The sequence below is a fragment of the Jatropha curcas genome, chromosome 11 (genome assembly GCF_041381405.1).
Source record: "Jatropha curcas cultivar XTBG-Jc1 chromosome 11, XTBG_Jcur_1.0, whole genome shotgun sequence".
Taxonomy (NCBI): domain Eukaryota; kingdom Viridiplantae; phylum Streptophyta; class Magnoliopsida; order Malpighiales; family Euphorbiaceae; genus Jatropha; species Jatropha curcas.
This window is the reverse complement of record NC_143161.1, coordinates 24,873,393-24,945,481: the sequence shown is the minus strand read 5'-3', so window position 1 is coordinate 24,945,481 and position 72,089 is coordinate 24,873,393. Positions and strand designations below refer to the sequence as shown.

At 32.7% G+C, this 72,089-nt stretch overlaps 3 protein-coding genes and 2 long non-coding RNA genes across 11 annotated transcripts; 4 read left to right on the top strand and 1 right to left on the bottom strand.

The window, feature by feature from the left end:
• Positions 1 to 3,999: 3,999 nt before the first annotated feature.
• Positions 4,000 to 12,684, top strand: LOC149492799 (uncharacterized). Its single transcript, XR_016318817.1, has 5 exons — positions 4,000 to 4,540; positions 5,292 to 5,357; positions 6,249 to 6,307; positions 11,395 to 11,460; positions 12,352 to 12,684. It is a non-coding gene; the product is annotated as an uncharacterized LOC149492799 (long non-coding RNA).
• Positions 12,685 to 16,950: 4,266 nt separating this feature from the next.
• On the top strand, positions 16,951 to 20,939 carry LOC149492798 (uncharacterized). The gene is made up of 3 exons (XM_089715951.1): positions 16,951 to 18,379; positions 20,667 to 20,809; positions 20,916 to 20,939. Exons 1-3 carry the CDS (start codon positions 16,951 to 16,953, stop codon positions 20,937 to 20,939), a joined length of 1,596 nt encoding a protein of 531 aa, XP_089572077.1.
• Positions 20,940 to 34,292: 13,353 nt separating this feature from the next.
• LOC149492797 (uncharacterized) lies at positions 34,293 to 36,820 on the top strand. The gene is made up of 2 exons (XR_016318888.1): positions 34,293 to 34,691; positions 36,646 to 36,820. It is a non-coding gene; the product is annotated as an uncharacterized LOC149492797 (long non-coding RNA).
• Positions 36,821 to 47,117: 10,297 nt separating this feature from the next.
• Positions 47,118 to 60,208, top strand: LOC105636427 (MOB kinase activator-like 1A). 4 transcript variants are annotated; one of them, XM_089716029.1, is made up of 8 exons: positions 47,118 to 47,275; positions 48,885 to 48,933; positions 50,661 to 50,769; positions 51,011 to 51,104; positions 53,151 to 53,284; positions 53,566 to 53,729; positions 59,098 to 59,179; positions 59,929 to 60,208. In XM_089716029.1, the coding sequence occupies exons 1-7, from the start codon at positions 47,253 to 47,255 to the stop codon at positions 59,170 to 59,172; spliced, it is 648 nt and encodes a 215-aa protein (XP_089572155.1). In that variant the 5' UTR covers positions 47,118 to 47,252; the 3' UTR covers positions 59,173 to 59,179; positions 59,929 to 60,208. The 4 variants fall into 4 exon arrangements, with proteins under 4 accessions (XP_089572155.1, XP_089572156.1, XP_012075082.1 ...); XM_089716030.1 differs by lacking the exon at positions 59,929 to 60,208 and adding an exon at positions 59,416 to 59,622; XM_037636915.2 differs by lacking the exon at positions 59,929 to 60,208 and adding an exon at positions 48,586 to 48,675 and having other exon boundaries at positions 47,140 to 47,275; positions 59,098 to 59,338.
• Positions 60,209 to 61,282: 1,074 nt separating this feature from the next.
• On the bottom strand, positions 61,283 to 65,177 carry LOC149492796 (plant viral-response family protein). Of its 4 annotated transcripts, XM_089716028.1 has the most exons (5): positions 64,916 to 65,174; positions 64,644 to 64,742; positions 63,923 to 64,353; positions 61,946 to 62,438; positions 61,283 to 61,499 (listed from the first exon to the last, which is right to left on the bottom strand). In XM_089716028.1, the coding sequence occupies exons 3-4, from the start codon at positions 64,267 to 64,269 to the stop codon at positions 61,958 to 61,960; spliced, it is 828 nt and encodes a 275-aa protein (XP_089572154.1). In that variant the 5' UTR covers positions 64,270 to 64,353; positions 64,644 to 64,742; positions 64,916 to 65,174; the 3' UTR covers positions 61,283 to 61,499; positions 61,946 to 61,957. The 4 variants fall into 4 exon arrangements, with proteins under 4 accessions (XP_089572154.1, XP_089572153.1, XP_089572152.1 ...); XM_089716027.1 differs by adding an exon at positions 61,639 to 61,667 and having other exon boundaries at positions 63,923 to 65,177; XM_089716026.1 differs by having other exon boundaries at positions 64,644 to 65,174.
• Between the last annotated feature and the right edge of the window lie 6,912 nt (positions 65,178 to 72,089).

Genomic DNA, 72,089 nt, shown 5'->3' with positions numbered 1-72,089 from the left:
AAACCATTGTTAGCTCATTCTAATCTCTCCTACTCTCTTCTCGAGATTGTAAGACCAAGTTTGGGTGGACCCAGTTAAGGACATTGGGAACATCTTTAAAATTTCCTTTGACGGCAGACCTGTCAATTCCATGATTGAATTGTACTGCATGAGGTGCCCCTTCGAGCCACCGTTACCATCATATGTTGCCACTTTTGGCATTTTGTAAGTCACTGGTGTAGCTTGCCTCAACTATAATTCCTCCTCCTCATCATCATCATCTATGTCCATGTATTGGTCCATCCCCTTGCATTTCATGGACACGTGCAACTTCTCAAGCTTCTTATCTAGCTTTTCAAACTTTTTTGAGACTTCCGGCTCAGACTTAGCCTTCTTGGCAGACATCTCCTTAAAAAACTCGTCATCCTGCCAAGTATCGTTAACATGTTCTTTCCTTTCTGACTCCCCCTTGGCTTCATCACCTTCTATCACCATTTGCTCTTTTCCCTTATCAGTTCGTAAGAGCTTCTCGGGGCTAGATGCCACTATTTTCTCAATCATCTTTTTAATTTTGTAAACGGGAATGTTTGGCTTAGCCATTTAATCAATAGAAATAGAGGCTAGAATTGACAAGTCTGTTTGAACTGGAGAATACTCAAAGCGGGAGCTCGAAGAACTAGTCAGTGTGAAATTAGGCAAATTAGAGGGGGTCGAAGGCTCTTCAACTCTAATCGACCGGCTGTTTGCTCTTAACCAACTGACTGCTTTCAGTGCTTCCTCTCTTTGTGGTGCTATCTTGACTGCACAAAATGAATGTTAGAAAACACGGTATGATGTATGTATGCATGGATGCATGCTTATGGAATGATATACAATGATTCGATCATACAATAATCATATCATGAAATGCGACTAATGCTATATTCCATTGTGGCTTTATCACGATTGCTCAAATCCAAAATCGAAGAAACGCTCTTGAGAACAGTTAGGAGCAAAACGCTCCCTATTTCATAGCCAAATATTTATAATGATCTTATTTTCTTTTTCTTATTTTTTTTATCCCCTACTTTTTGCCTCAATTGTGTTATTACTTGAGCAGGGTTCTTTATTTATATACAATTGAGATTTTTCTTTTTCTTTTCTTTTCTTTTTCTTTTTTTTTTTTTTTCATCAATAACATTTGGCTCAAAAACAGGCTCTTTTCATTATTTTTTCAAAAGTGAACTTTTTACATTAATTGTTCTTTTAAGGCCCTAACTAAATATTTACAATTCTTAAACCTTAAAGCCTAAGAGGTTTGATATGGCTTTGCATCCTCTAGAGTGAAGTGACCAATTTCCATAAGACGATTGGCGATATTGTGCATGAGAGTAAATCGCGCCTCCACACCTTGGAAGAGAGTCATTACTTCAAGTTGCGCTTGCTTTAAGTTAAGCCTAAGAGGTTTGATATGGCTTTGCATCCTCTAGAGTGAAGTGACCAATTTCCATAAGACGATTGGCGATATTGTGCATGAGAGTAAATCGCGCCTCCACACCTTGGAAGAGAGTCATTACTTCAAGTTACGCTTGCTTTAAGTTGAACTTGCTTTATTTCGAGTAGGAGTTGATGAACCTCTTCTAATTGGCCTTCCTTTATTGGAGTTGGAATCGGAGGAGCTTCCCTCTTAGGCCTTTGGGCTTCGACCTTATGGTCACTATTGGAAAGAGCTCTTTTGGCTCGTTTTTCTTTCAACACTTCTCTCAAATCTTTCGCCCTTTGGTGCTTTGATCGTCGGGATCTAGCCATGATGGGATATACCTAAATAGCTATAAGGACATAAGTTAACTGATATATGAATGAAATAACACAATCATAGCAATTGTATATAAATAGAGGGGGGGAACGGGAGTAAGGAAATGCATGACCTCCACCCTTATATCTCCCACACACGATTCAAGGTACGGTCTTTTCTAAACCCTAGGACATATATGTTGGGCCCATAAACTATCATGGGATTTTTGACCGATGCCCCTCGCATTTATTAAATGAATGTTACAGTCATAAGTTATTAATGCATTCTTAAATGAAGGAACTAAGGTCATTTACATGAGCTTAGGTCGGATTTATTAAATCTTAGGTTCTATAAGCAAAAATTGGTTGTTTCCTCCCATTTGCTTTGGGTCTAAGCGTAATGGTGATAACGGATTGTGCCAATTCTTTTGATATGCCAAATGGTACTTGACTTATGGGTGGTGTATATTAGTGGCGGATCCAAATAGTCGAGTAGAGTGAGAGGATCACGACCTCTAATATCACCTTTAGGCTTTAGAGTAGAAAGGAGATAAAGAAGAGACAAATGCATGAATGACATTTATAAGTACAAAAAAAGTAAACTCAATTTTGGAGTTTATAACATTATTAAAGATTGTGAATAGTTGGACAACTTTTGGAATCAACTCACTTATTCGAACCCAAAATCGAAAACCAGAGATTCTGGGTTCAATCCCCCAGCGAAGTCGCCAAGCTAAGGACGTCAGACTTTTCCAAAAAGTATGGAAAGAATCTTGTTGAACAGGCTTAGTTCATTTAATTTATTAAATTGATTTTATTATTTAACCCATTTGTTAATCCTTGGAAAATGGTTCTCTTACTTTAGTAAAAGTTTTATTCATTTTTAGAGTCGTCACCCTTATTAAGGAAAATTCTCGAATTAGTCGATTCTTTGGAATCGGCTAATTCAATTTTAAACCAAAGATAGAGTCCGAGAGTTAGGTACGAAATGGGAAGGTGTTAGGCATCTATTTCGCCTGGTTAACCCGACCTCCTAGTTGTCCATTAATTCACAATAATTTTAATAATGCAATTAACTAAAAAATTGAAATGTAAAACCTTTAATGCATCTTTGGAAAACATGTCAAACAAGCAAATTATTGCAAACATTAAACGAACATGAATCATAAAGCATCCACAAAGAAGGGAGGGAGGAGAAAAGAATTACAAACTGCCCTAATTATTACAATCTACCCTCATCCCTCCAAATTTTCCAAACCCAATTAATATTACATATAAACAATAATAGAAATCCTTAAAGACCATTTGCATTTTGCAATAATACAATACCAAAGCATAATAAGGATAAAGCATACATAATCAACTCAAACATGAAACAAACATTATTCTTAGAATTATAGAATCATACAACCCAACCAACAATCATTCATTCATTCACATAATGGAAGTATGATGCATGTTCCTAATACAAGAATAATGAATAAAGGAGTTAGCACAATAATGAGAATGAGACATTGAATTTAAAGGAATAAAATTAAGGGTCAGAATAATAATGTGTTTCTAAATTAAAGAACAATAATTGAAGTGCAGGAATTGAAGTGCAGGAATTTGAATGATTATATGAGATTCAAAATGATGATCTTGATGTTCATCTTTGAAAGATGAGCAAATACATCAAACATAGTTCCCAATCTTATTTTATTTATTTATTTGATCCATATATGAACTAATACGCATCACAAACCATTTAAGGTCGAAGCTTGGCCACTGGCTCTCCGAATCGGGATGTCTATCGGATTTTTTTATACATTCAAAGCCTCTGAATTGAAAGGCCTTATGCCACATGTGTCTACAATGTGTGCCTCATCCTTATGGCGCACGACACACGTAGTGGCACAGGGCCGTTCCACGATCAGGAAGGCTTCCGGAGGTTATAGGGTGAAAACAAGGTTTGGGCACTAGTGGCGCGAGGCATTAGGAAGTAGCGCACGCCACTACCATTGGCCATACGCCATAGTAGTGTAGAAGCTCCTGTTTGGTTGATCCTAGATTTTTCTCACAACTAGACCCAGAAAAGGTGTTTTTGAAATAACCAGAATTTTTATTTTCAAAGATTTTTCGTTTAAATTTAATAAACTGACAGCGTGGAAAATGTATTTAAATATTTAAACGTGAATTAATAATTTGTACAGTGATAAACCGAATCGAAAACCAATTGAAAATTGAAAAATCAAACAAAACCAAGATTTGGGCCGAATCGAATCGAAATCAAATCGAATCAGCCCAAACCACTTCTAGAAGCCTCTCCCCTCTATATCCAGCGCAAACTTCACCCTCCCCTCACCATTTCTGCAACACCTCCAGCAGCGCCACCACTGCCACCTCCTCTTCTTCTCTTCCTCCTTTCTCTTCTTTTCTTTCTTTCCTTCTCCTTTCTCTTCACCTGCGTTGCGTTTCTGGCGAGAAACAGAGCAGCAGCAGCGGCACCAGGTCGATCGCGCCACCTCGCTGCCGCTCGCCGTCGCAGTAGCTCCGCCAGCACCGTTCCTCAGTTCCCGTTCAGGCGAGCACAGTTGACAGGAGCAGCACCACAGTCGATCTATCGCGCCACTGCCCTGCCGTCGCTCCAGCGCGCCTCCGACCACCAGGAACGGGTCTGTCAAGCTTCATCGCGCCGCCTCATTCTCTCTCTGCCACTGCCAGTCAGATCCGGCCATTTGCTTGCAGTTCCAGCGCGCGTAGCTCCGATCCTCGATCTAGCAAAATTCGACAAAAATTATATTTTGGGGTAAAAATCAATTTTAATAATTTTAGTTACTTGAATTAATTTTATTATTGTAGTTAATTAAATTTTATGTAGTGAAATTAATTTAAGTAGTATTAATTTGTTGATTAATAAAAATATTTAGTTAGTAATTTTAGTTATTTAGTTAGTTAAAATTAATTCAAAATAGTTATTGATTAATTAATGTGAAGTAACTATTGATTAATAAAAACAATAGTTAGTTAAACTTAGATTCAGTATTAAATAATTTATTGAGGAATTTTGATAATAATATTATGAGTGGAATGAAATGAGAAATTAAGAGTTGAAAGTAATGTTGATATTGTTATTCGGATGGAGGATGGGAAAAATTGAATTGATTGATTGCCCGATGGATGGGCTGTGTGGTTTGGAATTATTGGTATATTGTTGATATTTTAACAGGTAGATAGTCCAATTTTTAGGGGAGATGCTGCCGAAATTTCGGCAGAAAATAAAATAAATTTCGGTAGAAAACAAAATAACTTTCGATAGAAAAATAAAATAAATTTCGGTAGAAATTAAAATAGATTTTAGTAGGAAATAAAATAGAATTCAGAAGAAAATAAATGAAATAAAGTTAGAGAAATAAAAAAATTTATTACAGAAAAGAAATTAAATATCGAGATTAAATTACGTAGAAAAATTTAGAATATAAAATAAAAATATTAGAAGGGTAAAGAAATATTTTGTCTGATAGAGTTATTTCTTTTTGTGTCATTCTTACTTTGCTTAGATCGCCCGGGTCCATCTAGTGCTCCTCCAGGACAACATCAAAGCTAGAATTTCGCTCTCCATCACTGTGAGTAATAATAAATAATGCATATCAACACTGCATTTGCATAACATTTATTCATAAACATTATATTTTTATTTACATATTTACAATATATTACAAGTATTTTATCATATATATTATGTTACGATCATTATAATTATACTTATATATAATTGTGCATTTGGATGAAATTGGTGTAATACGTTGAAAGAATTGTTTGATTACTTGTGCTGTGCATATACTGTGCCTTGTTTGTGTGGAATTGGGATGAAGTGGGTCACCATGGGTTTGTGAGACTGTTTCTGTTATACGGATCCTGATTCTGATTTCTGTTATATTCTGATTCTGTTATATGGATCCTGATTCTGTTTCTGTTAGCCGGGTAAATGGGAGATCGGCGCCCCCGTGTGCACCTACCGTTACCGTTACTGTTAACCACAGGTTGGCTTCTTTATTGGGCGCACCGGATAATCTAGATTTGATCGCAGCCCGCAGGGTGGCCTCCTGTTGTGAGCGCCTGATGATCTAGATTTGATGGAGACGACCGGGTTGCCTCCTGTTGGTATGGAAAAGAAAAGAGAGAATGGAAAAACAATGAGAGGGCTGGTCAAGTGAGGATTAGACCGGTCGGCCAGTATGGGGGATCGGCTCCCTGGTGCACACGTGAGAGGATGAGCCATGTGGGAGGACGGCTCATCGGGGGTTCGGTGACTCCACTGACTAATTTCCACGTGATGTGACTATTTGAAGGTGATATTGTTTGTGGGTGCTGATGTAATGTCATATGATTGACTGTTGTGTGTTCATTCAGTATACTAGGGTGCATTTTGCTTGACTGCATGTGGTGTGTATTATTTATTATTATTCACTGAGTTGCAAAACTCACCCCCCCCTCTTTTTCACCAAACCTCTCAGGTACTAGGAAGCAGCGGATTCAACTGAAGCTCTGCAATCTTCTCCGCAGAGTTATAAATGTAAACTTTATATTTCTGTCATTTAATTTTGGATGTATAAATTATTCTATTATCAGAATATTATTGAACTCCGCAGTTATAGGATCGTGTATTTCCAATTGGGCCTTGCCGTATGCGTTGTTTTATAAACGGTTGGTTGTATTATTAGACACAGGAGAATCAGTATGCCCATATTATGAACGTGATTGATAATGACTAGGCCCAAACTAAATTTTATTGGAGATAATTAAAATTGGGCCGGGTTGTATAATATTTATTTACATTTATATCTTAACTTGTATGGGCTTACTGTTTCTATTAAATGGTATGGAATGTATAGTTGAGTAATTAGGCTAACTACGGGCCTCGGGGGCCTTATGCTTACCTGGGCCCTAGTGCCGGTCCGGCCCACGGAAACGGGTCGTGACAAAGGTGGTATCAGAGCAAAAGTTCATAAGTCTAGATGTAACTGCGGAGTAATTCCTGTCATGTCTTGACATAGTCTTCCTTGCTTTCGTCTTCAGCGTCGTTCGCAATCAGGTTAGAGTCAAGTTGTTTAATGAGTAAAATTGTATCCTTGTTCTTAGAGATGTGATTTAGTTACTGATGCTAACGGGATGGTTTAAACAAAAATCCTTATATGGAATAAATAATATTCATATGTAATTTAAGTATGTAAGAAGATAAGTTATATAGGATTAATAAGTTGAAGTTAGATGATGAAAGTGTGCTATTTTTATTTAATACGTGTTGAATGTGGAATACATCTATAAGAATGCATGAGTGTATGTATATGTGTGCCTATAGAAGGGGTATGTTGAGAATGAATTGATAGTGTGAATTGATAAGAAAACTAGATGGTTCTAATTCAAGGACATTAGGATTTATTTAATTAGAATATTGATTTTAGCATATCTGTTTGATGAAGTTTACGTGATGTTGGTTGGTGGAATTTATTATAACTATGGAGATAAGCACTTTTCTGCATGAGATATATATTATCTTGAGTAGTACATTTACATAAATGATACATACAAGGTTTCATAAATAAATGATTTGGTGTGACTTGGAATATTAATTGACGATGAGTATTTTCCATAAGTAATACTGTTGGTAGAATTATTTTATGAAGTGAGTTTTATTTATGAGTAATCACTTCTTAGTAGAGTAAAGTGTATTGTAGTATTCATCAACTATTTCTTTTCAAGTGTATGAATATAGGGTATAATAATAATTTACGAGTTACATTGACCGAATTTATATATGAAGCTTATAGATATACTATGTGTAAGTGCCAAGTGTTATGGATAAAAGTAACTGAGAATAAGAGTTGATAAAGAATCATGGGATTTAGCTCGAAATGACGATAAATGTGAATAAATGTAATTTCTTGATGCAAAGTAGTTAGAATAAGAAATTCCTATTAATTAGTGCAACTTTTGCAAGTTACTTGTTTTATTGGTAAAGAAGAAAAGTTATATTTATGTCCTTAGTAGAACATGAAGGTAATTAGAGTATTTTCATTCATTAGTGAGTTGGCTAGGTTTTAATTTACTATTTATTTAGGATATTGAAAATTTGTGCAAGAATAAACAAGTGAACTTGAGATAGTTTTAACAATTTTGGTGAGGAGAATACATGCTAGTATTTGAAGAGTGAAAAGATAAACTATAGGACTGTTGGATGTGATAACGGGGTGGTTTAGGATTACATTTTAATTATATTGGAATGCCAACTCATGGGGGTTGATTAGATCATTAATCAATTTAAACTGCTCATGGGTCGATTGAGATACCAATTAGGGCGAAAATTATTAATGCAGAATGTGAAGTCAATGTAAAGCTATTCCGAATTTTTTTGTAATTGAGAGAAATTATGATTGAATGAATAGAATTGTGTTATAAATGGCAGTTTACGACTTATCTTATGGTTTAAGGGAATATTTAATTAGTTAGGTCCATTCGAGAACTGGTACATTGTAACTTTGATGTTGAAGGATTCAATGAGGTGTTAAACTTGTTTGGAGTAAAGAATATAGAGAGAACATAATTAAGGTTGAGGATATTCCTACATCGTATGAGATATAAATTTTACAAATTTTGCAGGTGATAGACATTAAGATAGATTTGGAAAAAAAAAAAAAAAAAAAAAAAAAAAAAAAAAAGAAGAATAACCTAATGATATTATTATTTGAATATTCATCGGCATAAAACAAAGGACAGTTTAATTAGGAGTTGGATTATAGGTTTAACATCCTTAATCTCTTACTTAGCTTGAGCAAAAAAAAAAAAAAAAAAAAAAAAAAAAAAAAAAAGGGGCACTACTTGTTTAGGATTCTTGACTTCTAAATACGTAAACTTAGTTCTAAAAGATTGATTAAGGATAGACGAAATAGATAAATTGAATATAAACTACGGTTTGGAGAATTTTACATCTTGATTGTAGGCTGGATCTCTTTATGGAAGTGAGTATCATAGATTGGCGTTTACAAATTCTAGAAAATAAATGAAGAATTATCTGGCATGACAACAGCTAACTTGGCTAGTTGCATAAATTCTTGTCACAATTAGTTAGGAAATGGTATGGTATGACAAATTGGAAAGAGGAATAGAGAAATTAAAAACTAAAATAGGGATTTGATGGTGAATTTAAATTCTCCTTATAGTTGATGTGCTACTTGTTTTTATGGGATTCTCATTAGTAGGATATGAAAGGAGATAGTATATCTATCTTTCGTTGGAAAATGGTTAAATTGATAAATAGGTGATGAACTTGGGATAGAGGTCAGGATCTCCTATCAGTTGATAGCATTTAGCTAGAGAATTGTCATGATTTTGTTTGAAATAAGCTTGTAGTAGTGGTTTGATAATAATCTAAAACCTCCTTGAATTGGTAGCAACTATCTTATCTAATTATAAACTTCTTCCATGATTATAGGAGCAATGATATTAATATTTGGAATTGATGGAAAATGGATGAGTCAGCATGTAGGTTTTGAATTTTGAAATAAGGAGTCCAAATTGGGATAGTAGTAAATTTGATTGCATATGTGGATTCTTATATCAGTAAGATTAAATACTTGGTTTGTGTATGAGTTTCTTATGGAGTGATGATCTTTGCCTGTGATAGCTGGTGAGTGAATAAATGACGATACATCAATGTAAGGACACATGATATAGAGCTAATGAGATTAATAACTCTTACTTGAGCAGAGGTTATAAGTGATTAAAATTCTTACGTGTAAAGGTGAATATTAGTGTTGAATCTGTGCTTTAGGTTATGAATATTTGACGACTTGTAGATATAATACAACTCAAGTTTAAATTAACTATGGTAATAAAGTAGGTAACTTTGGGGCTAGATTCATCTCATAATCATCCTACCCTCCCTATAAATTAGATTTGCTTCCCATTGGTTTGTCTTCGTAAATTTAATAAAAATTAGTTCCTCTGGTCTGACTAACGAACTCAAAAATATTTATCTCATCTTCTTGATTCATCCTTCTAGCTGCTCAGAAGAACAAGTATTCTACTAAATGTGAATGTAATAACTTTTATCAGTTGCAGCATTATGTGAGAAGCACAACCACCATTGTTTCTTAGTTACTTGTTACTTTTAAAATTCGAGGACGAATTTTTATAAGGGGGGAAGACTGAAATAACCAGAATTTTTATTTTCAAAGATTTTTCGTTTAAATTTAATAAACTGACAGCGTGGAAAATGTATTTAAATATTTAAACGTGAATTAATAATTTGTACAGTGATAAACCGAATCGAAAACCAATTGAAAATTGAAAAATCAAACAAAACCAAGATTTGGGCCGAATCGAATCGAAATCAAATCGAATCAGCCCAAACCACTTCTAGAAGCCTCTCCCCTCTATATCCAGCGCAAACTTCACCCTCCCCTCACCATTTCTGCAACACCTCCAGCAGCGCCACCACTGCCACCTCCTCTTCTTCTCTTCCTCCTTTCTCTTCTTTTCTTTCTTTCCTTCTCCTTTCTCTTCACCTGCGTTGCGTTTCTGGCGAGAAACAGAGCAGCAGCAGCGGCACCAGGTCGATCGCGCCACCTCGCTGCCGCTCGCCGTCGCAGTAGCTCCGCCAGCACCGTTCCTCAGTTCCCGTTCAGGCGAGCACAGTTGACAGGAGCAGCACCACAGTCGATCTATCGCGCCACTGCCCTGCCGTCGCTCCAGCGCGCCTCCGACCACCAGGAACGGGTCTGTCAAGCTTCATCGCGCCGCCTCATTCTCTCTCTGCCACTGCCAGTCAGATCCGGCCATTTGCTTGCAGTTCCAGCGCGCGTAGCTCCGATCCTCGATCTAGCAAAATTCGACAAAAATTATATTTTGGGGTAAAAATCAATTTTAATAATTTTAGTTACTTGAATTAATTTTATTATTGTAGTTAATTAAATTTTATGTAGTGAAATTAATTTAAGTAGTATTAATTTGTTGATTAATAAAAATATTTAGTTAGTAATTTTAGTTATTTAGTTAGTTAAAATTAATTCAAAATAGTTATTGATTAATTAATGTGAAGTAACTATTGATTAATAAAAACAATAGTTAGTTAAACTTAGATTCAGTATTAAATAATTTATTGAGGAATTTTGATAATAATATTATGAGTGGAATGAAATGAGAAATTAAGAGTTGAAAGTAATGTTGATATTGTTATTCGGATGGAGGATGGGAAAAATTGAATTGATTGATTGCCCGATGGATGGGCTGTGTGGTTTGGAATTATTGGTATATTGTTGATATTTTAACAGGTAGATAGTCCAATTTTTAGGGGAGATGCTGCCGAAATTTCGGCAGAAAATAAAATAAATTTCGGTAGAAAACAAAATAACTTTCGATAGAAAAATAAAATAAATTTCGGTAGAAATTAAAATAGATTTTAGTAGGAAATAAAATAGAATTCAGAAGAAAATAAATGAAATAAAGTTAGAGAAATAAAAAAATTTATTACAGAAAAGAAATTAAATATCGAGATTAAATTACGTAGAAAAATTTAGAATATAAAATAAAAATATTAGAAGGGTAAAGAAATATTTTGTCTGATAGAGTTATTTCTTTTTGTGTCATTCTTACTTTGCTTAGATCGCCCGGGTCCATCTAGTGCTCCTCCAGGACAACATCAAAGCTAGAATTTCGCTCTCCATCACTGTGAGTAATAATAAATAATGCATATCAACACTGCATTTGCATAACATTTATTCATAAACATTATATTTTTATTTACATATTTACAATATATTACAAGTATTTTATCATATATATTATGTTACGATCATTATAATTATACTTATATATAATTGTGCATTTGGATGAAATTGGTGTAATACGTTGAAAGAATTGTTTGATTACTTGTGCTGTGCATATACTGTGCCTTGTTTGTGTGGAATTGGGATGAAGTGGGTCACCATGGGTTTGTGAGACTGTTTCTGTTATACGGATCCTGATTCTGATTTCTGTTATATTCTGATTCTGTTATATGGATCCTGATTCTGTTTCTGTTAGCCGGGTAAATGGGAGATCGGCGCCCCCGTGTGCACCTACCGTTACTGTTACTGTTAACCACAGGTTGGCTTCTTTATTGGGCGCACCGGATAATCTAGATTTGATCGCAGCCCGCAGGGTGGCCTCCTGTTGTGAGCGCCTGATGATCTAGATTTGATGGAGACGACCGGGTTGCCTCCTGTTGGTATGGAAAAGAAAAGAGAGAATGGAAAAACAATGAGAGGGCTGGTCAAGTGAGGATTAGACCGGTCGGCCAGTATGGGGGATCGGCTCCCTGGTGCACACGTGAGAGGATGAGCCATGTGGGAGGACGGCTCATCGGGGGTTCGGTGACTCCACTGACTAATTTCCACGTGATGTGACTATTTGAAGGTGATATTGTTTGTGGGTGCTGATGTAATGTCATATGATTGACTGTTGTGTGTTCATTCAGTATACTAGGGTGCATTTTGCTTGACTGCATGTGGTGTGTATTATTTATTATTATTCACTGAGTTGCAAAACTCACCCCCCCCTCTTTTTCACCAAACCTCTCAGGTACTAGGAAGCAGCGGATTCAACTGAAGCTCTGCAATCTTCTCCGCAGAGTTATAAATGTAAACTTTATATTTCTGTCATTTAATTTTGGATGTATAAATTATTCTATTATCAGAATATTATTGAACTCCGCAGTTATAGGATCGTGTATTTCCAATTGGGCCTTGCCGTATGCGTTGTTTTATAAACGGTTGGTTGTATTATTAGACACAGGAGAATCAGTATGCCCATATTATGAACGTGATTGATAATGACTAGGCCCAAACTAAATTTTATTGGAGATAATTAAAATTGGGCCGGGTTGTATAATATTTATTTACATTTATATCTTAACTTGTATGGGCTTACTGTTTCTATTAAATGGTATGGAATGTATAGTTGAGTAATTAGGCTAACTACGGGCCTCGGGGGCCTTATGCTTACCTGGGCCCTAGTGCCGGTCCGGCCCACGGAAACGGGTCGTGACAGTTTTAAACACCGAAAAAAAGGAAAAAGGCAAGGAAAGAGATTAAAGGTTCTCATATACTTTTGGTGGTTTCACTTGAAGATTGGATGAAAAATGGATGAGAAAACCCAACTCCTTGGTTCTCAATCTATTGGTCCGAGTTTTAAGATTAAAGTATGAGTTTTTAGGATTTTTGATTGTATCTTATGGGTTTATTTTTTTTGTTGATTTCCCAACAAATCTCAGCTTGGATCCAAAATTAACACCAGTTGCCTTTGGATTTTTAGGTTGATTTTTAAAAATGCAAAAGTCTCCCCTTAGTTTCCCAAAAATCCTCCTCTAAAGCCTACCCCTCAATGCCTTATTTATAAACATTTGAGGGTGGGTTGGCCCTATTTCGGGCTAACGTGGCAAAAATGCCTATGTCAGTCCCCGCAACGAGAATGGGCCCACTTTTATTAAATTAGACCTGGTGGCACATGAAAAAATATGGTGCATCGAAAAATGTGTCAGGTGGGCCCAATGCACTTCCTGGGCCCAGTTTCGCGGCAAAATGTCGATGACCCAAAAAAGTAAAAATGGTTAAACACATAGATAATCTCAGTCACGAACCATCAGTCGAAACACCGGGGTGATTGGGAATCCGATGTAATTTTATGAAAAAAACGGTGTATCATCACTAAACATTTTAACGGCAAAATTTGAATATAATATCTTAAGTATACTACAACAAATGACAATGGTAGCCAATGCTTATAAAACACAGTCAATTATATCAGATAGAGCTATAGCAGAAATAATTATAGCAGGATTTACGGGACAATTAAAAGGTTGGTGGGATTATCACCTAACTGACCAACAACATTTGGAAATCTTAAATTCAGTACAAGTAAATGATGAAGGAGATCCTATATATGATGAAAATGGTGAACCTATTCAGGATGCAGTATCAACATTAATACTCACCATTTCATTACATTTTATTGGGGATCCCTCACACTTAAAAGATAAAAATGTAGAATTATTAAGTAACTTAAAATGTAAAAAATTAAGTGATTTCCAATATTATAAAACTACTTTTCTTAGTAGGTTAATGTTAAGAGAAGATTCCAACCAAACCTTTTGGAAAGAGAAGTTCTTAGCCGGACTACCTTTTTTCTTGGGTGAAAAGGTTAGGAATTATATTAAACAACAGTTTGGTAACCCTATACCTTATAGTAAATTAACATATGGACAGTTAAATAGTATAATTCAAAAAGAAGGATTACAGACTTGTCATGACTTAAAACTTCAAAGAACTTTAAAATATGAGATGCATAAAACTAAACAAGAATTAGGATCTTTTTGTAAACAGTTTGATTATGGCATGACATCTACTCAGCGATGTACAGGCCAGTGTTCTAAAACTACTCAACCTAAAACACACTATAAAAATAAGCATTATAAAAAACATTATAGATCTAAACCAAGCCAAGATAAAGATTATCAAAAAGACAAGTCAAAACCCCATAAGAAATACAAAAGAAAGCAAACATATAAATCCTCAAATAAAACTTTTTATAAAGATTTAACTTGTTATAATTGTGGTAAAAAAGGACATACGTCAAAGTTTTGTAGATTCAATAAAAAATTAAATGAACTAAAGTTAGAAGAAGATGTATTAAATAAAATTTATGAACTATATCTCGATTCAGACACCACAGAATCAGAGATAATAGAAAGTGAAAATCAAATTGATGAACTAGGAACAACAACTAGTTCTTCAGAAAAATCTATAAATATGCTTACTAAAGATCAAAGTACACTTTTAGAAGTAGTAAACAATATAACTGATAATGAAACTAAAGCTCGACTTCTTAAAAAATTAATAAAAAGTTTTGAAGAAGAAAAGGAAGTAAAAGAGATAACTCCTAAACTCCAGTCTAATACTTATGATTTAACCACTATATTAAATAAACATAAACATAAAAATATAGAAGTAGAAATCTCCAATAAAGAGCTACGAAAAGAAATTACAAACTTAAAGCATGAAGTTAATGAATTAAAAGTACAATCTCAACAAAATGCTAAGAAAATAAAATTTTTGGAATCTGAACTCATATCTAGTTCCTCTTCTGAAGAACCAGATGATGACATAAAAGACGAAATCAATCAATTGGAAGAAGATGAAGAAGTAAATAGTAATTTTCTATTTTTATTGCAAGAAATTACTTCAAGAAAATATTTAGTAAAAATAAATATTAAACTGGCAAATGATTTTATTATAGATGCAATAGCATTATTTGATACAGGAGCAGATTTAAATTGTATAAAATCAGATATAGTACCTAAAAGATATTGGTTAAATACTACAGAAAAATTGAGTACAGCTAATAAAACTAAATTGGATATAGTAGGTAAAGTAGAAGCATTAATTGTAAACCACGATTTAGAAATAAAAACAGTATTTTTACTTTCTCCCCAAATAAACTATATGGTAATTTTAGGAACACCTTTTATAAATCTTATAACACCCTATTCTGTTAAAGAAGATTGTATTAAATTCAAAATAAGAAATAAAAAAGCTAGACTTGAATTTACAGAAAAACCTAAACGAAAAAATTTAAATTTATTAAAAGCTCATTCTATTAAAACCTTAGAAATCAACTCATTAATAAAGTCCAAGGAAGCAGACTTAAAAGATTTAAAAAATAATATGTGTTTAAAAAGAATTAAAGAGCAATTGGAAACTGAATTAATACAAAACAAAATAAATAACTTAAAAGATTATATGGAAAAAAGACTTTGTGCCGATCACCCAAATGCTTTTTGGAATCGTAAACAGCACATAGTTGACTTACCTTATGAAAATAATTTTGATGAAAGAACTATTACAACTAAAGCTAGGCCAATTCAAATGAATCCTGAATTAATAGAACATTGTAAAAAAGAAATCAAAGATTTAGAAAATAAAAGATTAATTTGTAAATCTAGAAGCCCTTGGTCATGTGCAGCATTTTATGTTAATAAAAATGCAGAAATAGAAAGAGGAGTACCAAGATTAGTAATAAATTATAAACCACTAAATGCAGCTCTAAAATGGATAAGATATCCAATTCCAAATAAAAAAGATCTTTTAAAGAAATTATACAATGCTAATATTTTTAGTAAATTCGACATGAAATCAGGTTATTGGCAAATACAAATTGCCCCTAAAGATAGATATAAAACAGCATTTACAGTTCCTTTCGGTCAATATGAATGGAATGTAATGCCTTTGGGATTAAAAAATGCACCTTCAGAATTTCAAAGAATTATGAATGATATATTTAACCCATATTCACATTTTTGTATAGTATATATTGATGATGTGTTAGTATTTAGTCAAACTATTGAAAACCATTTTAAACATTTAAAAACTTTCTGTATGATTATAGAAAAAAATGGTTTAGCACTTAGTAAAACTAAAATGGATTTATTTAAAACTAAAATTAGATTTTTGGGCCATTATATTGAACAAGGAATTATACAACCTATAGAAAGGACTTTAGTCTTTGGAGAAAAATTTCCTAATGAAATAACTAATAAAATACAACTTCAGAGATTTCTTGGTTGTTTAAATTATGTTATTGATTTTTATCCTAATTTAAATTGTATGATAAAGCCTTTACATGATAGACTTAGAAAAAATGCTGGTCCCTGGACCAACAAACATACACAATTGGTAAAAAATATTAAATCATTAGTCAAAGAAATTCCTTATTTATATATCCCTAATCCAACTGCATTTAAAATTGTAGAAACAGATGCATCCAACATAGGTTATGGAGGCATCTTAAAACAAAAAATCAATGGTAAAGAACGAATAATTCAATATACGTCTGGACATTGGAACCAGACACAGATAAACTATTCCACTATTAAAAAAGAAATTTTGAGTATAGTGATATGTATAAATAAGTTTCAATCTGATTTGTTAAATCAAAAGTTTTTACTTCGTATTGATTGTAAATCTGCAAAAGATGTTTTGCAAAAAGATGTTCAAAATCTTGCCTCTAAATAAATTTTTGCTAGATGGCAAGCACTATTAAGTATTTTTGAATTTGATATTGAATATATTAAAGGTAATGCTAATAATATTCCAGACTTTCTGACCCGAGAATTCTTACAGAACAATGGGAAAGAAGAAGGATAGAGGAAAAGAATCGAAACAAGAATCAGATTCACCCACTAAAGCTCTTTCCGAGCATTCTGAAGACCTAGCTAAAACCTTTAGTAAACAAACCCCTTCTAAAGACCTTAAAAAATGGATTGAGGAACTCACTCAATCTCCAGAGGTATTAAAGGCTTTGCAAGGTATGGCATCTTCTTCCACAGAAGATACAGGTATGATTTCTAAACCTAAAGCGATCGTATCCGCTCATGGTACGGCTAGTCTGTCTCAAACGGTAGATAGTAAAGACTTATCAAATCCGTTGATGGCTGTGGATTTGCCAAAAATCCAGTATTCTAATACTAGTAGTATACATAAATGGTTTGTAAAAAATATTTATGATTATGAAATTGAAGTCGAGGATGGATATAATCATACTAATCCTTGGCAAATTATAAAACAGTATTACCCTGAGGACTGGTATTTTATTCCCACTGATCCTTCAAAACCTCAGGAATATTATCATAATATTTTAATTGATACTGGTTCAGTAAAAATCAAACATACTTTTGATACTAAAAATAAATATGTAATCTCTTATTCTTCTATTCAAATAAAACGCGTCATTCATCCCAAGGATTGGCCCGTATCTTCTTTATATACGCCAGTAAGATTTAAAGTTTTGCATAAACACAATACTACATATAATTATTTTGATTACAGAGAAGCTTGGGAAAAAGTTTTTTGTATTCAAAATCCAACTACTACCCATTCGTGGTTAGTATATTTTGATCAACAAATCAGAACTGATTTAAAAATTCCAAATTGGTTTAAAAAATGGTGGCAGTCAAGAGGTATCTCTGAGGAAATCATTACCCCTGAGATCCTTTCTTTATATCATTATTTTAAATCCCATTATAAACCTAATCCAGGAGAAGTTCATATTCCATCTTTGATGTATTACTGTATGACCTTCTTCACCCCTTGGGTATATCAATGGTATTTTGATTATCAGTATGTCCCAGGAACTCAAATTCCTATGTTAGTAAAAAGACATAAAATTAAATGGTGGGGATCTTTCAAGAATACCACTACTGAAGTAAAAATCCGCCAATGGATACAGACTAAAATAGCCAGCTCTTCTAAACCAACCTTAACCTATGCGAGTACATTAGCTATTCAGGATCAACCTACATTTGGTATCCAGAAAGCCCAATGTCAAGCCCGGTTAGCCGTAGCTAAAACCCCTAAAGAATATAAACTGATCTGTCAAGAAATGTTTCAACAACTTTCTACCAGTTCAGACCCTCCAGTAAATCCATCATCCAGTAAATCCTCCTCTAAAACAAGTCATAAAGGCAAGACTAAAGCCATTTCCTCTTCATCTGCAACTGTATCGATATCTTCTTTTGAAGATAGTGATGATGCAGTGTCAACAATAAAAATCAAAAGTAAAGCACATAAAAAAGCAAAAGAGAGAAAAGAAAAAATAAAGCAAAAAGAAAAAAGAAAAGAGAAAATAAAAAGAAAAGAAAAGAAAAAGAAGGACACATCATCGTCCTCATCTTGTTCTGATTCCATCTAAAACAAGGCACAAGGAACCTTATTCCTTGATCTCATTATTTGTTACACAGTAAAAGCCAGGTTCTTATTTCAACAGTAAAGGTCAAGATTCGATGGCCGACCAAGCACTATTCATCTACAGTAAAAGACAACAGTAAAGATTCGGTGACAGACAAAGTACTGTTCATCAACAGTAAAAGGCAAACAGTAAAGATTCGGTGGCAGACAAAGTACTGTTCATCAACAGTAAAAAGACAAACAGTAAAGATTCTTCATTTTTCTATAAAAAGGGAGCCTTTCCCCTTGTGAAGGCATAAGCTATTACGCATAAAATAACCTAGTATTACGCATAACTTACCCTCTCTAAATAACTCTGTCTCTCTCAATTCTCAGTTCATTGTAAGCATTCAGTGGAAGAAAGTTTTAAATTCTAAAACTTTTGTAAGTTCTAAAAATTGTATTTCATATTGTATTTCTATTCTGTAATTAAATAAAAGTTTGTGTTTTGTTTTATATTGCTACAATATTAAGTCCGTGTTGACGGCACATTTCTCTTCTTCCTCCACACTCTGACTTAATTCTGGGGATCCCAGGTTAAGGTTGCAGGAACCCTAAACCATATAAAATTGTTGTGTGTTGTGTTGATGATAAGTATGCTCTGTGGATGCAGCTTAGTCTGATCTTCCACATCAGAAATATTGCTTTGATTGTGATAAATCTTTCATTTGATTATCTTTCATCATAGCATTTAATTCAGAATCAACATACTGGTAATCTTTTGTTTTCTTGTAAACGATCCTTTCCTTTTGTTGGTATTATATACTACCTACCTACAATTGGTAGATAAAATGTGGCTATATAGATACTAACTAAAGGTATATATATATATATATAAATATGGTATTATATACTACCTACCTACAATTGGTAGATAAAATGTGGCTATATAGATACTAACTAAAGGTATATATATATATATATCAAAAGTCAACCAAGATCGCCTGACTTAGTATTTAAACCCAAATTTTAAATGAAATCATATATATGCAAAGCGCTAAGACAATTAATGGGATTTATGTAAATACAAACACAAATATTTAAAGACAAATCATAATTATAAATTACAATACTATGATTTAATGGATTTACATGAACACTTATAAAATTCATTTACCTCAAAATCAACATACAAATTAAGTATGATACGTGGCTTTGTTATACCAAGAAGATGACTAATTAAATAGTCCTTTGGACCAGTAGCCCGCACTTCTGGGTTTCCAGCCTATATATCAATACTTAAACAAGTACTGTTTAGATTCCTTTTAAGAAATAGTTACTGTTTATCGTTTTCAAATGAACAAACAGTTACTGTTTAGATTAAACAAATATAAACAAACAATACAAATTTCTGATGTGGAAGATCAGACTGAGCTGCATCCACAGAGCATACTTATACAACAAATAAATCACAAATATTTATCAATTAACTCAACCAATTTTAATTGATTTTATTTAAGGTTGAGGGTTCCTGCAACCTTAGCCTGGGATCCCCAGAACTAAGTCAGAGTGTGGAGGGAGAAGAGAAGGAAGCCTTTAACAGGGCGTAGTAGTAACAGTTTATAAATTTAAATAAAGAACTTTATTTAAATACAAATATGAAATACAAATTTAAACTTACAAATTTAAAGTTTACAATCCAGACTTCGAACGTTGAATGCTTACAAAGAACTTGGAGAGGAGAGGATGAGAGAGTTTAGAGTAGTCTGGGGTTATATTATCTTATGCCTTCACAAGAGGATAGGCTCCCTTTAAATAACATAGAATTGGAATCTTTACTATTCTACTTTTACTATTCATGAATAGTGCTTGGTCTGCCACCGAATCTTGAACAGTGTTGACCTTTACTGTGGATGAACAGTTGGTTGTCTGCCATCGAATCTTTACTGTGGATAATGCGTTGGCTTGTCCTGTAGAAACAGTGATTTGGCCTTTACTGTTGAGTGATGGTGAAATAAGGTTTCACCTGCCTTTTACTCGGATGAGGACGAAGTGTCCTTCTTTTTCTTTTCTTTTTTCTTTACTTTGCTTTTTGCCTTAATTTTTCTTTTACTTTTTTGGCAGATTTACTTTTGACAATTATCGAGTGAAGAATATCATCATTACTGTTTTCCTTAGAGGAAAGCGATGATGAAGATGATGAAGAAGAGGACGCCATATCAGCCCATCTTGTTTTGCTTTTATGGCTGGACTTAGATGATTTATCCGAACAAACTGCTGGCTGTTTACTTGATGAGGGTTTTACTGGAGAATCTGATCCTGTAGAAAGTTGTTGAAACATTTCTTGGCAGATTCTTTTATACTCATCTGGAGTTTTAGCAGCAGCTAACCTAGCTTGACACTGTGCCTTTTGGATTCCAAATGTAGGTTGATCCTTTAAAGCAAGAGTAGTCGCATAGGTTAATGGAGAAGCCTGTGACAGTTTATTACGGATCCATTGATCAATTTTAGTTTCAGTGGTAGAGTTCTTGAATGATCCCCACCATTTAATCTTGTGTCTTTTTACCAATGTAGGAATTTGATAAGTTCCTACGGCATATTGAGTGTCCAAATACCATTGATATACCCATGGAGTGAAGAAGGCCATACAATAATACATAAGCGAAGGAATATGGGCTTCTGCAGGACTGGGTTTATAATGGGCTTTAAAATACTGATATAAGGCCTGTATTAGAGGAGGGATAATTTCATTGGAAATACCCCTGGTTTGCCACCATTTTTTAAACCAGTTAGGCACTTTACAATCAGTACGGAATGAGGTATCAAAGTAGATTAACCATGAATGCGTAGCAGTGGGGTTTTGAATAGCAAAGACTTTTTCCCATGCATCGCGGTAATCAAAATAATTGTAAGCAGTACTGTGTACATGCTTATATAAAACTTTAAATCTTACTGGTGTATAAAGCGAGGGTGCAGGCCAATCCTTGGGATGAATAATCCGGTGGATTTTAAGTGAAGAATATAAAATAACAGATTTATTCTTAGAATCATAATTATGTTTAATTTTTACTGAGCCTGTATCCAAAAGAATATTATGATAATATTCCTGAGGTTTTGAAAGATCGGTTGGAAGAAAATACCAATCTTCAGGATAATATTGTTTTAAAACAGACCAAGGATTAATATTGTTATATCCATCCTCAATCTCAATTTCATAATCAAAAATACTTTTAACAAACCATTTATGTATACTTGGAGTATACTGGATTTTTGGCAAATCCACAGCCATCAACGGATTTGATAAGTCTTTACTGTCTACCGTTTGAGACAGACTAGCCGTACCATGAACGGGTACGATCGCTTTAGGTTGTGAAGACATACCTGGCGCCTCTGTGGAAGAGGACGCTATACTCTGTAACGCCTTTAACACTTCAGGGGATTGACTAAGTTGTTCAATGCATTTTTTAAGATCTGAAGAGGTTTTAGTGTTTAGGGTTTTAGGTAAATCTTCTGAGTGCTCAGAGAGAGCTTTAGTGGGTGATTCTGATTCGTCTTTAGGGGCTTTGCCCTTATCCTTTTTCCTTCCCATCGTTCTGTAAGAATTCGCGAGTCAGAAAGTCTGGAATGTTATTGCTGTTTCCTTTAATAAATTCAATATCAAATTCAAATATACTAAGAAGAGCTTGCCATCTAGCAAAAATTTGTTTAGAAGCAAGATTTTTAACATCCTTTTGCAAAACATCTTTTGCAGATTTACAATCAATCCGAAGTAAAAACTTTTGATTTAATAAATCAGATTGAAATTTATTTATACAAATTACTATACTTAAAATCTCCTTTTTAATAGTAGGATAATTTAATTGAGTTTGGTTCCAATGACCAGACTTATACTGAATGATACGTTCTTTACCATTAATGACTTGTTTTAAAATACCACCATATCCAACATCTGACGCATCAGTTTCCACTATTTTAAATGCTGTTGGATTAGGGATATAAAGATATGGAATTTCCGTTACTAAGGCCTTTATCTTTTTTACTAACTGCGTATGCTGGGCTGTCCATGGGCCAGCATTTTTCTTAAGCCTGTCATGCAATGGTTTTATCATACAATTTAGATTTGGATAAAAATCTATAACATAATTTAAACATCCAAGAAAACGTTGGAGTTGGGTTTTATTAGTTAATTCATCAGGGAACTTGGACCCAAAGACCATAGCACGTTCTATGGGCTGGATAATACCATGTTCTATATAGTGACCCAAAAATCTAACTTTGGTTTTAAACAAGTCCATTTTAGTTTTACTTAGTGCTAATCCATTCATTTCAATTACCATGCAAAATGTTTTTAAGTGTTTAAAATGTTCTTCTAATGTTCTACTAAAAACTAGAATATCATCAATGTATACTATACAAAATTCACTATGGGGATTAAATATATCATTCATGATCCTCTGGAATTCAGAAGGAGCATTTTTTAATCCAAAAGGCATTACATTCCATTCATATTGACCAAAAGGAACTGTGAATGTCGTTTTATATCTATCATTAGGATGAATCTGGATCTGCCAATAACCAGATTTCATATCAAATTTACTAAAAATGTTTGCATTATACAATTGTTTTAATAGGTCTTTTTTATTAGGTAATGGATACCTTATCCATTTTAAAGCTATGTTTAATGGTTTATAATTAATTACTAATCTAGGTATTCCTCTTTCTATCTCAGCATTTTTATTGACATAAAAAGCTGCACAAGACCAAGGGCTTCTAGATTTGCTAATTAATTTTTTATTTTCTAAATCTTTAATTTCTTATTTACAGTGTTCTATAAGTTCAGGGCCCATTTGAATGGGTCGTGCTTTAGTTGTAATGGACTTTTCATCAAAATCCTTTTCATATGGTAAATCTACTATATGCTGTTTACGTTTCCAAAATGCATTTGGATGATCTGCACATAGTGTATTTTCCATAAATTCCCTTAATTTACTAATTCGAGTTTGAATATCTTTATCTTCCAATTGGTTTTTAATTCTTTGAAGATATGCATGATTCCTCAAATTATTTAAATCTTCTTCTTTAGAATTTATCAAAGAGTTAATTTCTAAAGTTTTAATAGAGTGAGCTTTTAATAAATTTAAATTCTTTCTCCTAGGTTTTTCAGTGAATTCTAACCTAGCTTTACTACCTTTTATCTTAAATTTAATACAATCTTCTTTTACTGAATATGATGTGATTAGGTTTATAAATGGTGTTCCTAATATTACCATATAATTTATTTGTGGTGAAAGCAAGAATATGGTTTTAATTTCTAATTCATTATTTACAATATTTGCCTCAATTTTACCTAGAATTTCTAGTTTAGATTTATTAGCTGTAGTAAGTTTTTCATGCGTTTTTGACCAAAATCTATGTGGTACTAAGTCAGATTTTATACAATTTAAATCTGCACCTATATCAAACAAAGCTATACCATTTACTATAAAATCATTTGAAATTTGTAAGGTTATTTTTACTAAGTATTTTCTCGATGTTATTTCTTGTAAAAGAAAGAGAAAATTAGGGTTTATTTCTTCTTCTTCATTTAGTTCATTTATTTCATCTTTTATTTCATCATCTGGTTCTTCCGAAGAGGAACTAGATATTAATTGAGTTTCTAAATGTTTTATTTTTGTAGCATTTATCTGTGCCTGGTGTTTTAATTCTTTTACTTCATGTTTTAAAATCCTAATTTCTTTATACAAGTCTTCTAATGACATATTTGTTTCTATCTTTTTATTTCTATTTAATATCGTTGTTAAATCATAAGTATTAGTTTGTATTTTAGGTGTTATAGTTTTTACTTCTTTATCTTCTTCAAAACTTTTAATTAGTTTTTTAAGAAGTTGGCTTCTAATATTGTCATCCGTGATACTATTTACTACTTCTAACATTGTACTTTGATCTTTAGTTAGCATGTTTATTGATTTATCTGAAGAACTGGTTGTTAAACCAAGTTCATCAATTTGATGTTCACTTTCTTGTATCTCAGAATCTAATGTATCAGAAGTAAGATACAATTCATGAATTTTATTTATTACTTCATCGTCTAAATTTAATTCATGTAATTTTTTATTGAACTTACAAAATTTAGATGTATGTCCTTTCTTGCCACATTTAAAACAAGTTAAATCTTTATATGAAGTTTTATCAGACCTTTTATATGGTTTTTTACTTGTAGATTTCCTATAATGTTTAGGTTTTTCTTTATGATAATAATTATCTTTACTGGGTTTAGACCTATAACGTTTTTTATAGTGTTTCCTAGAGCTTGATGGTTTAGAGCATTGACCACTACATTGCTGTGTAGGTGTGATGCTATAATCAAATTGTTTACAAAAACTTCCTAATTCTTGTTTAGTCTTTTTTAACTCATATTTTAAAGTTCTTTGAAGTTTTAAATCTTGACAAATCTGTAATCCTTCTTTCTGAATTATACTTATTAATTGACCATAAGTTAATTTATTATAAGGGATTGGATTACCATGTTGTTGTTTAATATAATTCCTAACCCTTTCTCCTAGAAAATAAGGTAGACCGGCTAAGAATTTTTCTTTCCAAAAAGCTTGGTTTGAGTCTTCTCTTAACATTAATCTAGTTAGAAAAGTGGTTTTATATAACTGAAATTGACCTAAGTGTTTACATTTTAAATTACTTAAAAGTTCAGCATTTTTATCTTTTATGTGTGAGGGATCTCCTATAAAATGTAATGAAATAGTGAGTATTAAGGTTGCAACTGCATCCTGAATAGGCTCACCATGTTCATCATATAAGGGTTCATCCTGGTCAGTTACTTGAATTGAATTTAAAATATCTAATTGGTCTTTTTCAGTGAGATGATAATCCCACCAACCTTTTAATTGTCCTGTAAATCCTGCAATAAGGATTTCAGCAACTGCTTTATCAGATATAGGTGACTGGGTTTTATAAGCATTTGCAGCCATTATCATTTGTTGCAAAATACTTAAGATTTTATATTCAGACAATCCATCAATATTCCATTCATATAATGTGTTAGCATTATAATGAAATTGGGATATGTATGGAGGTTTATCAATGAGTCCTAAATCTGGTGCCTTAGAGACTAATTCTCTATGGGTTATATTATTTACAAATTGTTGAGCATCTTTTAGGTCAGGTTCACTGACATCAGTGCTAGAAGTTTCCTCTAAAAGGTTTATGTCATGAGTGGTATCCTGAACTACATGATGAGTAGATTCTGAACTTCCCTCAAGTTGACTAAACTGTTGTTTTAAGGTTCCTAAAAATTTAGAATTTAATTCCTTTTGACTAGACTTAGACACCTGAAATGGTTTAAACATATGTGATTTTACTAGTTCTTTACCCTTAGATGGTTCAACTACTACTGGTTTATCCTGGAGTAATTGTTCTATCTTTTTTAATTGTGTATTTAAACAAATTAGACTAGCATTACTAAAATTATTCTGTTCAATTAATTTTTTATCAGAATCATTTTCTCTAGCTACTTTATATGGTGCACAAGTTATATCATTATCTTGATATTTAAATTTACTTATTGCTTTAGGTGGAAAATCACTTTGAATTATCCTATCATTTACTATCCATTCTGGTCGTTTATCACGAATTGTTATGGGGTTAAGACTTTTATCTGAGTTATTTTTAATTAATGAAAACCAGTCTAAAAATTTCATTTTAGTCTGGGTTTGAAGTTGATAATTTAAATATTCTTCTTTTAAATCCTCAAAAGCATGAGTTTTTAATATTTTATTAATCTTCATTAAATTTTTAGTTTTGGTTATTTCTTTTACCAAATCCTTATTAATTTCTTCTTTAGTTAAAACATTTAATTCCCTATTTATTTCACTAACATTTTCAGTGATAGCTGAAGCTGTTGGTGATTCTGGTGAAGTGTTTACTAAATTAAATTGTTGATTTAAATAATTGTCAACAGGATTATAAACTGCATGTGGTACTGGATTACTATAATCAACTCTTTTCATTTTAAATACTTGACTAGATGCAGGTATATCTGATGTAGAATATCTAGGTTTTACTAAAGTTTGAATAATTGGTTTAGGTTCATTTTCCTTATATCTTGCATAAATTACTGAAGGTATTTTTGGTTTATCATCATCTGTAACAACAGAAGATGTAGATCCTGTATACCTAGAGCTTTGACTTCTATTAAATTTTAATGTTACTTTACCATCTTCAAATTGTTCAATTTTTTGCAAATTGACATTTGGTTTTACCTTTTCTTGCTCAGGTGGAGGGACAATTCCTTCCAAAATCCATTCCTCTGGTAAGGTGATATCCTTCCATTGGATGGTTTTAGGTATAACAGTATTAGTTTTAGTCAAATCTGTTTGAAGAAATCGCGTTTCTCCAAGTTTAGGTTGTAACTTATACTTTGTACTAAAAGCAGAATTCATAGCTTTATAATGAATTTTATAAATTAAAGCAATTGGAATTGATCCTTGCTTCATTTTATAATTATGAGTTTTAATTTCTAAAACTATACTTTCTAAAATATTAAGATCATTTAAAGAAACAGTCATATCTGGATAGACCTCAAAAGAGATCGGTCCTTCACTTAAACTTGTTTCAACAGATCCTAATAAAGAATCCTGAAAATTTAAAAATCTAGCATCTCTGACTACTGCCAAAATACTAGTATTTAGTCCTTCTCTAGTTAAAGGTTTTATTCCTACTTGTATTAATCCTATATGAATATATTTATATTTTTTATGTTTATGTTGTTGTAAAGTTTTAGATGAAAGCAAAGTTATTCTTTCAAATGGTTTACTAAGTTGAAAATCTCGTTCTTCAGTTTTAATCACATAATCCGTATTCCATAATGGAAATTTACTAACTTTATAAATCTGTTCTTTATCAACCTTAGGTATTTCCCATTCATCAATAGCTTTACTAAAATCTTGTAAAATTAATTCATTTCGGTTTATGATCCGTTTGATTTCGGAGTTATCTGAGTCATCAGATTTAATACTACTAACTGATCTACATAATAAAGAATCCATTTTATAATATCAATCAAGTAGCGGCCACTGCCAGTGTTATACCCTTCACTGCCCACAACTCAAAAAGGGACTTACAACGGGTTCAGATCGGCATACCCAATACTTCTACATGACATTATGAAATAGATTATTATTATATAGCAGTTAATAATACTAAAGTCAGTTGGCTCTGATACCAAAAGTCAACCAAGATCGCCTGACTTAGTATTTAAACCCAAATTTTAAATGAAATCATATATATGCAAAGCGCTAAGACTATTAATGGGATTTATGTAAATACAAACACAAATATTTAAAGACAAATCATAATTATAAATTACAATACTATGATTTAATGGATTTACATGAACACTTATAAAATTCTTTTACCTCATAATCAACATACAAATTAAGTATGATACGTGGCTTTGTTATACCAAGAAGATGACTAATTAAATAGTCCTTTGGACCAGTAGCCCGCACTTCTGGGTTTCCAGCCTATATATCAATACTTAAACAAGTACTGTTTAGATTCCTTTTAAGAAATAGTTACTGTTTATCATTTTCAAATGAACAAACAGTTACTGTTTAGATTAAACAAATATAAACAAACAATACAAATTTCTGATGTGGAAGATCAGACTGAGCTGCATCCACAGAGCATACTTATACAACAAACAAATCACAAATATTTATCAATTAACTCAACCAATTTTAATTGATTTTATTTAAGGTTGAGGGTTCCTGCAACCTTAGCCTGGGATCCCCAGAACTAAGTCAGAGTGTGGAGGGAGAAGAGAAGGAAGCCTTTAACAGGGCGTAGTAGTAACAGTTTATAAATTTAAATAAAGAACTTTATTTAAATACAAATATGAAATACAAATTTAAACTTACAAATTTAAAGTTTACAATCCAGACTTCGAACGTTGAATGCTTACAAAGAACTTGGAGAGGAGAGGATGAGAGAGTTTAGAGTAGTCTGGGGTTATATTATCTTATGCCTTCATAAGAGGATAGGCTCCCTTTAAATAACATAGAATTGGAATCTTTACTATTCCACTTTTACTATTCATGAATAGTGCTTGGTCTGCCACCGAATCTTGAACAGTGTTGACCTTTACTGTGGATGAACAGTTGGTTGTCTGCCATCGAATCTTTACTGTGGATAATGCGTTGGCTTGTCCTGTAGAAACAGTGATTTGGCCTTTACTGTTGAGTGATGGTGAAATAAGGTTTCACCTGCCTTTTACTCGGATGAGGATGAAGTGTCCTTCTTTTTCTTTTCTTTTTTCTTTACTTTGCTTTTTTGCTTTAATTTTTCTTTTGCTTTTTTGGCAGCTTTACTTTTGACAATTATCGAGTGAAGAATATCATCATTACTGTCTTCCTTGGAGGAAAGCGATGATGAAGATGATGAAGAAGAGGACGCCATATCAGCCCATCTTGTTTTGCTTTTATGGCTGGACTTAGATGATTTATCCGAACAAACTACTGGCTGTTTACTTGATGAGGGTTTTACTGGAGAATCTGATCCTGTAGAAAGTTGTTGAAACATTTCTTGGCAGATTCTTTTATACTCATCTGGAGTTTTAGCAGCAACTAACCTAGCTTGACACTGTGCCTTTTGGATTCCAAATGTAGGTTGATCCTTTAAAGCAAGAGTAGTCGCATAGGTTAATGGAGAAGCCTGTGACAGTTTATTACGGATCCATTGATCAATTTTAGTTTCAGTGGTAGAGTTCTTGAATGATCCCCACCATTTAATCTTGTGTCTTTTTACCAATGTAGGAATTTGATAAGTTCCTACGGCATACTGAGTGTCCAAATACCATTGATATACCCATGGAGTGAAGAAGGCCATACAATAATACATAAGCGAAGGAATATGGGCTTCTGCAGGACTGGGTTTATAATGGGCTTTAAAATACTGATATAAGGCCTGTATTGGAGGAGGGATAATTTCATTGGAAATACCCCTGGTTTGCCACCATTTTTTAAACCAGTTAGGCACTTTACAATCAGTACGGAATGAGGTATCAAAGTAGATTAACCATGAATGCGTAGCAGTGGGGTTTTGAATAGCAAAGACTTTTTCCCATGTATCGCGGTAATCAAAATAATTGTAAGCAGTACTGTGTACATGCTTATATAAAACTTTAAATCTTACTGGTGTATAAAGCGAGGGTGCAGGCCAATCCTTGGGATAAATAATCCGGTGGATTTTAAGTGAAGAATATAAAATAACAGATTTATTCTTAGAATCATAATTATGTTTAATTTTTACTGAGCCTGTATCCAAAAGAATATTATGATAATATTCCTGAGGTTTTGAAAGATCGGTTGGAAGAAAATACCAATCCTCAGGATAATATTGTTTTAAAACAGACCAAGGATTAATATTGTTATATCCATCCTCAATCTCAATTTCATAATCAAAAATACTTTTAACAAACCATTTATGTATACTTGGAGTATACTGGATTTTTGGCAAATCCACAACCATCAACGGATTTGATAAGTCTTTACTGTCTACCGTTTGAGACAGACTAGCCGTACCATGAACGGGTACGATCGCTTTAGGTTGTGAAGACATACCTGGCGCCTCTGTGGAAGAGGACGCTATACTCTGTAACGCCTTTAACACTTCAGGGGATTGACTAAGTTGTTCAATGCATTTTTTAAGATCTGAAGAGGTTTTAGTGTTTAGGGTTTTAGGTAAATCTTCTGAGTGCTCAGAGAGAGCTTTAGTGGGTGATTCTGATTCGTCTTTAGGGGCTTTGCCCTTATCCTTTTTCCTTCCCATCGTTCTGTAAGAATTCGCGAGTCAGAAAGTCTGGAATGTTATTGCTGTTTCCTTTAATAAATTCAATATCAAATTCAAATATACTAAGAAGAGCTTGCCATCTAGCAAAAATTTGTTTAGAAGCAAGATTTTTAACATCCTTTTGCAAAACATCTTTTGCAGATTTACAATCAATCCGAAGTAAAAACTTTTGATTTAATAAATCAGATTGAAATTTATTTATACAAATTACTATACTTAAAATCTCCTTTTTAATAGTAGAATAATTTAATTGAGTTTGGTTCCAATGACCAGACGTATACTGAATGATACGTTCTTTACCATTAATGACTTGTTTTAAAATACCACCATATCCAACATCTGACGCATCAGTTTCCACTATTTTAAATGCTGTTGGATTAGGGATATAAAGATATGGAATTTCCATTACTAAGGCCTTTATCTTTTTTACTAACTGCGTATGCTGGGCTGTCCATGGGCCAGCATTTTTCTTAAGCCTGTCATGCAATGGTTTTATCATACAATTTAGATTTGGATAAAAATCTATAACATAATTTAAACATCCAAGAAAACGTTGGAGTTGGGTTTTATTAGTTAATTCATCAGGGAACTTGGACCCAAAGACCATAGCACGTTCTATGGGCTGGATAATACCCTGTTCTATATAGTGACCCAAAAATATAACTTTGGTTTTAAACAAGTCCATTTTAGTTTTCTTAGTGCTAATCCATTCATTTCAATTACCATGCAAAATGTTTTTAAGTGTTTAAAATGTTCTTCTAATGTTCTACTAAAAACTAGAATATCATCAATGTATACTATACAAAATTCACTATGGGGATTAAATATATCATTCATGATCCTCTGGAATTCAGAAGGAGCATTCTTTAATCCAAAAGGCATTACATTCCATTCATATTGACCAAAAGGAACTGTGAATGCCGTTTTATATCTATCATTAGGATGAATCTGGATCTGCCAATAACCAGATTTCATATCAAATTTACTAAAAATGTTTGCATTATACAATTGTTTTAATAGGTCTTTTTTATTAGGTAATGGATACCTTATCCATTTTAAAGCTGTGTTTAATGGTTTATAATTAATTACTAATCTAGGTATTCCTCTTTCTATCTCAGCATTTTTATTGACATAAAAAGCTGCACAAGACCAAGGGCTTCTAGATTTGATATATATATATATATATATATATATATATATATATATACCTTTAGTTAGTATCTATATAGCCACATTTTATCTACCAATTGTAGGTAGGTAGTATATAATACGTAGTCCATTTATGCATATTCATTATACTTAATTATTAAGTAATGATTTATATTTGATATATATGTGCTCAGGTCTACTATATTTGTGCTCACGTATTTGATTGTTTGCTGCATTGCAACCTCGAATTATTTGAGTCATGTGATTGTTTGCATCGTATTTGGATGATTTGGGATGAAACAGAATCCCTAGTGTTGGATTTAGGGGCAAGGTGCTCAGTCCTAAAAATGTATGGCCTAGAAGCAATGCACTCAGCCATAGATATGGAAAGCCTGGGGAAGCGGCTCACTTGACTTAAGAATGAAAATATAGTGATTTTGGCATAGCAAATCAACTGATATGATTGATGATACTAAAATTAAGGATCATTCCTTTAAGATAGAACCTTTGTTTTCTACAAACTCCCATTTACCTTAAAATCAGATGGGAAATATTAATTGGAGTCGAAAAATTCAAAATTTAGACTTCACATCCAATGAAGTTTATAATGTTAGTATCTTATTACCTATTTGATGATAGGAGATGTATATAAAGTAATGATCTTAAAGCAAAAGAAAATAATAATAATAAAATAAATAAGTAAATAAAAATACCTTCACCTTTCCCCTTCTAACTTAATCAATGTTATGAATACCTTATTGTTTTTCAAATACCATGACAAACAAGTTTTGTCCATGCATTCTGTGAATATATGTTTGTTCTCATTCCCTAACAACTTTCAATTTGAGGATGAATGGTCCTCAGGAGGGAAGATTGAAATGACTGGATTTATAAAATTTAGAAGTTTTCAATTTAAATTTAAATCTGAGAATTTCAATTATTATTGTATTCTAATACCTAAAAATTTTAAACTCTAGGAAAATATATAGAGGAATCAAATTGCAGTTTAAACTAAGGAACCCACTATAAACCAAGGAGGAAACCAAAGATTAAACCAAACCAAATTCAAAATCACTAAAACCAAGGATTTTCTTTAAATCAAACCGAGATCACATATTTAAATCTAAATCAGACGAAACCATCCCCAATTTCTCATCTCCTTCCCTTCCCCAATCGCTTATTCTCTCTCTCCCCCTTTCTCTCATTTTCGGGCGATCCTCCACCATTCCCGGCGAGACAAGGCTCTAAACTCGTCTACTCGATGAGAGGAACTCGTCTTTTGCCTCGCCTGACGCGATTGGGACTTCAATCAAAGGAAGTCACGCCTGGAACATTTCGGTCACTGTGATAATCGTGAGTTTCCAATGATTCACACCGTTTTCGACGAACCCAGTTTGTGAGGCAGACTTAAATCAATTCCTCTCTTCTACCTCTTTCATTTGACTGTTTCTGTGTTGAATTTGGTGATCAGAATCGAAAAACCCAAAACGGTGACCAGCGAACCTTTTCAGTTGATTTACGGTCAAATAGTTCACACCGATGTTTAATTGATCACATATTAGTGATCTCTCTCATCATAATGAACAAATTGATGTATAGCTTATCAATTTTAGGTATAGCTGGATTTTCCAGCCACCAAGCATGGTGGCTAGCCCGGTGGTCCGACAGCCGGCCGACGAGGTTCCGGCAAGGTTCATGGACAGAATCTTCTCTTATTTCCGCTGATTCCAAAAATGCAATTCAAATTTTAATTAGTTAGTCGATAGACAGTGAATTTCAATTGTCTAGTAGTATAGTCAATAGTTTCCGATAATCAAACTAATGTTAACCGAAAATCATGTGAATCAAATGGCTAGTTAGAGCAAGATTAATAGGAATTTTTGTTTTACATATATATAAAATCTCAAACTCGGTTATTTTTTTTAAATGTGAATTATGAACCTAGCAACAGGTACTTTGCTAACTATCATTTGCAATATAAATTAGTTATTAATTTTAGAATGTATTGATTTCTAATATAAAGTATTAATGGGTTAAAGTTAAGTGACTAATTGCATAAAATGAATTAGAATGCAAATTAATAGAAGGGATGAAGTTATTTATATTTGTTTATTGTGTTTATTGGATATTTATATTGAAAAGTAGTTAGGAGGTACCTGTGGTATGGTTGATTTGAGTTGAGAATTGGATTGATATTGGATAATGTTATGGCGGATGGGACATTGTAATTAATTAGCCCGATGGACAGGCAATGTGCTTCTGTATGTTGAGTTCTGCAAACTTAATAGGTAGATAATTCAATGTTTAGCCAGAACAATCTTAATTAGAGCTAGAAAATAAAACTTTAATATAAAAAAATTTATGTAAATATATAAGTAAATGTGCTTTGCTGATTTAAGTTTCCCGTTTTCTTCTTCTTATAGATTGACTGGAACTATCCATGTAACGTCCCATTTTTCTGTGTCTAAAATAGTAAGTTACCGGTCTGTGAATAGTATCATCGGTCCGGGAATAAATATTATTTTGGTCCGGAAAAATTACTATGTATGTTTAATATTTTCTATAATATTTTTGGAGTATGTATACATTATTTTTATGGGTAGAAAGTAAGTAATAAATATTTTTAGAGAATTTAGAAAATTTGTGAATAGTTAATTAAGGTGTGATATTAAGTAAGGAAAATTAGAGGCAATATTTGTATGGAGTAAATTTGAAATGGTGTTATATTAATTAAGGAAATTAGATGAATTATTTTTATGGAGTAAAGTTGAGGATTTTATTGTGTTAAATAGTTTTTTGAAGGAATTTAATTGGGAGAATATTTGTAGCCATTAGATTAGATTGACTCAATCCTAGCCATCCAATGTTGAGAAAAGACTAAAATACCCTTGTGCTCAATAATTTGAGCAACCACTTTCTCTCCTTCTTCTTCTCTTTGGCGTTGGCTATCTCCTTCTTCTTCTTCTTCTCTTTGTTTTTCTTCAACTTCATCCTTAGCTAAATCCATCAAATTCAACCCATTTAACTTGATTTAAGGAATCAATCCTAGAGTTTAAAGCTTGAGAAGTGATTTGTGGTGATTATTTTCAAGAAACTTGGAAAGCCAAAGGCTTAGGAAACCTCTACCAAGGAGTAAAGGCAAAGTTGGAGCTTAGAATGCTTTAATCTAAGCTTGCTAAGGCTTGTTTTAAAGTAAGTGTTCATAAATCCTCTTACCTTATTTAAATTTTTGATTTTGTGAAGTTTATACTATTTGTGAAAATTGGGAATTTTATATGAAATGATTTGATTATTGAATTTTGGTGGTATAAATGTGTTCTTGGGAGATTTCTAAGCATGTTTATATGTTGAATTGATAAGGAAAACAATTTCTTCTTCATTCTTCAAGAGTGGCAGAACCTATTGATGAATAAATCCTTAAGTTTTCTTGTTATTCTCTGTGGATTTATGATCTTAAGATGATATTTAATGAGTATTTAGTATGTGGTAGAAATCTCTACCTTGTATATGATTAAGTAAGCTGAAATTAGAAAAAAAATGTTATTGGGTGTGATTAAGGACTGTTTTTGGATCCTTTTCATTTACCTTTGGTGTCTGAGTCCTTCATGAAAGTTATAGGTCTACTTCTTAGCTTTCCAACCCATCCTCTTGTGTCCAATTTGGATATATATAGTTCAACTTATGGCTGAAAAACCCAAACTGACTCTGTTATGACGGGCTACATGCATCACTGAATTGAGTGCCCATTTTGACCACTATAATGATAAGATTATATTCTGAGTTCTTCATGAGAGTTGTTTCCCTGTGTCTTGAGACTTCTCTGGTTTTGGATTGGTTTGATTTGAGTGTTTGGATAAGTAGGAATTGGATAAACATTGGAATTAGTGCTGCTGAATCAGGTCTGGACTATTGGTCTGTGTTCCTAGCCTTTTTTCACCATATTACAGATTGATCTGGGCTGTTGTCCCTTGATAACATTTGTAGAATTTTGTCTTAGCTTTCTAATGAATCAAACTTCACTTAATTTGGAAATCTATAACTCAAGTTATGTCCTAAAAACTCAGAAAAGGTCAAGGTGATATTAATGCTGGAAATTTTCTATGTCCTAAATCAAAGGGTTATTTGGATAAAAGTATGTATAACTCATGTGTGATGAAGTGCTCTTGATTATTTGTATGTTTTAGAATTTATTTGACAAAAATAAAACATAAGTGTGAGAAGGGTTGTTGTGGATATGATTAAATGGATATAAATTGGAAAGGTGTGGAATTGATTTAGATAATGCATGATGAGGGTTGAAATGGATACTTTTGTGCATAAGAGTTATGTTAGCATGTGTGATTGGAGAAGGAAATTCCTCCCCTTGGTACCACCTTAGTGTAGTAAAGCTTACATAATTATTATATATATGACATAAGTATGATTATTTGATAACTTTTATATGTTTAGAGTTTTAACAAAGAAATGGGTATTTAAGGTGTAAGTGCTTTGTATATATATACTATCTTAAAAAGAATGTGGTAATTTGTGTAAGTTGTAAGTTGAGAAATTTTGAAGTGATGGGTATTAAGTAATGAACTGTTTTTGATTAAGAATTATTGCTTTTGTGCAAGAATGATTTTGATTTGGGCTCTACTATGCATGATTGAAACGTGGTATGATGAGATTGATTTTGTTATTGTGAAGCTATGATCATATGCTAGGGTTATCAGCCCTTATAAATAGGCGGACGCGCTTATTTGTGTGATGGGGGTGGTGCTTTCATAGGCCACGGTGGTGCTTTCATAGGCCACGATTGTGTGATGGGGGTGGTGCTTTCATAGGCCATGGTGGTGCTTTCCTAGGCCACGATTGTGTGATGGGGGTGGTGCTTTCATAGGCCACGAGTATGTGATGGGGGTGGCGCTAACATAGGCCACGATCAAATCTGCTTATGTTCATTCTGCATGAGTATGAGCCTTAACGAAAAATAACATTTTATTGTTGCTATAAATGTAAATGCATGTTAATATTTGAGATTTTATGATTATAAATGATTTTACGAAATTTGTGTTTTAAGTAAGTTGCCATCGCAATTTTGGTAAGTATGTGAATTATGAGCACCACTGAGTTTTATACTCAGCGCGTCGATTTTTATCACGCGTAGGTTGAAGATGTGGTTGCTACTTGAAGAGTAGAAGCATCTTATCAAAGCAGAAGTCACTAATTTGGTAGTAGTCGATTGAGATTTATGTACTTAAGAATTATGGCATGTATAATTATTACATTTTTTGGAGATTATGTTATTTGAATTATATGTAATAATAAATTATTTTGGTTTATATATTTGGAGATAAGCATAGGATTTATTAAATGAGTGAATATGAAATATTTTAAGTCAGTTGATATGATTACTTCATTAAGACTTGATATCTATAATGAATGCAAGTAATTGATGAATCGAAAATACTATTGAGGATTTATTTAGTTATGAAAACATAAAAGTGTTGTTGTGTTATAATAATTATTTGGAGATGTTGGACATTTGGAGTTTCATTGGGAGTATTTTGTATTCACATGTTTGGCGAGCTCAGTTTTTAAAGGGATATTCTTACAGTATTTTTGTAGGATTGTTCCCAATGTATATATATTTAAAAAAAAAAGATAAGAAAATGAAATGACATTTCTATTATAAAAAAAAATAATATACTCGTGAAACTTGTGAATACCCAATTACTTCTAATGTAAAATTTTAGTTTTATGATTTATATGTTAAGTTAAGACGGTGTCTCCGGCACCGAATGTGGCATCCGCCGTCGAGTCTCTCGGGATTGGGTGGCGGGTGTTACAATCCACTACTGAAATCATAGTTAGAATTAGAAACTTGCTTCTTTCTTCAATCATAGTGAGTAGTATTAAGTATTATTTATACCTAAACTTGCATTTTTATAATTGATCTTATCATCCTAAGGGCCTAAAATATAAATCATTTGTTTTGTGAATGAAGTGCTAGTGATTTAAGCAAAGTACGTATTATATGTTAGAGGTTTATCTTAAAATTTTATATTGAATATTGTCTGCATTTTGGTTACTTTAATTGGATTAAATGTTGGATTAATTTTGCATTATAATTATTATGTGGATATTTGTTATTCAGATAGTTATTCCTTGCGGTTCCGTGTCAACTCAAGATTGGTTGTTAATGTTTGGTAAAATAGTTGTTGTGCCTTGTTAAGATTTCTGCTTGACCTCATAATGTTTGTGTAATTGAATGATGTGCATCGTGGATATAAGAGATGGAAAATTTGATTTATGGAAATTCCATCCTGGAATTAAAGTATTTAACCTATGATTATCTTCATATTTAGATTAATTTATCTAGTAACTATAATTTGTGGCTTGGTGGCATTTGATAATGAAAATTGTCGTGCTTTTTGTGTTTATAGTGTTGTCTTGATGATGTGAATGCGATTAGTTGAGATGTGGTATGGATATGAAATTTTTATTCCGTGTTTTCTTTTTTTTTTTTAAATAAAGTGTAAACAAAGGATATTTGAAATATGGTGATGAGAACCACATGGCTTATTGATGTCTTGGCCGTATGGGGAATTGGCTCCTCAGCTTATATTTGGGGGATGAGTTCCTCGGTCCGTAATGGGGGATGAACTCCTCGTGCCCTAATTGAGGGATGGGCTCCTCTATTATGAAACATGATTAACAGAGAAAAAAAAAAAAGAGAAAAAGAAACTATTATGATATGTGATCCGCCTTAGTGAAATTATAAGATATTATGATGTTTGAAAGCTCTACCTTTTGAATGTACCTTCAATAAATATAATTTCATGCTTTAAGGTTTATACCAGCTTGTTTCCATTTGTGTCTATATTAAACTGTACTACAATACTAGGTGACTTTGTGTGACATTTTAAAAATTTAATGAAATCATTGTGCGATTGTGTGTGGTATTTATAATGCTTATTATTATTCACTGAGTTGAGGCACTGACCCCTGCCTCATTGATTTTTTATTTTTTTATTCTTTTTCAAGCCATTAGATTCCTTTATCATTTGCTTTGAATCCCTCTGGAGCAGTTTCACCCCTTATCTTAGAAGGATTCTTATGTATACAAGTAATGGATAAATTCCGCAATTCCCGTAAACTTTGAACTTGTTTAGTTAACTATGAATTTATATTTTATGTGTTCTGGGTCAAATGTTAGACCTTATATAATATTGGGCCTAAAAGTGATCATGGATAGGAAAGGCTTACAATGGGCTTTGGATGCTTTATGCTTTCCTAAGTTCTAGTGTCAATTTGTCCCTTAGAGACGGATTGTGACACAATAACATTTGTTGGAAAATCCTAAATAAACATATAGAGTTGAACAGAGCTCAAGTTTATTTTGGTGTATGACTAAGCTATGGATAACAAGACAGACAAATATTTTCATAGAATCATACTTTGATGAGGCATTGAATAGAATTTCATAGGGGCATTTGTCTTATAAATTTGGTGTCGGTAACCAATTAATGAGATAAACAGCTTAATGACAGGCAAAGCTCCAAAAATTTGATGGTAGATATGCTTGATGTAATAATGTTTTTGTAATTTCAATAACATACCGGTGTTGTCGTTCAATTACTAACACTCATTGTGGTGTATAGGGAGGTGAAAGTAAATATTCAATACTATGTGTTTTAAATAAGAAGACAGCCTTTCAAATTAACCCCACCATTTGTATAAAATGAAATAATTTTTGTTTGAAAACATCGTTCAAGTAAGGGGTGTAAAGCTTTAAAAACATCTTGAACTTTATGTTTTGCTTTTAATGTGTACAGCCAAATATATTTTGAACAATGATCGATAAATAAAGCATAATAATGCTTTTTATCAATTGATAGAACTAAAGGACCCTATAAATCACTATAAATTATTTGTAATATTCTTTGACTTTGTAAGGAATTTTTAGAAAAAGACAACCTATGCATCTTTGAAGAACAATAAGAGTTACAAAGTGAAAAATTCTTTGAATCACAAAATGGAATTGAAAATTTATGCAATAGCTTATTTAAAGTATGATGATTGGGACATCCTGAACGTTGATGCCATAGGTAAATCGGGAGATGTCAAAAGGCCAAGTTGGATTGAGGATGCTTATGCGCTCTACCCTATACACAATCATAAAGTCCATCTCTATTCTGTCCGTGCAATAAAGGCACTCCTTGTTTAGATCTTTTTATAAAAAAAATGTAAAGCAAAAAATTCAATAGAGATTTTATTATCTTAACAAAATTGAGAAACAAATATAAGGTTACTTTTCATGTCAGGGCATAAAAAGTGTTTAATAATTTAAAGTTATAATTTCATGACTTAAATGAGTGTTACTAGTGTGAAGAATTAGAATGGTACTACCATTGCCCATTGAGATCTCTTCTAGCCCGTGGTAGTCATGAATAGTGTCTAAATTTTGAGCATCGGGAAGTCATATGGTGATTGGCTTCAAAATCAATAACCCAAGATTCTGGTTATTAGGACAGACGCTAGCAAAATTACCACGAGCTTGAAAATGATTTTAAGATTGAAAATGACAAACTTTGGCTAATTGACCAGGGCAATCACATAGTTAGCATTGAATAATATTATTTGATAGTTGTTGTTGTTAGTTTCATCTAAGCTGCAATTGTATGTTATTTGTAATTCCTTATTAAATTGAGACTACCATTGCCGGTTATTTGAGGAGGGATTATTTCCTTACCATCGATTTTTACGAAAGGGTGCTTGGTTGTTCCTTTGAGCAATTGCAGTAATGATAGGAGGTGTTTTCTTAGCTTCCTCGTGCTTGATAAAGAGCTCATGGTCAATCAATTTTTTATATAATTCGTCATAGGTGATGAGAGTGTCTCATGATCTAATGACTGCAGATATTTCCTGAAATTCGAAGATCACTTAGGATTTTGACAATAAGTTCTTCATTTCTTATAGGGCTCCTACAATGGCAAGTTTATATGAAAGAAAGCAAATGTCATGTAAAATAGTCAGCTACAAGTCTAGAGTCTTTATTAATACAAGTTAGCTGATCTCGAAGATTGAAAATCCCAATCTAAGACTTGTTGGCAAAAGCACTATGAAGAGAAGTCCATGTTTTGTGTGAAGATGATGTTGTTGTAACGGTATATGCAAGAGTTGTATATACTGACACCATGAGAGCATTTTAGATAAGCTGGTCTTGGCGGTACCATGTTCCATATGCAGAAATTTGTGTGCTTTAGTTATTTTGAGTGATTGTGGTAGGAGGGGTTGATGATGAGCCATCAAGATGACCAAAGAGGTCGTGTCCATGCATAAGCATGGAGATCTAGGTTTTCCATGTTGCAAAATTATCAATGTTGATAAGCTTTAATGGGTAGTTGAGTGTAGGATTGAATTGCACAATCGGATTAGGGGTATCAGTGCTACCAGCATTATAATAAGTGTGGTGCCAGCCATTGGAAAAGATAATTTGGTTGTTTGTGAGGCAGTTAAGAAAGAAAACATGCTCATATGAGCTTATAACTTTGGTACCATAAAGAGTTTACAAAAATTGAATGAATTAAAGTATATTGTTATTGCTATGAGTGGTGAGTTTATAATGAGAAATACTCAACCACATCCAAGGATATCTCAATAGTAATATATACATAGAAGATTTCCAAAAATTCAAAACTACAAAGAATCAAAAACATAATATTAAAGAAAATGATATAGATTCAAATGAGTTTATTGTTGCTTCCTCTATTAAAAATATCATGATATTCGAAAAGTAGTTTCCAGTTAATTTATTTTTTAAAAATAAAAGCCTTAAAAAATCATTTTATATCTTAATACTATTGCTTCTTTCAAAGGAAAGAGCAACAAATTGACTGACTAACAACTTGAATGGAGAATTGAAAATGTGCTGAGTGATGTAGTACACCAACTAAAAAATAAAATGCGCTTGATCTAATTTTTAGGTTGTGGGTTGAATCGAGGGACGTACCCAGAAAATTAGCAAAGGTGGCCCAATTATAAATTAAAAACGTTATTAAAGCAAACAAATGAAATCTAAAAATCTATTAAAAATTTATAACTTTTTGTTCATTTTAAATTTTTTACTGCAAATATGATTAAAATTATTAACAAATAACTTATCATTTTATACACAGAAAAAATTTCATATCAGGTTTTGAAATGTTTGAATAAGATTTAGATAAGAGGAAAAGGAACTAAAAGTTTGAATAAGGTTTTGCCCATTGTGTCCCTTTACTTTAATTTATCTACAGTAAACCTGTCACGACCCGTTTCCATATGCCGGACCGGCACTAGGGCCTAGGTAAGCTTAAAGCCCCCAAGGCCCGTAGTAAGCCTGAGACACTAAAATCTACTATCTCAATATAAATTTTAAACATTCAACCCATATTACTAGGAAAAATAAATCTCAAGATTTTTTTATACCTTGGCCCAAATTTATCATCTTCAACATTCCACAGTTTGAGCCCAATTTACAATACATCACATTTCTAATATGGGCTCACAGAATTATTTCATTTATGTTAATACACGACTAAATGTATGTAAATTCTACAATTGCGGAGTCACTAACTGTTTGATATACATAGCTTTGTATACATATAGTTACATAGCAAAATAATTATGGAACTACGAAAATTTCTTTATAGCCCTGCAGCGAAGAAACATAGCTTAAACTGAATTAAAGAGAAACTTACTTCCTGAAAAATTAAATCAGACATGTGAGTTTTCTAAGGAGTAATAATTATTGCACAACACACGCATTCATACAAATGTGTAAACATATCAATCTAGTCATCCGACTAGTTATATGCTCACGCAGACAGTCACACAAATGGCATAACAACAGCACTTACACTTATTAACAACTTCACATAATCACATCACATGGAAATTGGTCTGTGGCGTCATCGAAACCCCTAATGAGCTGTCCTCACACATGGTCCACTCTCGCATAACGTGTGCACTAGGGAGCCAATCCCCCATATCCGGCCAACCGATCTAATCCTCATTTAACCAGCTCTCTCATTGTTTTTCCATTCTCTCTTTTCTTTTCCATAGCATCAGGAGGCCACCCTGTGGTTTCCATTAAAATCCATATCATTAGATGCACACGGGGCGCCGATCTCCCATAGGGCCAATAGTCTCGTAGACCGCCCTTACAAACCCATGGTGACCCACTTCATCCTAAATTCACACATACAAGGCATAGCCTTATCACAATACAATTAATCAAGTATTGCAATTAAATGCAAGCATAGCAAACAATTAATTAACATGATGCAAATACACAAGTAGACATTCATAGTTAATTATAATTAAATAGAGAAATAGAACGTTATTGTCATTGACAATCATATGAATGGTGTTCGTCATATTACCTATCTTGCTAATTGGTTCTCTCTTAAAGACCTTAGTGACCTTCATTATTTTTTAGGTGTTGAAAGTCATTCTGTATCATGGAGGCTTACTATTATCTCAACAAAAATATAATATGGATCTTTTGAATGAGGTTAATATGTAGGAAAGCAAAGGTGTTCGTACACCAATGTCTTATACTACTGTTCTTGGTGTTTTGGGAAGATGACCCCATTGTTGATGGCTCCTAATGTCGAAAGATTGTTGGCAAACTACAATATGTATCTTTCACTCGACTTGACATATCATTTTCTATCAATAAGGTTTTCTCAATTCAATGCATTATCCAAGAGATACTCATTGGAAGATTGTTAAATGGTTACTACAATATCTCAAAGCACCTCTTCCTTTGCTCTCCAAATTGCTCATGAATATGATAATAGGTTGTTTGTTTAACCTGACTCTGATTGGGATGGTGACTCGGTTGATCGAACCTCTACTGTTAGTTATGTTATTTATCTTGTTAGCACTCCGATTTCTTGGTTTTCAAAGAAACAAAGGTCTGTTTCTCGCTCTTCCACTAAGGCATAATATCGAGTTGTTGCTGTTGCACTTGCTGAAACCAATTTGCTTACGAATCATTTACGTGAGCTTCGAATTTCTCTAGTTGCTAATCCAAGGATCTTTTGTGATAATGTTGGCACAACCTACCTTTGTGAGAACCTTATATTTCATAGTCGAATGAAGCATGCGGCTATTGATTTTCAATTTGTATATGATTGGTGCAAAACATAGATTGACACTTACATGCAACAAACCAAGTGGTTGATATTCTCACTAAACCTCTATCACGTGCCTCTTTTGATCTTATGTTTGATAAGTTGTTGTTGTTAATATTACCGCCAACTTGTGAGGGCATAATAGAGGAAGCAACAATTAACTATTTGAATTTGCATAAGTTTCCTTAATATTCTGTTCTTGATTCTTTTGTATTTTTTGAATTCTTGGAATCTTCTATTTAGTTACTTTTGTTGAGATATCCTTGGGATGTGGTTGAGTATTTCTCTTTATAAACTTACCACTCATATCAATAAAAATATACTTTCATTCATTCAATTTCTGTTAACTCTTTAATTTTAAGTGTTTAAGAAAATTAGTTAATGAAAAGTATTTTTTTGGTTAGAGAAAAATTAAATTTAAAGAAAAATGATATATTCTCCATGCAAACAGAAAATATCTTATAAAGATTGACGAAGTTATTATATATATATATATATATATATATATATATATATATATATATATATATATATATATATATATATAGCAAATTAATGATGAAATAATCTTTTATAATAGCGTTCAAAAATAACAAAATTGTATAATAAAATGATCGTTAAATGTATTACAAAATTGTATCTCATTGAGATATGCTAAAAAAAAGCTGCAGTGCTAAGATGTGTCTTCTTAAGTATCCTGCGAAGTCTTTTACCAAGATATGCAATAGCAAAAGCCATATATGGTATAACCTAGAGGTTTCAAAATGGGTTTGTGTGTCAAATTCGACACGGATTCGCCTAATACGAAACATAATTAGGGTCAACATGAACGTGACTAATTTAATAATTTTATTAAATTTATTGACATGAACACGACATGAAAATTAGTTAGGAGACATGATCACGACACGTTTAAACCGCTTAATATTATAAACAGGTTAAGTGGGTTGACTCATATACAATCCGTGTAACTTTCTTAATATTATAAATAAGGGGTCATGTTGACCTGTATATGATTCACTTAACCTGCTTATAATATTTTTAAATTTTAACTTATTTAACTCCAATCGTATTTAAAAATAAATTTTCATATATAAAATGTAAATTCTTTAAGATTCATAACTAAAATAAAAAATTAGTACAACAATAAAATTTAAATAGGTTTTAGTTGGAGTATTTATATTTAACATTAAAATTATCTTTTTACAATTAAATAAATGGGTAACTTGTCTACCCCGCGTGTCAACCCGCCAAACAACACATTTATATTCATGTTATAAATAGGTTATTCATTTATGCACAAACTCGTTTAACCTCAACCCTGACCCATTTATTTCGATTGTTAGGTGAATCGTATTCGCGTGTCATAACCCTTTTTGACACCTATAGTATGACCTGCATCAAAAAATGCACACACACTATTAAAGTATTTTTCAATAGTGATAATAATTTTGAGAATTTAATTAATTATATTGAAATAAGAAATTAAGTATTTTTTATTTTATATTTATGATTTATTATAAATGATCGTTTTTTATTTGAAATATTAATATATTATACTTATTTAGTGTAGCATGTCTTAAGCGTGTGGATGTCCTACTTATATTGCTTATTTTTTTTGATATAAAAGAAAAATAAAATTAATTTTCTCTATAAATTTATTTTTATAGTTTTTTATTTTTCTTCTAATTTGTAGAGTGTTAGGTGTTATTTTTATAGTATTTTTAATATTATTTTTATTAGGATTTTTAGTATTTTTAATTATTTTAATTAGTTTTTATTAATTTTATTTATGTTTTTGTTTAAAGTTTCTTTGAATCATATTTCACTTGATCTTGATGTATTTTGTAAGATTTTTATAGAAAACAAGTCAAAAATACAAAAGAAGATCAATTGTCAAAGACTTCCAGCAAGTAGCACCCCCAAGGCATGCTACCAGCACCCCCATGCTACTCTGCAGAGTTCAACTTGGCCAAGATTTCATATTAAGCTTGTGCTGCCCACATCTTGTGGGATCTACCTTATTCAAGCTGGAGTCCTATTTAGATGCAGGGAGAGTTTTGATTGGGAAAACATACGAAATCTAAACAGTTTCCTATCTGCAAAAGATTTCTTCCTTAATAGAAATTAACTTTCCTAAATAAATATGAAGATATTTCAGACAGTCTATATAAAGAGAGAAACTATTCATCGTCTAAGGGTGATATCCATTGTATATTTCATCTCTTGTTCTATTGATTTCTACATACTTTTCTTTCTCTTTAAGACTTCAAGTACTCAAGTTGCTGTCAAGATTCAAAGAAGCCGTTCAAGCCAATCGTTGACTAGTTTTTATTTCTAAACTCTCTTTTTCTTTATTATTCTTTATAGGATTATTTACAAATTTAATTGAGTTTGAATTATTTACTATGTTGAACTAAATCTCTTTACTAGGGATATGATGTAGCTTAAATTCAACTCCAGTTTATAAATATTAGATTTGATTTTCTTTATTCAAGTAAAGTTTATTATTGATCTTAATGCTTCTAGGCATCCATTGGATTGATTTATTTCATTAATCACTATCGAGAGAATGGTTTTCGATATGAACAGAGTAATAATTTCATGGGAATAACAACTTGATGCGAGAGCTAGATGGTTTGACTCGTGGGAGGTTTTCGTAAAATTAAAGATCTTAATTTGTGAATTTCTGAATAATCACAAGAACTTAATGATTTAATATATGTTTGGTTGCACCATTGAGAGATGAATAATTGAAGTGGATTAAAATAGCTAATAAAATATCGAGAGAGCTTATTAGCGAATTTATGAGTATTTCTTCTTCTTGAATAATTAAAATTGATTATCAAACTAATATGATAAACTAGATAGAATTAAGTGAAGTCAAAATTCGTAGTAACTTCTAAACCTTGATTTCTTTTCAACAACTTTTTGCTTGATTTCATTTTTATTATTTTTACTTTAATTCTTTTATTTTCAAATACATCCTCTTTACTGTCGTTTAAATAATAGTAGGTTAACACAATTTTGGTACTTGGTATACAATCTCGGTGGGACGATACTCTACTCACTCTTTATGCTAACTCCTTACACTTGGATGGAATAGTCTTTTTTGATTTTATATATTATATAGATATAGAATTTTAAAATATAAATTTTTTTTTATTTCATTTCAATTTTTTAAATAGTTATCAAAATTACAATAAAAATATTTCAAAAATAAATATAAAAGGCATAATTATTTTCATAAATTATTGTTTTCCTTGTATTTTTTTTAAAGATTTTTTTGATGGATTTTTATTCTTTAAGAGGAATATTTTATTATTTTTATTTGAATATGTTATACAAATAAAAAATACTAGTAATTAAATTTTTTATAATAGCAAAAGTATTAATTAATTCAATTATTATAATGCTGTGGTAATGTATAAAGTAGCAGTAGATCTCGAAAGATAAAAGCAGAAGAACAAAAACGGAATAAAACTAAAAGCAAAAGGCAAAAAAGCTTTTCTTTATTGACTTGATTACCTAAAGCAATACCTGAACAAAGAAAAACGCATCTCACTCTCCCCCTCACTCTGCAACTCCAGCCATGAGTCTTTTTGGACTGGGCAGGTTAGTTGAAGACTTTCACCTTTTATTCAAACTATGATTCTTTTAGTGATCGTAATCAGCTAATTACCATCAGATCGCGTCTATTTCTCAAAATTGGTTCACATAAAAGATTAGTGATCCATACAGCTAAAGTGTTTTTGTTAGTTTCATAATCAGTTAATTATGCTGTTAGTTCTAATTATTGTTTATTTTTAATGTTTTCTGATGCAATTGAGTTCTTCATCAGTGTGGTTTCTTGATTTAGTGAAATGAAATTCACTTCCCAGAAAAGAAAAAGTTAATTGACTTTAGATATTTCTATATATTGTAGTTATTTTTATTAATTTTGTATTAATCACAAGTGAGTTGGAAGCCTTTGTGGTATTCTCATCTAAATGTTTTTTCTTAAGCCTTTCAGAAGAATGATGATCCGAGGTATTCTTCTATGGGTATTAAAATTTTGACATTAGGGTTCAGGGTCTTGTCTGATTATGTTGTGGGTATCATAGAAAAAAATCTCATTATCTTCTCAAGGAGCTAATTCCAAATTTTTTAGATTTAATGAATATGTATTTGCAATTCACTTTGTGATAAATACTTGCCTTAATAGATGTTTTAAATCTAAAACCACCTGAGAAAGAAAACCTAGTTTGCTGATGCAAGAATCAGTTAAACTTTGCATTTTAGATACTACCATGTGTTATAAATGTAGAGAATAAATGCCTTGCTTGGTGGTTAAATGTTGTCTGGATACACGTAAAAATAGGTAAGCATTGGATTTATTAATTTATTTGTCACTGAAGATTGAAGAAGTCATTCTTACTAATTTCTCTTTTCTAGTAGTGGATTCGGAAACTAAAAGCTTCCTGTGGCTTGTAGATCTCCATTCCACAATAGATTGAATTGATTAATGAATTTAATTTTACAGTAAGAGACATTTGCAAATCGATTTTACTAATGAGTGGTGAATAGTTTTGCATTGGTGGGTCATCTGTCTCCATTGGATCAAAAAGTTGTTCATTGTGAGAGCCTGTAGTTAGGATAGAATTTTGTTGCACAAACAAAGAAACTAATATTGATGCAACCTGTGTTAAAGGAAAAGCACGAAGATAAGCAATATAGTTGATAAAAATTATAATCAAGATTGTCCATGGAGATTGAGATTTATGTAACTAAGTAGCTGATATGATCAAAGGAGTAGTTAATTGGGTCCTTAAGTATTCTTGATTCTAAGGCTCATTGTAAGCTTCTCACATGAATACAAATTAGTTGTTTAGGAAAATATACTAATTTCGGCCAATAGAAATTAATGTCTTGTATGTTACTAACAGGAAGCTAGATTCTTGGCATGATCTCTTTCTTAGCAGGCATTGATTGTGAGCAAAAAAGGAAAGATATTATTTTTGTGAATAAGTTTCCAAGTAAGCAAGGAAAAGTTGGGTTTTGATTTTATTACTTTGTCTAATTAAGCAGTAGTTTCTTCTTCATGCTTACCAATGTATTGCTTTGATTCTCCTAAGTTGGGCAGCATTCAGTTGTTATTGATTCCACATAACTACTTTTTTTTAATATTAATTTATTATTTTCTTTTCTATTAGTAAATCTGCCTTATAAGTTGCCTGTAAAACAGAAACCAAAGGACATTCCGGCCCAAAAAGAGTGCACCATCTGGGAGTAAGGTTGGTTTGCTTTGTTTAATTAATAAATTTGGCAATCTCTTTCTTGTTGTTCTAGTTATCATGTGATCTTATGATTGGATTTCTCAAATGCTTGTATAGTGCTTGACCTTTCAAATTTGTTTTCTTTGGAAAACGTCAAGTTATAGGTATTTATGATTCTCCATATTAGCATGGAATGGGAAAACCCACTTTGCAGTATGTTCTGCTGATGGACGGCTTTCAGTAGACATTTTAGAGAATAATGATATTTAATGTTTGGAGTTATATTGTTCAGATTTTTGCCATCATGAATAACTGATTTTTGGTGAATTTAAGATGAACTGTGAACATGACACCATCTTTTTAGGATGTAAGCATGAATACATTAAATAATACAAATTGTGGATAAAATAAATAAACACTTGCATCGTCAAACACAAGAATATTTTAGGTACCTTACTACCTTTATATTTTTTTTGTATTTCTTTCAAGAGGAAGCGTCACGATTATCTGCTAATCAGGTGTTTTTCATCTTGGTATCATTTGAGGTACTTTAGAGGTGTTTCTGCACAGCATTGTTCCAAATCAGGTGGCTTATTTTCAAGGGCTGTTAAAATACACACTTGAAAATGAAATCTTGTAGTATTGGAGAATACACAGACACACACTTTTTTCACCTTTTATAATTTGATTTTTCTACAGTGGACATGTTGCTCAGTCCTTTCTGTATATCAATGCTATTTACTAATAAAAGACGAAAAATAATTTTGGCAGCTGTCACCAGAATATGCAGAAGTTTATACTAGAATACAGTCAGCATAGTGCTAGAATTGGACTGTAAATGATTGAATTCTTCATTGCTTGAGGCCTAAACCTCTTGCTGTAAACTATGAACTGGATTGAAAAAGAAACTCTATTGTGAATAGAAAAGATGCATGTAAATTAACATTATATGCATCTTTGAAGATATGGTATTTATGATTATTCACATTTCCATGTTGTCACACAGAATTCTGCTTTTGTCAAAGAATTCAGGGTTCATAGGGGTTTTAGATTCGGGTGGAATATAATCTGGGAAAAAAAATTGAAAGTGAGTGAAACAGAGTAAGGACGCGTTGTTAAATATATTTGACTGGCAGTAAAGTAAGAAATTTAATTACATAGCATGACGTGTCTTGTTAAGAGAGTAACTGATTGGAAATAAATAAGAGAATAATTAATCAGTGATTTAAGGAAATTGGTGGGAATTGTAGACCTAAAAATCAATAAGGTGAAAGATGGAGAGATTAAATGGATTTGCTTATTAGGAAGCTAGCTTATGTATTGCAACACAACGGCATTCATTGGTAACAAAGACAGAGTATAGCATTTTTTTATAGGAAGCATACTGAGAAAGGGGGATGTATTTTCTATATAAGATAAGGGAAAACAATCATTGGGCTGGAAATTAATGGCAATTTAAAAATCCATATAGAAAGCTAGGACATAATAATCAGAGGTGTCCAGACACTAAATACATTCTTTTAATAGCAACATAGCATAAATATCCAGTAACTTGATCAATTGGCTGGTCCATGTGGTTAAATTTATGTTCAGTTGCTACCATTTTAAGCATTAAAAATGATAAAGACAACTCAGGCCAATGCTGTTGTAACTGGACTATGCTTCTGGCTTCTATTTATAATATAAGGCACTGGATCGCAAACTTCTTGTGATGTTTTCTTATTGATTTTTTAACAATGACGCAGGGTGCACAACTTAGAAAGCACATTGATGCCACCTTAGGTAGTGGAAACCTGAGGGAAGCTGTAAGACTTCCTCCTGGGGAGGATCTGAATGAGTGGCTTGCTGTCAACAGTAATATCTCTCACTCTCTCCTTTTCTTATGTGCATGAACATAAATTGTCTAGGGATCTTTTTCTATATATATATTTTTAATCACCGTCAATCTGTAGCTGTAGTGTGACATCATGCAATTCCATGATAATTAACTGTGCAATATTTTAGTACTCTTTCATCCTGAACACTTATTTTTTACTGTTAAATGCTTTTCAAAATTAGAATCTGAAAATAAGGTTTTTGGATTATCCCATTTCAGCTGTGGATTTCTTCAACCAGGTGAATCTTCTCTATGGTACCCTCACAGAGTTCTGTACTCCAGAGAACTGTTCTACAATGTCTGCAGGCCCCAAGTATGGCATGCAATTTAACTGCTTTTTTTTCTATTTTTTATACCGCTTGATAGTTGGCTCATAGACATCTCATTATTATATTATACAAACAGATAAATCATCTCAAATCATAAAAATTTTATCCAAGTATCAGTTATGGCCTTTTTTTTTTTTTTTTTTTTTTTTTTTTTTGCATTGTGCATCTACTTCAGTATTAGGCCTTGTTGGTTGGGAATAAATAGGGTACAAAATTGGACTTCTTTAGGAAGTGCACCCATTTGTCTTTTTTGCTTCCTGCAGTTAAACCAAGTTCCTAGAAAGTTAGGTGTTGCAACTTCTTGTTCTTTTGTGAAGTAACTTCTTATGGGGGAAGCAATTAAGCCGCACCGAGTTAAGTGTGTTGCTAATTGATCAATTTGCCTTTTAATTGAAAGCTAAACTAAGAAAGAGAAGTGTTTAAATTATTTTTAATAAACTCATTTATCCTTAAATTAATTAAATACTGATATACACAACATTATTAGATTACTCTGTTTTATAATATTATTTTTGTTCCAAACATATATTATGTGCTAGTCAAAAATTTATTTTCTTATTTGAAATTACCCTGTTCTACCCTGCCTATAGTTTTAAACTCTTGATTAAGCGAAAACATCTCGTGGTGTTCTTACCATTAATCTCATATTTCTTGAATCCTATTGGCTATTATTAAAAATCAGCTCCCATGCTAAAATATAAAAATCACTTTTGGAATGTCTTAATTTGGCAGTGGGGTACCATTGTTTATTGTGACATTACTTTCCAAGTCATAATAATCAAAAAGAAAAGATCCCAATTCATACTAACTCAGCATATGATCTAAGTGCATTATATGTTCTTTCCAAGAAATATAAAAACTTCTTGGAAAATATACTTCTCCGGAAGTGGAGTATGTTGAACGAAATGTGAGGCCTTAATATTTACTATTATGGTCAGTCTGGAACTTATGTGTTCCAAAGTATTAAAGGTACTGACACTTGCCATATATTTTGCATAATATATGAAAATGAAGCGATATGTAAGATGAGAGAGAACAAAAAATAATTTCTTTTATTTTCTAAACAAAACTTTTTCGAAATCTAAAGTGGTATTATAATAAATTTTATGATTATTAGATGTTATGATAATTCAAAATGTCTTGTTATCAAGAATTTTTTAGCCATTTGTTAAAACGCTTTATAATTTGCTTGTAGCTTCCCCTTTTTCTATTTCTTTTTTCTCCCCTTACCAGATTTTCCTTAGGTGATTGGAACTCTTTATTACAGATGCTAATGTATTAATGCAGCTGGATTTAAAACTAAAAAGCTTAAGCATTATTATAATATATTTGTCTTTATCTGGTCAAATGAAGGAAAAAAAAAAATCCAAACCTTTGCGCTGTTTTCAGTTATAGTCAATTCTTTCAATTTCACTAATTTGTAGCTGAAACTTGACATGCATTCAATTTACCAGTAAACTTAAATGGCTGGCCACACAAAACTATGTAAACATGTGCACCCAATTGGATTCGTTACTGCGACTGAATGCATATGTCAAAGTTTCACGTACAGAAGCGTAAAATTAAAAGAAGCGGCTTAAAATGAAAAAGTGTTCAAAGAGTTGATATATATAGATATTTGGTAATTTGGCTGCTTTATTTCAATAAATTTCCAGAGGAAAAATGAAGAGAACAATTAGATAGAGGCATTCAGTAGCTTCCCATACATCCAACTCATTTTACTCTTCCATGTAAGTTCAGCCTCATGTACTCATTTTTGATGCTTATAGCTTGCAAGTTTTGATGTTGCTTTTGCATACCAGAGTTCTTTTCTAATCTTGGCCAAGAAATTAGTATTTGGTACTTCTTTCCTAATGTGGAAAAAAATATAAGAATTCTCTGCCATGTTTCTTGAATGCTTGAACAGGATATTTAGCCAAATTGATGACATTGCCACCCATCTTAATCTGATAAAAGTATGTTCAGCACTTTTCAGTTGTATTTGTTTCTCTTTTCGGAATTCATGATTTTGGGGGGTGAAACCTTTTCAGGTATGAATATAGATGGGCAGATGGAGTGCAAATCAAGAAACCTATTGAAGTTTCTGCTCCAAAATATGTTGAATATTTAATGGACTGGATTGAAGCTCAGCTTGATGATGAATCCATATTTCCTCAAAAGCTTGGTAATTATCATCAGATATCTACCTTTCTTTCTTGTGGAGATGCTTATAACTGCAAGGCCTCTGCTTTCTTTTTTATTTTTATTTTTTTAAATTCAATTTTGTTCTAGAATATATAATGACTTGGATGAGGATAAATATAATGATTGTACTAAAGCTATGACAACCAACACCACCGCTAGTTCAAGTTTGGAACCACTACATCAATCTCTATATGGTACAAGTGGGCAATGGATAGATGTGACCTCTAAGTTATACTAACTACTCCATTTTAAACTTTTCAGGTGCGCCATTTCCCCTCAATTTCAAGGAGGTTGTTAAGACAATATTTAAACGTCTATTCCGTGTATATGCACATATTTATCACTCTCACTTTCAGAAAATTGTGAGCCTCAAAGAGGAAGCTCATCTGAACACATGCTTCAAGCATTTCATACTGTTTACCTATGTGAGTCCTTTATCTCTAATTTTGGCAAGTAATTATTATCAGCTTATACGCACACAGGTGCACATGCATACACAATTAACTAAGCTTACTTAAAAATGGCAATTTTTACTCCAAGCCTATTATTCCAAACTGTCTATTTCATTTGATGTGATTATTATTTTCTGAATTCATGTACGCATGATGTGTTTGTCCTTGATGTTATATGCTTGCACAAATATCACTGTTTCACTCTCTAGTGTGCTTGTTATCATGTGTTAATTTTCTTGGGTTTTCAATTTTCTTCAAAAGTTAGATACTAGACTAGGAATTCATCATATAAGACTTCTAAATCACGTGCTTAATCCAATCTGAGATTTTCTACAATTTTTTAAAATGTACTAATGATTTTTCTGTGTAAGATTTATAGCTATATTAATAATATTCTTCTTTTACTAGGTAGAACTGTATGGGTTTCTGTTAGTAGTTTTAATGTATTATGAATAATTATCTTATATTCTTTCAATTGTTATTATCATTTACTTTTGCCTGTGTCCAATTAAACAAGCTGAAAAATTCAACATTTTAGGAGGAAATTCAGTTTTTAGTTTGGATCATTTCAGTTATCGCTTTATAAAAATTTTCAGTTATTGAAAAGATGTTAACTAAACTAACCAAAATAATGAATTTATATTATTTAGTAGATATATATATAGCTGTTATCAATATATCATTATTTTAAATGAACTTTATATTAATAATAAATAATTTAAATTATATTGTATTTGAATATATAATGATAACGTATTTTAGTAACTGATTGGTTATAATCAGAAGAAATTGAACAGCTGAAAATCATATTTTGGTTTGGGTATGTTCGGTTTTCTACCAAAATGTGGTTCAATTCAATTATTATTTTGGAGGCGTTGAAAAATTTCAGTTAAGTAGAAATTCGGTTTGATAAGGTTCAGTTATCTGAATGTTCACCACCTATAATATCAGAATCTACTCTAGCTAGCACACTTCTGTTGTGGTCATCTGCTTTTGGAAATTAAGGACGGTTTCTATTCTTGTTTCTCTATTTGGTCATCAAGCTACTAAAGTGAAAATGAAATCAGAAATAGTTTGGAACATGCAAAGGGAATGTTCAACAGAATAAGGTCATTTTGGCTACTGAACTATGAGGAATTTCCAAATTAGCCATTGTATATGACTTTAGTCAAATTGACATAGAACTCTTGTGAATTTGGCCAAATTGCTGTTCACTATCACAACCTCTGAAAGTTAATAAAATATTATTATTTTTAATTTTTTAATTAAAATTATAAAATTTAAAAATTCTAGAATCATTAAAAAAATAAAACAAATAGAGATAAAATAGAATCAAGTTTAAAGTAATTTATATCACTCGATTCAAATCCCTAATATCTTTCACTCTCTCTAACATCCATCTATTCCATTAAATTCAATTTCAGAAATCTTGTGAAAGAATATTTTCTCTTCCTTTTTAGAATACTAAACCTAAATTCAATAAAAAGAACTCCAAATCTAAAGCTCAAAGGATAGCTTTTCCTCCTAGTGGATGCCCTGAGTTGCTGTTGTAAGATATTATGGGTGTTCTATTGTCTAAGGCGTGCGAGCCCTAGGATTTTTTGTGATGTCTTGGGGTCATCCCCCTTTCTGATGCGGAACCCCAAGAATAGTGTCTTGACACCCCAAATCAGATTTGATATATAAACCCTAAATCCCAAATTAGGAGCCCTAATTCCCAAATTAGGAATTTCTTGTTAGATGGAATTGCGGATCTTGACCCAAAACTCAATTAGAAGTATGAATCAAAGATATCAAGGTGAAAGAATGAACGCTACAAAGACTAATTATCATGAAGAACCACAGAGAATTCACGTCTCTTGAAATAAAATGCATAAACTGAATAATCTGTTAATAAATCTCCTTACAATACTGAAAACTAAGTATTTATAAGCTAAGAAACCCTAACAATTAAATGAAACATAAAGTCCAATTTAAATAGGCCTAATTACGCTAATTAAAATATAAAATTAATCAAAAGACTCAAAAGCCCACATGTTTGGATCATGTTAATTAGCCTTGGATCTTCTTTTAGGTCCATCTCTTCATGTTCACCTTAAGCTCGTTGTTTTTCCATTATTCGACACGCATCATACCCCCTTTCTTGAAAAGGATTTGTCCTCAAATCCGAATCTTTATTGCTCCATAAGTATGTTGGTGTATCTCTTCCTTCAAGTGCCACTAGATTAATGCATACTCTTGGATCAAATGGAAAGTTCTTGAATTCCTTATCTTGCATAAGATCAAATTGAAAAAAGTATAGAATCATCTCTCCTAGCCAATAGAAGTGCTCTCCTTTTAGTTCAAAAACTTTCATTTTGTCAAAGTATGTTGCCAATTTTTGCGCTTTTAAGTACTTCTTTAATATTACAATAAAATCAAGGTGAACAATATCACAATTATCAATAAATTTACAAAAATCATGTTTTATTGGTTGCACAAAAGTGCTATGCAACTCCTTCTCAAGTATAGAATCGACTTGATGTGTAATTCCTTCAATAGACGGTGGTTCCTTTTGTAATTCCACCATAGGTACAATAGAATTCTCTTCAACCAGTTGCATCTTTTCCTCTTTCTCTTCAATTAATGGCTCTAATTTGTTCTTGATCAAAAACAAACTTCCCCCTTTTCTTTCTCCAACAAAAGATTATCAGCTTGTACTTGTTGTGAATCAAGAGGTACCAAGGTTATTTTTCTTCCATCCTTCATTAAAGAACAAGTTCCTTTGACTTTATCATGATTAGCAGACCTGGTAACATGCCATGGTCTTCCCAAAAGCAAATGACTAGAACTCATTGGAGCCACATTACATAATACCTCATCTTTGTATCTTCCCATTGAAAATGGAACAAGAACTTATGTAGCCACTCTTACCTCACTACTTTCGTTTAGCCATTGAAGCTTGTATGAATTAGGGTGTACAATAGTAGATAACCCTAGTTTTTCTACAAAGTGGAAGTTATATTGACACAACTGTCTTCATCAATAATAATTCTACCAATCTTATCACTAGTTACTAAGAATGTAGTGTGGAATATCCTCACCTTCTGCTCATCATTATTATTTCTATAAGCACTGTGAACAGGCCTTGGTTGCCTCCTTTGTAGGTTATCAATAAGTGCATTTTGTCTTTCCATTCTATCTCTTTCAAACATCACAATCATTTGCTCAAACCGTTGCTGTATATCTTGAAGAATAGAAAATTCTTCTTGTTTCATTATGTCATTACTTTTGTTAAGCATGGTGATAAATGGACAAGAAATATAGCAACAACTATTTTCGATTTCAACAAAGAACAAGAGTAAGATGATTTAACATGAAAACAAGTAAATCAAAAGCAAATGGAAACAAACGGAAGAAAATGGAAGCAAACGAGAACAAACGGAGTCAGATGGAAATAAACGAAAGCAAAATGGAAGCAAACGAAAGCAAAACGGAAGCAAAACGGAAGCAAAACGAAAGCAAAAACAGAAACAAATGGAATCAAACGAAAACAAACAGAAGCAAAACGGAAACAAATGGAAACAAAAGAATATAAACGAAAGCAAAATAAAAATAGATAGAACCTGATTTGAGCCAAAGCTCTGATGATGCGGAACCCCAAGAATAATGTCTTGACACCCCAAATCAAATTTGATATATAAACCCTAAATCCCAAATTAGGAACCCTAATTCCCAAATTAGGAATTTCTTGTTGGATGGAATTGCGGATCTTGACCCAAAACTCAACTAGAAGTATGAACCAAAGATATCAAGGTGAAAGGATGAACGTCACAAAGATTAATTATCTTTGATAAGTTCAAAAACAAGTTCAATGAAGAGCCACAGAGAATTCGCCTCTGTTGAAATAAAATGCATAAACTGAATAATCTGTCAATAAATCTCCTTACAATACTGAAAACTAAGTAATTATAAGTTAAGAAACCCTAAAAATTAAATGAAACATAAAGCCCAATTTAAATAGGTCCAATTACGCTAATCAAAATAAAAAAACTAATTAAAAGACTCAAAGCCCACATGTTTGGATCATGTTAATTAGCTTTGGATCTTCTTTTAGGTCCGTTTCTTCATGGTCACCATAAGCTTGTTGTTTTTCCATTATTTGACACGCATCGCTTTCTGTAAATTAAAAAAAAAAAAAAGATTTTCCTTCTCTCTCCTTTTGTTGTTGTCAATTCCTTTTTTTCTTTTTTTCTTTTTCTCCTTACTCTCAATACTTCATATCCACTGGCCATTATCTGTCCTATATTTCATCTCTATCTGAAAGCTATGACAATAGCTCCAGCATGGCATCCCTTTGGCCATATCTAACGAAAATAAGGCTTAAAAAATCTTATATGGCTCTGTTAAAACCTTCAATGACCTTGATCTTTCAAACTGTTGGAAATAGCATGGAAAAGAAGATCGAAATGTAAGGGAAACTTTTTGAGTTGGGCCATTTTGCATCATATCTAAAGAATTCTTTGTTTGGGCCAAAGAAGCAATGTTATTCGATCATTGTCAAATTAACTGCAGCCTTTTCTTGTATGAGGATCCCACTCATTAGAGCACTTGAATCTAGTGGTGGTGGAATCGATAATGCTAACCAGCATCATTAGTGAGGGCAAAAAGTTGCAATCTTTTATCGGTTCTCTCGACTTTCTTTTCTTTTTTGGTTATTTGTTTTAATTTCTGTGTTTTTCATTTTTTTTCATTACCTTCTTTTTTCGAGATCTCATAATTCTATTAGAAGAGAAATTAGTAAAAGTAATAATGTTTTATTACTAATTCAGATTTCTCGGAGTAAATGACCATTCGGGGAATTTGATTCATAGTTCAGTGGCATTTTCACCTTCATTAATCACTCAATCACTAGCCAAGTATCACATGAAGTCGATCATTCTTCGATCAAAACATTATATTTTAGTATTAGAGGTAGCAGTATGTTATGTTATATCCTTTGCTGGCATGGCGTTGTTTGATGCATCAGCAACTTAATTCTTTATCCAGAGAAACCAAAAAGAAAAAAAGGGGCGTTCTCAAAATTAAGTCTGAATAGGTATTTATCTAGACTTCAGTGTGTATCCTTGCTGCCTTGGAAATGGGTTCTCGTTACTTTTTTTCGATATTTTGTTTGCAATTCCCATGGTTCAGAAGCATATTTAGTGTTCATCCCAATAAAGCTCGATGTTCTGTACTATATCAAATGTCCTTGAGCTCCTCATTAATTTGATGGCTAGTATTTTGACTGAATCAATTAAACAGAAATCACTAATTATTGGGTGCGCTTAACATGTTCGATTTTATTTAATTTTTTGAGCAGGAATTTGGGTTAATAGACAAGAAGGAGCTTGCACCTCTCCAGGAGCTCATAGAATCCATAATTGTTCCTTACTGAATGTGGGGTAAGTCCATCCCAAGTTCAAAGATGTTATATTAGAGATACATATTAAACTGAATAAACTCTATTTGAAACACATAGCAAACTGAAATAAGGAAACTGTGATTAGCAATTTCAAATTGTGTTATATGCGTGCCATATAATTTTTCTATTTTTAAAACAACTTTGCCAATGGATGATATTAAAACTATGAATATTTTCTGGAAATGAATGCCGAAAATCGGCATTTTTGAAATGCAGACGCAAATTGCCAGATGATTAATTTGTTGATCTTTCTAAGTTGTGTCATTGTGAATTCAAATGAATGTAGCTGGAAAAGCCAATAAGAATGCTAATGCTTAAATTTGGTTTTAATGTTTCTGTAATTGCTTTATTTGGGCTGTGAATACCCTACGTGTAATGAATATTAAAGGATACAAATGGAAATAAAATGATGTGTGTAATTAATTGGTTTTGACTGTTTTAGAAATGAGTACAAAATACAGACTAACGCTCTCTTTAGAGAAACTGCTTAGAAAGAGGTTTAGTGTATATATATATTTATATATATATATATATATATATATATATATATATATATATATAAATTTTTTTTTTTTTTTTTTTTTTTTTTTTTTTTTTTGCCTCTTAAATTGCAGCTATAGCTGGTCCCTTCTGTGCTAATGAAATTTGACAATGCAACTGATATTCTAGATTTGCAAGTTTAAACCGCCGCTTTAACCTTTCTTCTCTCATTTTTTTTTACTTTAATAGGTGCTATTTTTACCTTCTTACAAGGACATTTTGCATTTGGTCCAACTTGGTATGGTAACATCCTTATTTTCAATAATTTACAGTCATATAAAGCTGAGACTCAAACTAGGGGTGTACAAACTTCTATAATTATCGATTTGTTGAATTGAGCCGATGTTATTCGGTAAAAATGGTTCGGTAAACAGTCGGTAAATTTTTTAGACAAAATTCGGTAAACAGTAAATGGTTCGGTAAAGTATTCAAAAAATTCGAAATTCCTAATTTACCTTATTCAAAACAATGTTGGTTTAATTTTTTTTTTTTTTTGAAAGCCAACCGTTATATGGTAAATTAATTAATTTAGTAAATCGGTTGGTAAACGGTAAAAATTTCTCGGTAACCAATAAATTTGGAATTTCTCGGTAACCAATAAATTTGGTAACTATTTAAATCGGTTGGCAAACAGTAAATATTCAATCTGTAAATGCAAATTCAGTTAACCGAACCGACTGAATGTCCTGAACCGACTGAATATCTACCTTAAACTCAAATAATTTTTAGGTAGGTAAATGATCCTTAATCTAATGGTAAGGGTGATGCGTGGATGATTCTAGGTTCGATTCTTAATAATGTATTCAATTTGTATTTCTTCCTGTTAGTGGATTGCACTATCTTTTATGGACTTTGAAATTGTTGCCGATAGTGCACACTATAGAAAATTCATTACGTATAATATAGAATGAAACAAAAGATTCTTAGGTAATTGAAATTTGTAGTTCGAGACACTGAATTGACCAAATTACAATTGCATATACTCTGTTTTTGTCAAACTTAGCTCAAAACCTTGTGTTCCTTCCAAGCGTTCCTACAAAGTTATATACACGTTCATCATAAATAAATAAATAATAAAAAAATCACTAAAAGCTTTCAAGTACAAGACTGTCGGAAAATGGATTGAAACTTTCTAGAAACCGACTTTTTATCATTTTCTAACTCCTTTATTATTCTAAAAATAAAATAAAAATAAATCCCATGCTTCGGAAGTGAGATATATATTATATTTAATTGACTTTTCAGTTACTTCCCACCAAAACTGAAGCCTTCCTTTGGTATGGGTCATGGGTGGCTCATTTCATTGAACCAGTGGTTCCAAAGATAAGGAACTACAAACGGTCTGGACTGGTCAGTTTCAGTTCTGGTTTTTGCTTATTTTTAATTCTTTTTTTCAATTTCCTTTTATTTTTAACTGGAACCAGCCGGTTCCGGCCCTTCGCACAATGTTCATAAATATTTGAAGATCAGCTGTTAAAAAAATAATGAAAAGGTTGAGTGGAGAAAGGCATCTCCAGTAACTAACAGAAAGAGAGTCAAGAAATAGGCTGCCAAAAAGAATTTTGAATTGATATTCATTATGAATCTTTCCCTTTCTATACCTGCTACCGGTTTTCATACAACAAAGTCATAATATGATATTATGCCAACATAGTCATCCATTTAAAAAACCGTGTTCAAGAATCGTTTATATCTTCACAAAAGCTTCTGGATTTCCTCGAAGCCGCGGTAGTTTCTGTTATCCATGCATCATTATAAACCTGTAAGACCACCAAAAAGTACTATCTTTAATCAATGAGAAAGAAAAATGTCTAATTGAACTCAAACTAGTTCGTTTCCTTTTAGGTTCAGCCATCAAATTCATGTCCTCGATTACAATCGTTTTCCAAGTGAACCCACCGTTATTTAGCTGCAAATGTCAGTCCATGCTGCATAGCATATAGGTATTTCACATCAAATACTGTGTCATGACTAGCTCAACATTTTTAACACACAGAAATAATGTCTGCAAGTAAGAGTATAGAAACAGAATAGAGTAGTTTCTTGTGCCTTGGAACAATAAGCAAGTAGAATTATATAAGATACCCATAATTCCATGTTATTTGTTAACATAAAAGAAATAATTTTTTCTTTTTCAAAAAAAAAAAAAAAAGTATAATTCTATCAAAATATACAAATCAAATTAAAAATCAGTTAAGTAGCTTACTCAAATTAATCTTCATTCTTCATCCTGTTCCACATGCAAGCTGCTAAGATCAGGGTGTCCATACTTGGAAGATGCAAAAACAAATGAGACCACAACTGCAACAAGGACACCGAGAACCATGGCAAAGAGCTGAGAGTTAGCAAGCAGCTTGCCTCGAACTTCACTAGCCGCTGATCGACACATGATCTTATCTTCCTTAAGCTGACAGCCATCTGGCATCATGGGGCCATACAAACTGAAGGCAGTCTGATAGAACCAGAGGCCCTGAAGAGTTATGGCAATGCCACTAGACAAATCAACTGGAAAATTGGTTGGGAGGAGAGCCCCAACCACGGTGGATAAAATGCATAGTGCTATTAGGAGGACAAGGAGGAGATGATAGTGTCCTTCAAGACCTTTGTGGGTTGTTGAGTGAAAGTAAAACAGTAGGTACTCTGCACAAAATGCTGTGGCAGCAACCAAACAAAGGGCTCCTTCTGGTAAGGGTAGAAATCTGAGCTTGGAGTTAAACCACAAAGAAAGTTTAGGAAGTTAGCTATATGACAATAGGTTTCCATGATGACTTGTGACTTTGGATAGAGAGAAAAAAGGATGTTGCATAATGATGGTCCAGTAGAATTAGCAATTACAAATAAGAATACAAGATTATGCTATCATGAACCAAATGCTTTGATCGCAGTGAGTTTTGGTAAATGTTCATTCACAACAATTACTAATGATGCTTAACAAGAAAATGATTCAATTAACCATCATGTTAGCAGAAATCACACGACAGACGCAAGCACGCAGATTAGGAAAGAAGAAAAAGAAAACACCTTACGAGGTTCGGCAAGTGTGCCCACATCTATTATAGTTGTCTGTTGTTTCACTATCATCAAAAACAGTATAAAGCCTTAGTTACAGACATCACGTTCAAAGCCTACTGCGAATAGCAACTACATAAACGTCCCTGATATTTAAAATGCCAACAGTACAGTACCCCTTTATCGTCACTAAGTGAATAGTAACTTCTTTAACAAATATGAGCTATAACTCAACACAATATATATGCCATACCCAAACAGTTTTGATTGTTAAAGCTCAAAATCCTGCTGCAGTCACACGCTAGACACAAAAGTTGTATGCTAGCTAATGAACTTATTAATCAGAGGTTCTGTATAAAACAAGCTGAATTGCAAAAAATGAAATGCATTCACTGGGATAGAAATGTCTTTGATTTTTAGATATCTAGACTAGAATTCCATGGCTTTTTCTGGTTGTTTCATATTAATAGCAATGTAAAACTCAATTCCAATCAGTGTACTTCAGTGAAAATCTTTAACCTATTGAAGCGAAAGGTAAGGTCAAGTCTACAAAATTCTTTTTTTAAAAGAAAAAGAATAATATTATATATACTTCATCTAAGCTAATTCAATAAATAGAAACTAGTAAGCTAATTCATTCACTTACTTATAAAATGGAAAATTTATTTATTTTATTATCCCTTAAAAGAATACAGCAAATACAATTAGTGGATGCTCGGAAATAATTAATGGAAGGATATGGCTGAATTCATGTTTTGGCATTCCCATTCACCTGGTCAGCTTTCCCGGTCCTAATTTCCTAAACCACACAAAATCCTTTTTGGTTCTAAACTTTGCACAAATAGTTTACCTAGTAAGTGTTTCTATTATATGATACTAAATAATGGCTTAACCATCAAAGGAGGAAAATAAAGAAACACAAAAAGTTCCAACTCTTAAAAGAGAAATTAAGTACCAGGGCACTATTATTTTGAGTGAAAACTTTCCTCATTTTGTCAAGCACCGAACAGATTAATCATAAAATAAGACAACAGAAAAGGCACAACAAATTAAAGAAAAAGAAAAGCCACAAAAAACAGAATACCATTCCACACAACTACAAAAGGGGGAAGGAGAGGAGCCCACAAAATAGTAAAGAAAAGCACACAAGAAGTAAAGAAATAGAAGAACCAACCTTGTTTTCTCTGTGAGCAAAGAAACAACACCAAATATAAAGAACATGAGAAGCATCCCCGAGTGCTCGAAATCATTCATGTGAGAAGGATTCAAGATCCCATTAACAAAAAACTTAAGATGGGTAGAGTACAATAGCTCAATACACAAATCAATGAAGGCACCAATCACCACTAAATAAAGTTCCAAGTATTTCAGCTTCCCATCAAAACCAGGCACAGGATTCCATACCCGGACACGGAATGCCTTGGGATTTGATACATATCGAAACAAAGAGCTCCATATGTGCCAAACACCAATCAACAAAAAGAGTGTTCCTGGTACAGCATGACCCTTGAAAGAACCCATCTTTTTGGGCTAAATTTGCTACTTTCCTTGCTCTTCTCGTCTTTCTACTTCTTTGTCTGGTATTATTTGTTCAATCCGTGAGCTCTGTTTCAAAACCGAGAGAGAGTTTTATTGAATAATTACTGGTACTATTCAGGCGTTGAAATTTGTTCTCTAAGAAACTTGCGCTAGAATTGATAAGTGATGGGTTCCGTGTCAGGATGTTTGTTTGACGAGAAAATCAAAGAAATTAGGATAGAAAAAGTAAAATAATAAAAGGCTTGAAGAGAAATTAAAAGACCATCATTTGCCAAAAAAAAAAAAGTACCAAAATGGAGAAACCGATAGAACAAATAGCAGAGAGAGATTGAAGACTCTCAAAAGTTAATATTTACCGAGTCGAGATTTTTCTCAGGAAACAAATAGATGTTTCCAAGAACTTCCCCTTTGAAAGTCAAAGACTGCTGGTAATTGAATACAATAAAAGGAGCCACCTGGTAAGTCAAATATTGAAGACTTGAAAATCATCCAACCCATTAAAAAGACACAGAATAGTAAAATAAATAAAAACAGAATATATCATAAATCTAACAGAAAAACCCATGAAAGACTCTGGAGACAGAGAAAGCAAAAAAGGTGAACAGATAAAAGTGGTTGAAGAAATTACACTATATGATTGGTTGAGGAGACAATAATCATATCAGTAACCAAAAAAGCTTATAAGATTGAAAAGCCAATGATGGGTTTTAGTTTTACGGTGAGATTTTGAAACACAGAATTTGATGCATATGTAATCAGTAATTACAGAGAGAGAGAGAGAGAGAGAGAGAGAGGAAGAGAGAATTTTATAGGTGAGGTGAGCGATTATGAGGTGGGATCTGAAAAGGGCATGGAAATAGATTAATTATAAAGGAATCATTTTCTACTTTACATGTGAATGATCGTCATGTGCCTCATAGATAACTCATAACTGTATTTTTCTTTTTTTTTTTTTTTTTGAACAAACTCATAACTGTATCATTACATGTTCTACGTACCAATGAAACCGAAACCTGAAAGAAAAATGCTCCTATTTTTTATACTTCCATGTTTAAATATAAATTCATGGAATAACGTGATCCAAATTTAATATATAATTCTAATTTAAATTTAAATAATTATTTTTTTAAAATAAGAAAGAAGGTGGGAATAAAAATAAATAAATAAAGATTACATAATTTGTCTAGACTAAATAGCCCCCCAACTCTCTCGACCTCTACTAGATCCTCACTAAACGAAAAGGGTTATTAATAAGAGCAGTACTAAATAGGCATAACACGTACCAGCGTTAATAAGAATCTTTGGTTGTGTATTTACCTAATTGCTTTTTACAATTACCGTAAATATGATTTTATTTGCAATGGCATAATATGTATTAAGCTTAACAAGAATTTTTAGTTGTGCATTTACCTAGTTGTCGTTTACAACTACCATAAATATGGTTTTATTTATAATCATTGTTGAAATCTTGCATGTTATACACTTGGCAAGTGTAGATTGTAAAAAGAGCGTAAATAGAGATGGAAGGCCCTAATCCAATGTAAATATGGTTTTATTTGCAATGGCATAACATGTACTAGGCTTAACAAGAATCTTTAGTTGTGCATTTACCTAGTTGTCCTTTACAATTATCATAAATATGGTTTTATTTTTAATCATTGTTGAAATCTTGTATGTTATACACTTGGCAAGTGTAGATTATAAAAAGAGCGTAAATAGAAATGGAGGGCCCTAATCCAACGTAAATATGGTTTTATTTGCAATGGCATAACATGTACTAGGCTGAACAAAAATCTTTAGTTGTGCATTTACCTAGTTGTCCTTTACAACTACCATGAATATAATTTTATTTATAATCATTGTTGAAATCTTGCATGTTATACACTTGGCAAGTGTAAATTGTAAAAAGAGCATAAATAGAGATGGAGGGCCCTAATCCAATGAAGTGAGTATGCACTCTCAAAAGGACTTTGGGTTGGCTTACCCATAAAATAGGGGAGGGAAATGATAGTATGGGGATGACATGGAAAGGGATCGAACACATATTACCACACCGGCAATGCATTCACATGCCATCTAGACTACTAATCCTCATCCAATTATATTGTGTCTCAAAATAATAATATCTAATATGTTGCACTTCATGGAAGAGAGGTGGGATGGAATTGATTTTTTTTTTAAAAAAAAAAGTAATATAAATGTAATGTCATGATCAGAGATGTATGTATAATCTATAATAGTGAGAATGAGAAAAGAACATTTGGAGCGCTTTACCCCTTTGTGAGATTGCCCGGCGTGAATCCGAATTAGTCGGGCCAGTAAGTTTCAGATACTGGATGGTTAAAATAGAAAAAAAAAAGTAAGAGAGAGAGAGTGCAAATTTCAAACATAATTTTAGTATCTCTTATATAAACAATAAACAATTATTAATGGCACTATGAGTATTCCACCTATCAAGATTCTAGCCAAATATCTTTATTCTATTAATAATGCGAAGACCAAGATTCAAATTAATGGGTTTGATTACTAACTTGTTAGCAACACTATTGGCCTCTCTATAAATCCTTTATATGTTGTTATTAGAGTATGTCCAATGCTAATTTGGATTGTAGCTAATGTATCATGTGAAATAGAAAGTGTGAATGATAATGTGATTGAATGTCTATTTATAAATAATGAATTATAAACAATGAATTTTAAAATTCTCTCTCGAATGCACTAATTTTGAATCTTCTCTTTTTTTCCTCTTCTTTTCTAGGCCCACAATTCAATATACAACCAATCACTAAAGAGCAATAAATGCTCACATTGTCTAAGAGACCCTCTAGAAATAAAAGGTGTAGTAGACAATGTCTATTTATTTTTTTGACACATCAGCTTGACATCTTAAATAGACATTAGCATTAGAGAACATTTTTCAAAACGTCTTTCCATTTTCTAATGTGACAATTAAATAAGAGCAATTCACATTTATATCGGAGATATTCCTAGTATAACAAATATAAATATAATCGTATCATTATAGCTAAAAATTAATCCTTTTGTTTTATTGAAAGTTGCACAATTTAAATTAAACAAAAGATTTAACAAAACATTAAAACAATTTGAAAAAAAAATCTAACTCTATAAAAGTGAAATACCCTGAATTTTTATTTTTGAAACTTTCGAATTTTTATTAAATCAAAAATCTCGATTTTCAACTATATGGGCTATAAATACCAAACAATCTCAATTCAAGCCCAAGTTTGCGAGTTGGGCCTCAGCCCAAATATATCATCGGAATTTTCGAATTGAGAACAGTTAAAATTTTCAAGACATAATATGAAACATCAACGATTAATCTATTAAAAATATATATATAAATTAATTATTCTAAAATCAAATATCATTACTATTTATATTTATGTTCTTATTTTTATTGAGTTAATGGAGAAAATGTTACGAAATCTAATTAAAATAATCAAATAAATCGAATTGATTTTTCGAAAACCACACGAATAACTTGAGAACTAGTGGAAAATCCGAGAATCAAGCGAACATCGAGCCAAATCATTAAATTAGACCAAACCGGTTCGAATCGAACCAGAATGGTCTAGAAGCTCCAAGATTTTTTTTCTTTCTTTATTTCCTTTTTTCTCCTTTTCTTCTTCTCCTTCCTGGCGCCAGCGTGAGCAGCGACCTCCTCCTCCTTTCCTCCCCATTCCGGCCACTGGAGCTGATCGAGATAACCTCTGCACCGTCGCGTCACCAGCGCAACTGTTCAGGCCTCCCTTCTCCTCTCTCCTTCTTTGTTTTTGGCAAGCACAGCGACTGCAAGAGGAGTCGCAGTTTCGCGCTCCACCGCAAATCGCGCCTCCAGTTGGTTTTCCGACGATCTCAAGCAACGATCTAGGCGCAACAGATCTCCTTTCTTCCTCTGCTTCCATTCCGTGACGTCAATCGTTGTAGTGTGGCCTGGATCGAATGAACTCAATGTGGCGGTCGGCCGAAGGTTTGAAGGAGGTTTCCGGCCGAAGGAGGCACCTTCAGCTCAAATTGGTCATATAATCGAGGTCCTGGCATAATTTCGAGCATTTTGGTGTGCGAATCGCAAATTTCTGGGCAAGATTTGATTTTTCGGCCACCATGCATGGCGGCTGGCGGCGGCGGTCCGATGACCGGCCGGCGACACTCCGACGAGGCCCTGAGAGACAGAATCCTCTTCTCTTCGCGCTGATCATGGAATCGTCGCCCGGTTCTCAATTGGTACGCCCTAAGACTCAATTCTCAATTTTTGTATATAAAGAATTAATTGATTAATGAATTTAATTGAGTTATTAAATAGATTAAATTGAATAACAAGAAAATAGGTTATTGGGTTAGCTTAAAAATATATATGAACATTTATAGTCTTTGTAAATAAATTAGATTGATTAGTGTGCGTATTTGGATAGCGAACATGATTTGTTAACTAGTTTAGGATTTTAGAATAATGTAATTGCAAACTAGTTTAGAACATTGTCAAATAAATTACATGATCCATAATTATAATTAGAAGGTTTGATATTGAGATAAAAATACCTAACTAAATTTTATGTAAGTTAATATAGGAATTTTAATAAATATTGTTAGGAGAAGTTGTAAGTTAAAGTAAATAGTTATAGGGCAATTAACACTATTAATGAATCACGCTTGGAGGTTAATTAGTTGAAATTATTAAGTATATATGTAAGTGTGATGAATGATATATGTAGCTTGAAGTTAATGGGATGTCTGAATTGATTGATCTAATGATTGAAAAATAAGATTATGGCAGACGGGTTGAGTTGTTTTGAAAGGAGGATGGGAATATAGCTGATTGATTGCTCGACGGATGGGCTGTGTGCATTGATTGATAAATATATAATAATATTGTGATATTTGAGCAGGTAGATAGTCCAATTTTTAGGGGAGGTGCTGCCGAAATTTCGATAAGAACTTAGACTATTTTTAATTGATAACATAATTAATAAGTTTATTTAGATTAATTCTATAGCTTAATACATAATAAATAAAGTGCTCTAATTATTTTATTATGATCATTATTTATTTAATTATTCAATCACTTATTTATTTTCATTATTATTATTGTTTATTATTGTGAACCCCTCCCCCAAAAATAGGCATATAATGAATATGACTAAGGGTAGAAATGCACTTGAATGTGTGAGTCCACCTTGTTTAATTATTTTAGGGTAAACTAGGAAAAAAACCCTAAGTTGACTCCAATTTTAATTAACCTAATTACTAGATTAATTATCCCAATGTTTAAGGCACAATCTACGAACCCGAGGTGGATCCCGAGACTATGTCATGCTGATGAACTAACCTAAGTGTAAATGCTTTGCAAGGTAAATGATGTAATTGGACCAATGAAATGTTTAAGTGATTTCGACTTGCCGCTCGGGGTTAAATCCCAAACGTGCCTACGTACTTCCGTTTGAATGGAAGATCAAAGTCGACGTAGTTCGATAGGCCTTTTTTAAAGGGCTTTGAATGGGTATGCTTAATGCATGAGTGTGTGTATGCTTTGTGCTTTTTGTTTAGGCATTTTGCCAAAGAATTGATTGATTTGATTAGGCGTTTGTTGCCAAAAGTGTTGATTTAAGGCTTTTAGCCAAAAAGATTGATTTAGGCAATTTGTTGCCAAAAGTTGATGTGATTTAGGCGATTGTCGCCAAAATTGATTATTTGAAGGCTTTTAGCCAAAATGGGTTGATTTAGGCAATTTGTTTGCCACAAAGTGTTGATTGGGCGATTGTCGCCAAAATTGATTGATTTAAGGCTTTTAGCTAAAAGATTGATTAATTCAAGGCATTTTGCCAAAACTTCGATTTAAGCGATTTGTCGCTAAAAATGGTTAATCTTACTTATAGGCAATTTGTTTGCCAAAAGTGATTAATTGAATTGCAATATAGGCAATTTATTGCCAAAAAATCATGGTCAATTAAGGCTATTTAGCCACAATTATTGATTAATTGGACTTAAGCCGGACTGTTCGAAATAAAGGCGATTATACCATAGTCATTAATTGACCAGATACTTTAGCCAATATTGTCGAATTTAGGCTTTAACACCACGATTATTAATTAACCGGGCATTTAAGCTTAATCATATTTAATTGAGGCAGTTTATTTGCCAAATTGATGACGTGAATGCATTTATGCAGCAGTTTAATTCAGAATTGGAGTAGAAGAGAATATGCACAAAATACTGAAATTAAATAGACAGGGTTTCGTTATTACCTGAGTTAATCGGCGGCCGCTTCTTAGCTTCAGCTTGAAAATTCCAGATTAAGCTCCTCGTTTGGGGAATATTAATTAGAATTAATTTAATTAAGTGACCAAGTATCACAACAGCAGAATAATAAAAAGCCTACACTAAATGCAGAAAGCAGTAAAAGAACCGCAAGGAGCGTAGGGGAGAAGAGAGCGTCCGTCAACACAGACTGAGTCCCTAAAAAAGTTGCATCGGGGCTGTATTTATAGGGAAAACCCGGGCTGGAGGGCGGCCGCTGTCGCCGCGGACGGCGGCCGCCGCCGCAGTGGCCGGCGGACTTGCTAATCTTTCGTTCCAAAGGCTTTTTCGGGAGTTCCGTACCTCCGAAAAATATTCCGGGACCAATTTCGCGATCCTCATAATTTTCCGGACGTTTCAAGTACCATATTGGCATACTTTCGATGAACTTTCCGAATGGCCTCCGGTCTGGCCGGACTGTTTGCAGTTCGGGAAAACATGCTTTTTTTTTAACCTCAAAATTTGAGTATTCACAGTTGCCCCCCACCGGCAACCATAAAAATGATTTATGGGAGTCGGTGGTTGTCTGAAAAATAAATTTTGAAGGTGAAAATCGGACGTGTCCAGAAGACCCGCCTTTTGGCTATTTTTGGGCCTTTGGGGCCAGATTGAGAATTTTTGGGTCTTAGGGGCCAAAATGTGAACTTCTAGGCCTTTGTGGCCAAATTGGGCATTTTTGGGCCTTTGGGGCCAAATTGAGAATTTTTGGGCCTTAGGGGCCAAAATGTAAACTCCGGAGCCTTTGATGATCAGAGGAGGAGGAGGCCCCGTCGCTGATGCCGCGGTTGCTAGGCTTTTCTGTTGTTGTCTGTACTTTTCTTTGCCTGTATTTGGTTAGTACTAAACAACTTATATGTATGCATGTTTATCCACTTTGGTTTGTAAGAAAAATAAGATTTTTTTCAATTTCAATTTCTGATCTTTTTTTTTTTTTTTTTAAATGAATCCCTTTTATATCCACAGCGTGCACAATTGGACTAAGAGTCTCTCCAAGGTAGAAAAGATCAATTTGGGGGAGGTACGGTCTTGGTTACTCAGGTTTCTTTTGGTTCATTCCTTCGTAATAGAAAGGATCTATACTCAGGTTTGGTTAAAGGACCACCTCCAAGTGGTTGTTGCTCCTTGCCTTATAACCCCTCTCAGTACGATATGCGGAGGATCTTGATCACTCATTCGTCTACTGATGCATGGACCTCATGGCTGATTGAGTTGGGTCCAAATGAGGTACTGTGGTTCATTTCCTGGTATGACATCACCCGCTTTATCCAGGTTAGCTCCCGCCGTACTCGGATTTACCTTTTAGGTCTTACACACTGTACTTGGTACTGTGCTTCGCGCGTTTTGAGGCAGATGGGGATAGACCAGACTGTCCCAATTGTAGATGGCACTTCAGCTGATTCAGTCATCACTCCGGGTGTTACCCGAGCCGTCCTTAGGGCATGGGTTAGAGACCATCACATGGTTAGGCCTTCACCTAATCCTGCCGG

What these genes read in the sequence shown, in the direction of transcription:
- LOC105636427 (XM_089716029.1), top strand. Translation starts at nt 47,253, where the DNA reads ATGAGTCTTTTTGGACTGGGCAG. An exon ending in ACAATGTCTGCAGGCCCCAA is followed by an intron (nt 51,105 to 53,150) that starts GTATGGCATGCA and finishes AAACCTTTTCAG; the next exon opens with GTATGAATATAGATGGGCAG. An exon ending in CATATTTCCTCAAAAGCTTG is followed by an intron (nt 53,285 to 53,565) that starts GTAATTATCATC and finishes TAAACTTTTCAG; the next exon opens with GTGCGCCATTTCCCCTCAAT.
- LOC149492798 (XM_089715951.1), top strand. Translation starts at nt 16,951, where the DNA reads ATGGGAAAGAAGAAGGATAGAGGAAAAGAATCGAAACAAGAATCAGAT. An exon ending in GTCAACAATAAAAATCAAAA is followed by an intron (nt 18,380 to 20,666) that starts GTAAAGCACATA and finishes TGTTTTCCTTAG; the next exon opens with AGGAAAGCGATGATGAAGAT. An exon ending in TTACTGGAGAATCTGATCCT is followed by an intron (nt 20,810 to 20,915) that starts GTAGAAAGTTGT and finishes TTCCAAATGTAG; the next exon opens with GTTGATCCTTTAAAGCAAGA.
- LOC149492796 (XM_089716027.1), bottom strand. Translation starts at nt 64,269, where the DNA reads ATGGGTTCTTTCAAGGGTCATGCTGTACCAGGAACACTCTTTTTGTTG. An exon ending in TTGCTCACAGAGAAAACAAG is followed by an intron (nt 62,439 to 63,922) that starts GTTGGTTCTTCT and finishes CTCCAAGCTCAG; the next exon opens with ATTTCTACCCTTACCAGAAG.